This window comes from Danio aesculapii, chromosome 25 (assembly GCF_903798145.1).
Source record: "Danio aesculapii chromosome 25, fDanAes4.1, whole genome shotgun sequence".
Classification (NCBI taxonomy): Eukaryota; Metazoa; Chordata; class Actinopteri; order Cypriniformes; family Danionidae; genus Danio; species Danio aesculapii.
Window position 1 is genome coordinate 32910273 of NC_079459.1, and position 72089 is coordinate 32982361.

General features: G+C 37.2%; 3 protein-coding genes across 3 annotated transcripts in view; 2 read left to right on the forward strand and 1 right to left on the reverse strand.

Moving 5' to 3' along the window:
• The first annotated feature begins 29483 nt into the window (after nt 1-29483).
• Nucleotides 29484-41011, forward strand: saxo4 (stabilizer of axonemal microtubules 4). Its single transcript, XM_056452069.1, has 12 exons — nt 29484-29524; nt 29719-29830; nt 31998-32115; nt 32238-32382; nt 32488-32551; nt 32902-33005; nt 33380-33445; nt 33590-33676; nt 35105-35185; nt 38128-38222; nt 40757-40858; nt 40947-41011. Exons 2-12 carry the CDS (start codon nt 29719-29721, stop codon nt 40984-40986), a joined length of 1014 nt encoding a protein of 337 aa, XP_056308044.1. The 5' UTR covers nt 29484-29524; the 3' UTR covers nt 40987-41011.
• Nucleotides 41012-52751: 11740 nt separating this feature from the next.
• On the reverse strand, nt 52752-56286 carry LOC130219880 (leucine-rich repeat-containing protein 10B). Its single transcript, XM_056452375.1, has one exon. It carries the CDS (start codon nt 55249-55251, stop codon nt 54028-54030), a length of 1224 nt encoding a protein of 407 aa, XP_056308350.1. The 5' UTR covers nt 55252-56286; the 3' UTR covers nt 52752-54027.
• A 7207-nt stretch (nt 56287-63493) lies between these two features.
• Nucleotides 63494-72089, forward strand: part of fads2 (fatty acid desaturase 2) — a 16216-nt gene continuing 7620 nt past the window's right edge. Inside the window, exons 1-5 of the mRNA XM_056451574.1 lie at nt 63494-63605; nt 65006-65245; nt 67611-67721; nt 70518-70715; nt 71769-71870. Of these exons, the coding sequence (XP_056307549.1) occupies nt 65039-65245; nt 67611-67721; nt 70518-70715; nt 71769-71870 (618 nt within the window). The 5' untranslated portion in view covers nt 63494-63605; nt 65006-65038. The remainder of the gene's footprint in view (nt 63606-65005; nt 65246-67610; nt 67722-70517; nt 70716-71768; nt 71871-72089) is intronic.

The window sequence follows — 72089 nt, forward strand, 5'->3', positions numbered from 1 at the left end:
AGCCTAGAAATCTATCCGAATGGCCTAACATCTGCAACCTAACATTCACTAGGCAATTATCTTCAAAACCCTAGTAACACCCATTTAATCCAAAATACCTTAACAACCATCATTAACACCCCAGTAACCATCCAGAACAGCCTAACATCCACCTAGCAACCATCCAGAACCCCTGCTTAACCAGAACACCCAAACAACCACCCTCAACACCCTAGCCACAGACAAGAACAGCCTAACATTCACCTAGCAACCATCCAGAACACCTTTAGCTGCACCTGCTTGACCAGAACACCCAAGCAACTGCCCTCAACACACTAGCATCATTCAAGAACAGCCTAATATCCACCTAGCAACCATCCATAACATTTTAGCAACACCTGCTTAATCAAAACATCCGAGCAATCACCCTCAACACCCTAGCAACTGCAAAGAACGACCTACCATCCACCTAGAAACCATCTATAACACCTTTAGCAACACCTGCTTGACCAGAAAACTCGAACAAACACCATCAACACCCTAGCATCCTTCAAGAACAGCCTAACATTCACCTATCAACCATCCAGAACACTTTTAGCAACACCCTCTCAACCAGAACACCCTATCAAACACCCTAGCAACTGCCAAGAACAGCCTAACTTCCACCTAGCAACCATCCAGAACACCTTTAGGAATACCCTCTCAACCACATCACCCAAGTAACCATCTTCAACACCCTAGAAATCGCCAAGAACAGCCTAATATCCACCTAGCAACCATACAGAACACCTTAGCAACACCTGCTTCAACAGAACACCTGAGCAACCACCCTGAACACCCTAGCAACTGCCAAAAGCAGCCTAACATCCATCTAGCAACCATCCAGAACACCTTTAGCAATACCCTCTCAACCACATCACCCAAGTAACCACCCAAAACACCCTAGAAATCTCCAAAAACAGCCTAATATCCACCTAGCAACCATACAGAACACCTAAGCAACACCTGCTTGACCAGAACACCCGAGCAAACACCCTCAACACCCTAGCAACTGCCAAGAACACCCTAACATTCACCCAGCAACCATACAGAACACCTTTAGCAACACCTGCTTACCTAGGACACTCAAACAAACACCCTCAACACCCAAGCAACTGCCAAGAACAGCCTAACATTCACCCAACATCCATACAGAACACCTTTAGCAACACCTGCTTACCCAGAACACTCAAACAAACACCCTCAACACCCTAGCAACTGCCAAGAACAGCCTAACATTCACCTAATAACCATCCAGAACACCTTTAGCAATACCCTCTCGACCAGATTACCCAGATAACCACCCTCAACACCTTAGAAACCACCAAGAACAACCTAATATCCACCTAGCAACCATCCAGAACACCCCTAGCAACACCCTCTCGACCAGAACACCCAAGAAAACACCCTAGCAACCACCAAGAACAGCCTTCATCCACCTAGCAACCATCAAGAACACCCTAGCAACAGTTTTTTTTTTTGGATGTAAAATAAATCGAGCTATTTTCTGGTTGTTGTCGCCAGCAGTCAAGAAAAGAGAAACTATTGTGAAACTCGTTGCTTGTTTAATAATTCAAGAACAAATCCAGGACATGCTGCGGGACAGGCATGTTTACGCGGCACAGTTGATCTTTATTTAGTAGCAAATCTCATGAGACTCGGTCAGCATTTTGAAGTGTGTGTGTGTGTGTGTGTGTGTGTGTGTTTCTCTGCATCTGATGGTCAGTGACCTCTGTGCAGTTCACTCAGTGTGTGTGTGTGTGTGTGTGTGTGTGTGTGTTATAGAGCAGTTTGATTGTTTTGGCAGTCAGTGTCACAGTGAATAATTTTTTGCCCAGGCTCTTTGGATTTTTTGGGTAGGGAAAACTCTCTCCCACACAAACACACACACACTCATGCAAGGCATCACAAACACACGCAATTGTTTCTCAGCTCATTAACCAGCAACAATAATTTCAGTTCTTCATTTTACCAAATTACTGATTTAGAGAACTCCTTTTTTTCCACATGCATGAACACATCACGCATCTCCCACAGACGCAGCGGCAGTTTCCGTGTTCACTCCCACCCACACACACACACACATTATCAGAAAGACAAATTCACATGCTGATGCCGTACATCAGTCACTCCTCCATCCAATTAGCTGCTCTTCGGAGATGAGAGGGAGGAATGAAAAAAAGAATAAGAAATGAGTGTTTAGTGTGTGTTTGCAGTGGGTTGCATCATGCAGGGCTCAGCCGGAGACGCTTACAGTCGGAGGTGTTCACTTCAGCAGATGTTAAACCACACACTGCAGTTGCTCATCGCTCAGTCCACAGCTACTCGCCAAGTCAGCTTCATCTCAGATGTTTCTCCTTCATTTGAAGGCAAACGAGGTCGTATGGAAGAGTATTAAGCAATAAAATTTGACATAGACCAGCTTTTTCTCTCTTGTGAGAATGCAAAGAGATGTGTTTTAAATTCATATTAAGACGTTTTTTAAGACTTCAGAGAAGTTTCGAGGGTGTTTACACCATGCCAGTTTCAACCAAAAAACTTTAGAAAATATTAATTTTAGTTTTTATAATAATGATTTACACCACAAAGGAGCCCAGAAAACCTATGCTTTTGAATACAGGTTTAGGGATTTTTGGAAAACGTTATCGCCAATTATACATTTAAAGGGACAGTTCACCTAAAAATGAAAATTTTCCATTTACTCACACTAAAGTGGTTCTAAACCTTTATCGATGTCTTTCTTCACTGTACAAAATGCAGGGTTCCACACAATTCATTCACGTTGTCCCAAATTAATTAAGTTAGCAAATTTAAAGGTGCTGTATGTAAGTTTTTGACTTCTAAAGCATAAAAATACCATAATATGTTTGCAGATATTTAAGAAACATGCTAAGTGAACACACTTGTTTATCTGAAAAACAATGCTGAAGTCAGACATTCTGCTTTGAACATGTGTTTTCCGTGCCGGAACGGCTGTCTTTGTTTTGGTAATTTTAACCCACACAATGCCAGTCTAGCCAATTATATTTAAGCACCCTGGGTTGCCTTGGTGGAAAACTGTATTTCATTCATTCAGTCAGAAAGGCTCTCTAAGTGTGGGTCCATGACCGAAGTGCGACCTCCGGTGGACAGTAGCAGACTCTGAAATGAGACGTAGATTCACCTGAAATTGTTATCATTTAGCAAATAATATAAATATTACCAAAATAAACATTAGGTGAGCAGGTTACATTATAACCCCATGTCCTAACAGCATGCTACATGCCAAGACTTGCAATGATTTAAGCAATTTGGCTGTTTGCACCAGACAAAACATGACAGAAATTTAAAAACAGCCATTCAGAAGCACAGAATATTGCACTTACTGCACTCACTTAATCTAATTAACACATATTAAACCTCTTTAACAGTATTAAATGTGGATGCTGAATCACTGAAATGTGTTGGCTTGTTCTGAGTCTCAGTTCTAAAGTTCAATTTTAAACAGTTTATTTTATTTTCAAGATCTGAGGTGAACTATCTGCTGCTGCTTTCAGTATATGCCAATAAATGTCATGTAAAATGGCATTCAGACTCACATTATTAGCATTTACACTGAATAAAGCACATGAGGTGTGCCTGAGGTGATCATGGCTTTCTGTTGTTCACCTGTGAGAAATAGAAATCGTTTCTAAAATATAAATTTCAGGTGTTGATTAGGACAAAAACTCCTTTTAATATGGGAAATATTGCTTCTATCGCGTGCCGTTGCTTTTATTTAAAACATGACTTACATCAGCCTTTAGGCTCGATAGTCAGGCCCATTTCTGTTGATGTCGCCAATCTGGCAACCTGTGCTTGCGTGTGTTTTGAACCTGGCGTGTAATACCTAGTTCAACCACTGGGTGTCAAACTTACATACTGCTCCTTTAAGTGTATTCAACATAAAACAATTAAGTTTCCACAAAAGAATCTCAAGATTTGTGTCGTTTCAGCTCATTTTAAATAAGTAGTTTGAACAAGCATCAAATCTTTTTCCAAAACAAGATATTCTGAAGGATGTTGGAAAAAACTACTATTGACATCCATAGAAGGAACCAAAAATACAAGTCAATGGGTGATTTATACAGCATTCTTTAGTATATCATCCTTTGTGTTCAACTCAACAAGATGAGTAAATAATGGTAGAATAATTTTTTAAACTGTCCATTTATTATTTAATATATATATAGCTTTTATTCATTAGCATAGCAAATTAGCAATTTGACAAGCGTCGGGTTACTCATTCTATTGTTTGATAGCTTATTTGGGACCAATGTTTCTTCATATGGTTTATTGACATGATAATCCAAGATGTTTGGTAGAAAAGCAAGATTTGTTTCTCTCCCTGGTGACTCGAGTGGTTTTTGATTCTGTGTTGTGTGAGATGGTCAATCATAGTGCGATTTTGACACATTCCAGCTCTTCTGACAGATTGCTGTCCGATTTCGTGTCTGTCAGGTTCTGGATATCTCTATCTCTCTTTATCTGTCATTCCAGCTCCAGCTCCCCATGAGCTTCTCTTTATTAGTTTGAAGAGCTTTCCGTCAGGAAGCGAGCGACTCCTCCCTGTCAGGGTTTTTAGTGTGACTTCTTCTGAACGACGCTAAAAATGATGCTACAAGTAATAATTCTTCTTCTCTTTCTGTTTCCGTTCGACTCTCCGTGCGTCCGTATGTGTGTGTGTGCTCAGTGTTTTCTGTTATTCTTGAACTTAAATGTTGCGACAAATGGGAGAAGTCTCCTGATTTAATGTTTTGAAGAACTTTTTTTGTAAATAACCGAGCAAAAATGGAAGAAAACTATTGTACATGGTTCTGTTCGTCACTTGTACTGAAAACAGATGAACCGTGAGTTGATGACGAGCCCGAATGCCCTTCTTTAATGAGGGAATTTTATGACTGTTGTATTTTTGCTGAGGTTGAGGGGGGGAACGAAGGAGCAAGAGAGCAACTGCCAATCCTCACACTGCCAAACCAAGCCCATAATGTACCCACAATTCCTCCAGATGCAATCGGATGTGATGTTTAGGTCGCTACTGAAAGCTAAATGCTCTGCCAATCAGAATGCATTTGACGTTTGATATTTAAATGAGACGCAATATTTTGGACCAATGAGATTCCTCTGTAGGCGGTAGTGAAATTTTAAAAACGTCCATTTCCCGCTAACATTTGAGTGCTGTTGAGCATGATCTTAAACAGTGCTGATTTGCCATTGTGTTCACCTGCTCAACAGAAATGACTGTGATTGGCTGTGAAGGTCATCAGTTCACCAAACTCACTGCCGTTTACTGAGTGTAACCACAGATACAGGAACACTGGAGCATTTTAAAGCCATGAAGATCAGTCAATTCATCAGTGGATTGCTCGTATGTTAGCTTATAAACAGTTCAACGGATCTTCGATCTTCGTACAATCTACCGATTTGTACTGAAACCCAGTAACATGGCAACACTAGTAGGCGGAGCTAGCCAAAACACACAATCATTCAAAGAATACTTCTTCATAAACAAACCAATGGTTCTTAAAGGTCCTTTGGGGAACTAAATAGGTGACCCTGGACTACGAAACCAGTCATGTTGCACAAGTATATTTTTGCCCATAGTCCACAATACATTGGGTCAAAATTATTTTTAAATTACACTGTTAAACCCAGCCCAAAATTTAACCACAGTTCTTCCAATTGTAATCAGATGCAATGTGTAGGTCAAATCGTATTTGACGCTTTTAAGTAATATTTTGGACCAATGAGATTCCTCTGTAGGCGGTAGTGAAGTTTTAAAAATGTCCATTTCCCACTGATTTGCCATTGTGTTCATGTGCTCAACAGAAATGACTGTGATTGGCTGTGAAGGTCATCAGTTCACCGAATTCACCGCTGTTTACTGAGCGTAACCACAGATACAGAGACACGGGAGCATTTTAAAGCCATGAAGATCAGTCAATTCATCAGTGGACCGCTCGTATGTTAGCTTATAAACAGACTAGCTGATCTTCATACAATCTACTGATTGGTACCGAATTCCAGTATTGTGACACACTAGTAGGCGGAGCTAGCCAGAACACAATCATACAGAGAATACTAAGCACCTTTAGTCTTTGGAATTCTTTTGATTCTTAAACTGTTTTTCATAAACAAACATGGTTCTTAAAGGTCCTTTGGGGAAGGATGTGATGTTTAGGTCGCTATAGAAAGCTAAATGCTCTGCCAATCAGAATGTATTTGATGTTTGATATTTAAATGAGAAGCGATATTTATGACCAATGAGATTCCTCTGTAGGCGGAGCTAAACAACAAAGAATACTAAACACCTTTAGTCTTTGGAATTCTTTTGATTCTTAAAATGTTTTTCATAAACAAATGGTTCTTAAAGGTCCTTTGGGGAACTAAGTAGGTGATTGTGGAGCACAAAACCAGTCTTAAGTATATTTTTGGCAATAGCTCACAATACATTATATGGGTTAAAATGATTTTTTTATCACCCAGCCCATAATTTACCCACAATTCTTCCGAATGTAATCAGATGTGGTTTTTCTGTTTTTATTAAAAGCAAAATGTATTTGACATTTGATAGATAAATAAGAAGCAATATTTTGTACCAGTGAGATTCCTCTGTAGGTGGAGTTAGTCAGAACACACAATTATGAAAAATTAAATACCTTTAGTCTTTGGAACTTTTGATTTTTAAAATGTTGTTCATAAATGAACAAATGGTTCAAAAGGTAATTTGGGGGACTAAATTGGTGAACCTGGACCACAAAACCTGTCTTATGTACAAGTATAAATAGTTTTGAGCTTCATATCAGCACCACAATGTTTTAGTTTGATGCTGCTTGCATCTGTTTTCCAATATTAGCACAGCTAGTGCTCAGAGCTGCGTCAAAACTGCATGACGACAGCCAGCTGAGACAGATACACACTAACTTGTGGTCCAGCATGTGTAAAGCAAGCACACACAGCCTGTCTGCATCCCATATGCTGCTGCCTGGTGCGTTTGGCAGGGCTTGTCGATATCATCCACTCCATCACTCTCTACAAACACAACTGCAGCCAAAACCCGAAAATCCCAAACCCTCTGGCCAGATTTCACTCTAATCCAAGTTCTGATGAGCTGGCTCCAATGTTAAGGCAAGCATCATCACTAGGCAGGTTTCCATCATAGATTTGTGCAAAACTTTTCTAAATGTAAATAAAAACAACTTCTGCGGTTTACGTTAACCAATGTTATGCGACTAAATATAATTTCTGTCCTCTGGCAATAAGTCATTACAAAAGTCTTACCATTGTAGATGTTGGTAGTTTCTTTGCATGTTTGGGCTTTGAGTTTTGGTCGTTTTTTGGTTGGTTTTGGTAACACTTTACTTGAAGGGGTGTTCATAAGACTGTCATGAAACCTTTATAATCATGACATGACACGTCATGAATGTGAATGAGATTTTATGGATGATTGTGACAACAGTTATCAGTTGTCATTTTAAATGCAAAGATGACATTATTTTTATGACAATTTGACAACATTACCAAGACTACATAACTTGTTTGGGATCAATGGGATTCCTCTGTAGGCGGAGCTAAACAAACAAAGAATACTAAAACATCGTCTTTGGAATTATTTTGATTCTTAAAATGGTAACTAAATAGGTAACCCTGGACCACAAAACCAGTCTAATGTTGCACAAGTATATTTTTGTCCATAGTCCACATGGGTCAACATTTTTTTTAAATGACACTGTAAACCCCGCCCATAATTTACCCACAATTCCTCCAGATGCAATCGGATTCGATTTTTAAGTTGCTATTGAAAGCTAAATGCTCTGCCAATTGGAATGTATTTAATGTTTAATATTTAAATGAGAAGCAATATTTGGGACCAATGAGATTCCTCTGTAGGCGGAGCCAAACAAACAAAGAATACTAAACACCTTTAGTCTTTGGAATTCTTTTGATTCTTAATGTTTTTTATAAACAAATGTTTTTCAAAATATCTTGTTGTGATAAATTAAGGTTTAAAAACCTAAGATAGAGAGTAAATGGTGATGTAACTTTAATTTTTGAGTGAACTACCCCTTTAAATAGTACTTTTTTAACAGAATAGAACAGAATCGTTGTACGCTTCGAGCCACTGGACAAACTGGTTACAGCGAGAAAGCTGTCGGTGGTATGCGTGAAAAGGAACAGCATCATACCGCCCTGTTATGTTAATTTTAAAGATGAAATGCAGCCATGCGTACCTCTGGCTACATAATTTGCGATCTCCAGAGATGTATATAAGGCTACTTCTTCATAATGAGCCTATGATTCATAAATCTGTCATAAACATGAGTATAATTGTGTCCTGAATATTTTTCTGATCACATTTTCAGAACAAACTGTATTAGTCATTACTAAAGTGTCATTACATTTTTAACAGCGTCATTAATATTTAATGACATTTTAATGACAAATTCTGCTTGAACCACTGAGGTCAAAACAATATTAACAACACTGTTATAAAATTCATGACACATTTATAATGGCTTCATGGCAATCATGTTTATGACAGGTTTATGACAGGTTATGTTGTTTTGGTAATGTCAAGTTCTCGCGGTTGTGATGTATTTGTTTATGTCAAGTTGTCATAACAATGTCATCTTTGCTATTAAAATGACATAACTAAGCGAATAACACTTAATGACAGTCTCATTCACATTCATGACCTGATTATAAAGGTTTATTGACAGTCTTATGAACACCCCTTTAAGTAAAGTGTTACCCCAGTTTCTATTTTATGTCAATATTAAAATTGTTGTCATCATGTGCAGATTTGGGGGAAAATGGAGGGTAGATAGTCTCATGGGTTCTTGACTATCTTAACCACATTTAAAAATCAATTTGTACATGACATTTTAATGATAAACTCTGATTGAGTTTGTGACATTCGCACAGTTAATCAAGCTCAAACAGCGCAAAAGTTCCACTTAAAATTGTCAATGCCCAAACTCTAAACCCCTTATTTCCAACCCAGGCTCATTCTGAAAACATAGCCCTATATACATTTCTGGAGAGAGCCAAATATGTCCCAGGAGGTACAATTTTTTGCAGTTTTTGCAACTTTAGCCGATGTGTACGCTTTTGCAGATCTCAAATTTCTCTCGCGAGTGCCATTTGCGCCTGCTGTTCTCACGTAAATCCACCAGAGGCCGCTGTCGACTGACTGACTGACTGACAAACCAACCGATTCCCCACCCATCCCCTTCCCTAAACCCAACCAACAGTGTTTTTAAAAGCAATCCAGAAAAAGAAAAGCCCTTGCGCCAGCCTGATTTTTACCACGTTTTCAGATTTGACCACATTCTCACCCTGTTATTTATTTGTTCATTTAATTTTTTGGTTTTTGTTTTTTTCTTACTCGCTTTCTGGAACCGTTAGTTGGCAGACTTGAACCGTCGTCGTCACAGTCAACTCCTCTTTGCATCTCAAGTCTGTCGACGTCCGCTGTGACAATTTGGTAGTAGCGTCCATAAGGAAAGGCATCCATATGGAGGTAGCATCCAATCCGTAGTGTTCATTTTAAAGACGAAATGCAGCCATACGTACCTCTAGCTACATAATTCGTGATCTCTAGAAATGTATATAGGGCTACGTTTTCAGAATGAACCTGTGTTAGCATTTAAAAATCAATTTGTACACTGACTGGTTGAGTTTGCGACATTTGCACCGTTAATCAAGCTTAAATAGCGCAAAAGTTCCAATTAAAATTGTCAATGCCCAAACTCTAAACCCCTTATTTCCCCAGCAGAATATCATAAAGGCATCATTAAAATCGGCGTCAAGCCAACTCCACTTGCGTAGGCAAGTTTTTTTTACACAGGCATATGAGAAATTCATTGTCTTCACCTAATAATCTAAAGGCAATAATATCCGTTTCTCTCACACTCGGCACTTTGAGTTTAATGCGCATCGCAGCCTTGAAACCACTTTTGTAACACATTGCAATTATCAAGATTTCCTGCATGTTGATTGCATTAGATGGAGGAACGCTGAAAACAATGAAACTCTCACAGACTCTGCTAATAAAACAAATATTTGTTCTGAAACGGCAATATTAGATCACCCGTCTGGAGGTTTTATATCCTTTTGCTTGCTCTCGTTCCCCCCAATACACCTCTCTGACAAAGAGCGCTCAAAGTCTCAACGTGTACAATCTGACTCAATGTATTTATTCATGTATTTTTTTGCCAACTTTGTACAGTGTAAAAAAACAAAACAACAACCTATAAATGACGAATAAAAGTACTGTATAGATTTAGCTGCCTGTGAGCGACTCACAGAATAGTGTCGATAGAGGTTAACAGCATAGACGCGATCTAAAGCCAGTTAAACATGCTTTCTGTAAATGCCGACGGATGCCACAGTTTTATATCCTCCCTTTTCTTTCCTCGTTGTCATTCGTTTCTTTCAATGTTTTTTGTAAAATGACCTAGTGGCATCATGCGACGTGTGTTGTTTGCTTTCTAACGTTTATTTGTATGTTGTTTGTTGATGAACACAGCGAGGTTCAGGCGCCCGGGAGAGTGCTTGGGAACGCAGAGCGGTTCGAGAATGATCACATGTTGTACGTCAGTATGTTAGCATAGTATGTAACTCACTAGTCTTTGTCTTAAGTGTCATGTAGCTTATGACTCAAGTCTTTCCCTTTCCTTCGTTTCCATTCACGAACAGAGGACTTGAGTGTGTGTGTTTTTTTTTCATGAGACTCTATATTCATGTGAGCGATGAAATGTTGACGCTGGACGAGTGTTTCAGACGCCACGCTCTTCCTAAAGCTCTTCCGTTGATCTCATACTTGTCAAATAAACTTCAAACATTCCATGAACGCTCGGATTGAAAGACACTGTAAGGTTTGTGTACACTCTTAAAAATGAGGATTTATTGACATCTATGGTTCCAGGAAGAACATTTGGAGCTCTTGGAATTTTTTGAAACGTTTTAATCTTTAGAACATTTATGATGCGTTCACACCAGATGCGGATAACACGTCAAGCGCAAGTGAATTACATGTTAAGTCAACGCAAAGACGTGAATAGACATCCTGCGGTGTGAAAGAAGCGGTGCGAATTGAGTGTTTTGCGTGTTTGATGTGCGTAAATCGTTCGAGTTGGAAAATTTTAACTTTAGCGGATATTCGTGCAGCATTAACCAATCAGGAGCTTGCTCTTGAAGGGGCGTGATTATGACGCAATGTCCCAAGGGTAAATCCTCTTGCCGACACTAGATAACAGTTCATCAAACTGGGCTCGGCTCAGTCGGAAGCACCACTTAAAGCTTCCATCATCCAGTTATAGTTTCTGGAGGACTTGATGAACTCTCAGAGCTCTGAAACAAATCTACAATGTTTATCAGCCTTACTAAAGTACATAAAGCACAGCTACTCTCTCAATAAAATCCATGTTGTCGGCGCCAATAGCCTAGTAGGAATGTGCGCCGACATATAGCACCGACGTGTTCACGGCGACCCGAGTTCGATTCCCGGCTCGAGGTCCTTTGCCGATCCTTTCCCTTTCTCTGTTCCCAATGCTTTCCTGTCTGAAATCTTTACTGTCCTATCATAATAGAGGTGAAAAACCCCTAAAAAATAAATAAAATAAAATCCATGTTAGCCATTTAGCAACAAAACTAGAGTCACCGGGCAGACAGAAACGCTGCCCATGATGTGAATTCGCATCTATTGTGAAGTGAATTTCAATGCGAATGAAGCGAGTACACTCAAAATGTTCACACATCTATTTACGTGCGAATAATGTGATTTATTTGTGCATGTGTCCCGTGTGAACACAGCATTAGAAGTTTCTTTTGTTTATTTTGAAATGTTTTTCACACACATAAATTGTTATTTTAAGAATGTTCAATAAAGGTTCTGTGGGGAACTAAATTTGGCTAATCCGCAAAAAAAAAATTCACTTTTTAAAGAGTGTACACTGAAAAAATAAAATATTCAATGAATTTACAAAAATATTTTAAGGTAAGTAGTTGCAATCCATTGTTATGAGCTGAATTTAATTAAACAAATTAAGTTGAACATTACTAAATTATATTTGTTTCAATTTAGCTCAAATAAATTGTTTGCAACCACTTACCTTAACACAATTAAGTAAATCCAATGAATGATTTTCAAACAACAAAATGCAGTTGGGGTTTGTCATCATGCGATGATAGCTACTCCTGAAAACGCTCTTGGTGCTGTGTTTACACCTTTAAACAGGGTATAAAAAGAACTGTGCATTGTTTGCGAAGCTGGCGAATGTTTGTGAATTTGTTCCTGTAGTGGGCAGTAGAGAGTTTATTGTTTTTGGGAGAGCGTGGCTTGAGCGGGAGGTGTCTGAGATGTTCGTCCAGCATCGTGACAGTAAAGCGTTCCCGGTTTTGAGCCTCTCCTGTTTTTTTGGCCGAGCGGACTGTGATCTTATTGGTTAAATTTTTTTGGGTTTGTTTATCTGTCCCACCTAAACCCCTTCCATGTGATTGGATGTGAGGGTGGGCGGAGCTAAGGAGCACAGTTATTACTATGTTCCATAATAAAATAGACTAAATCATTTGTACATCAGTTGGCGTTGTCTTTATTCTCCATACTTTTGTTACTTTCTCTCTGTGAGTGATTCTTACAGTAAATAAAAGGGGTTTTGTAATGTTAATAATAAATAGACACAACAATGACTCATTTATAAGTCATTATAAGGCTGAATTTATCGTCACACAAGGTAATGTGTTTGAAATCATGTTCAATATTGACATTGTGTTATTTATTTTGGTATGGCATATTCATTTGCTACAGTTTGATTGCGCTATGCCAGTGTCGTAAATTTATGCAATTGTAGTTTGACTGTGAATGGGAATCATGAGGAAATGATCAGTTCTGGATTCTACTTAATGATTCTGGTTCTTCAAAAGAAAAAGAAGCCCCTGGACATTCTCTGCAAATGGACACGGAAGAAAGAAAGTCAGGTTTGGAACGACATAACAGGTGAGCAAATGATGACATAATGTTCATTTGGGATGAACTACGTCTTTAAATGTCTCCATTAATGATTCTTTTAGCACTTGAAGTGGAGCGGAGGCCCTTCCAGCCACAACCTAGTACTGGGAAACACCCATACACTCTTGCATTAACACAATTTACCGCCAGTTTAGCTCATTTAATTCACCTAAAGCGCAAGTGTTTGGACTGTGGGGGAAACCTGAGCACCCGGAGGAAACCCACGCCAACACAGGGAGAACATGCAAACTCCACACAGAAATGCCAACTGGCCCAGCCGGGACTCGCACCAGCAACCTTCTTGCTTTGAGGTGACAGTGCTGAGCCACTGTGTCGCCCCCACTAGAAACATCAGTGATGCAAAATACATTGCAAACCATTCTTGGATGGGTAAAACCTCTAACTAGTTCACATAGTGTCTGGCAACTTGCCTTTGTAATGTATTCTAACCCTATACTCATTTTAGAGTAAGCTTACACAATTTTAACATTATAAAGAATTTTTCATGTGAATTGTTCATAACACCTGTTCATAATCTTATGAACACATTGAGAGATATAGCCTCATGTCCACTTTGGCAAGCTTTTTGCCCAATTAATTTGTGTATTTTTCGAAAACCATTGGGTCCATCAAGCAACAACAAACAGTCAAGTCTAGATACCATAATTTGTGACACTGCACAACAATAATTAATATTTTTACATTACTGTAAGCGTTGGGTTTAGGGTTGGGGTTGACATTAATGCCACGCAGGCTCATTCTGAAAACGTACCGCTATTTACATTTCTGGAGAGCGCCAAATATGTCCCAGGAGCTACGTTTTTTGCAGTTTTTGCGAATCCACCAGAGGCCGCTGTGTATGATTTTTCAGATCTCAAATTTCTCTTGCGAGTGCCATTCACTCCTGCTGATCTCATGTAAATTCACCAGAGGCCGCTGCCGACTGACTGACTTACTGAATGACTGACCAATCGACTGACCCACCCTTCACCTAATCCCAACCAATAGTGTTTAAAAAAAAAACAGATGGACCTGCCCACCCACTTCCCTTAACCCAACCGACAGTTGGGTTGGGTTTCAAAAGCAATCCAGAAAAAGAAAAGCCCCCTGATTTTTACCACGTTTTCAGATTTTACCACGTTCTCACCCTGTTATTGTTATTTTTGGGCTTTTGGTTTTGTCTTATCTGCTTTCTGGAAACGTTCTTTGCTGGACTCAAACCCCGTCACTGTGGTCAACTCTTCTTTGCATCTCAAATCCTCTGACGTACACTGTCAGTCACTGGACAAACTGGTAACAGAGGGAAAGCCATCCATACGGAGGTAAGCGGTCAGCTGGTAAGCGTGTCATACCACCTCATAGTGTTCATTTTAAAGACGAAATGCAGCTATGCCTACCTCTGGCTAAATAATTCGCGGCCTCCAGAAATGTATATAGGGCTACGTTTTCAGAATGAGCCTATGTTGCATTAATAATATACAATTAAATGGGTATTTTAATAAATAATTCTTATTATAATTACTGTTTTTATGTTACTGTGGGGATGGGGTGGACTGTAACAAAATACAATTAATTGTAATTTAATCGGTAATTAAATAAATTATATAAATAATTATTGTTAACTTCCAGCTGTAGCTGTATCCCTTCTATCAACAACCAGCTCAGAAAAGCTAATGCCATCATCAATTCAGGATTTTTCCACAAAACACTATCATAATTACACTGTCACATCAGCATCGGAAAACTGCAGACGTTTGGTTCCAGTCTCCTGAATAGGAACCAGTTCTTGATTCGCAAGTGTGTTTGCTTGAGTGAAGTGAAGCGTTGCACAGCCGAACAGTTGGTTGTGTAATTATCAAACTGAGGCCTGTCAAAACAGCTGAACAACAGTCCACGTGAGGAAAGGGAAAAAAAGAAAAGAAAAGAGCAGCCTGCAAGAGATGGAAGCAGGACAGGAGAGTCAGAGAAGGGTTTATAAATAGAACGGGAGGCTAAAGTACATCCTGGAGTGAATAAAGACTCTGCAAACACAGTGTTCCCGGATCCTGCAGACGAGACGCTGAGCTCTCGAACTCTCTTTCAATCGCAGCACACATTATAAGCGCACCCGGCGCGGCTGGAGCTCCATTATGACATCACGGCGGACTAATATTAGACACACTCCATCCACACCTTTATCCCACACCTCTTTCTCTCTACCACTCCGTCTGTTTCTGCAGACTGTTTCTTCGGGCTGCATTTGCAAACATTATGCACTGTTTGGAGTGCTAAGCATTCTTTTGTAGAGTTTTGTTAAGAGAGTTTTATTCTGATATCATTTTAATGAGTGTAAAGTTCATTTGCACCTGAAAATTAAATTGAAGGTGCTTTATGTTGGTTTTTGAATCTTTTAAAGCATAAAAAGACAATTGTATCTTTTTCAGGGTCAAATTTAGGAATTTTTATGACATTTTTAAGACTATTATGAATTAAATTTCTGATTTAAGCAGGGCTGAATTCTACAATTATTTTTTTCTAATGCCCTGGTTGGGCCAGAAGAAGTCTTTAACTTGCCCTATCAAAAAAAAAATAAGGGTAGCCACATTTTCTTAGCCACATTTTGAATAATATGTTAAAACCAACACAATCTCACGGCAATTCGTAACTATTTTTAGTGGCTAATTCGTACGATCTAATTTGTACAATTTAGTACGATTTGCTCATCCTCCAATGACGGTTGGGTTTAGGGGCGGGGTTAGGTGCCACGCCTCCTTTTTAAAATTGTACCATTTCGTACGACTGAACTCGTACGAATTAGCCACTAAACTGTCAAAACGTAAAATACTTACATTTTCTCGTGAGATCAGGCTGGTTAAAACAAGTCTTTTTTTTTCAGTGTAATGTGTGTATTTATGTAGCACATTTATTGTGTGTGGCCATACACCCAAAGCACTCACAATCATGAGGAGGTCTCTCCATTTCTCTGTTTTTCTTCCTCTCTCCATCTGTCTTGTATGCAGGGAAGGACGCTTTCTCCGCTACGACATGATATTTCCTGGAAACAGGGAGTCCAGAAACACTGAAAGCACCAGCAGCCCCGGGACAGATGGAGAGAAAGAGCGATCTGACAGAGAAGGAAACATGGAGACAGGGTGAGAAAATAAAAGAAGGATGGGAAGTGAGTGTGAAAATGTAAAGCATTGGAGAGGAGAGAAGAGGTGCTGAAATACACAAGAGACATCAAGAGAAAAGGGGCTACAGAAATGGGTTGCAAACAAAATAATGAATTTCTTGCATTGGATATGAAATGAGCAGTTGAATAGTGTTATATATGCTGTATGTAGGGTCAGATTTCCTAACAGCTTGCACCAGCACAAACAGCCCCAATCTCAAAGAGGAAATAACTCTTTTAGGTATTGTTGAATAAGTGGCTAATTTTAGAATTCATATGATTTTATTTATATGAAAAATTCTATTTTTTAAAGGTGGCCACCCCCAATACCCCTCAGGAGGATGAGCAAATCAAAGTAAAATGTACAATTGAATACGATTTGGCCAGTAAATCGAAAAGTTGCGGATTGCTGTGAGATTGCATTGGCACAAATTGTCTTTTTTTTTTCCGTAGATCATTTTAAAATTGATTTGACACCTCCATATTACTGAAGCACAAAAAAGAATAGGTATTTTGATGGTCTTAATATTATTAGTAGTAATAATATTCTTATAATAATAATAATAATAATAATAATAATAATAATAATAATAATAATAATAATAATATTTGTGCATTTTTTCATTATTATTTATGATCTCTCTATATTACTCAGGCCCAAAAATGATATGCATTTTAATGGTAATAATAATAATAATAATATTAATAATATTAATAATATAATGATAATATTATAATGATAATATAATGATATTAGTAATAATAATGATAATAATAATAATATTTGTGCATTGTCACAGTGTCTTTTTTACTTCATAGATATTTTTTTTATTATTTACGACATCTCCATATTATTCAGGCCCAAAAATGATATGCATTTTGATGGTCTTAATAATAATTGAAAAATAATCATAATGATAATAATATTAATATAATGATGATAATAATAATAAATGCATTAGCACAAAGTCTTTTTTTCCTACTTCATAGATAAAAATAATTATTTATGACATAATATGACTCTGTATATTACTCAGGCCCAAAATGATAAACATTTTGATGATATTAATAATAATATAAATTTAATTATAATGATAATAATTATAATATGACGATAATAATAATAACATTTTTTATTTTTATAAAAAAGGTTTTTTTTTCTTATTTTATCGATGATTTTATCGATGATCTCCATATTACTCATACCTAAAAATGATATACATTTTGATGGCCTTTATAATAACAATAATAATTATAAAAATAATATTATATGATAGAAATAATATTATAATTGTAATTTAATGATAATAGTAATAATATAATGATAATAATAATGATAATATTTGTGCATTGGCATTTACGACATGTCCATTTTACTCAGGCCAAAAAATGGTATGCATTTTGATGGTCTTAATAATAATAATTATTATTTTAAAATATCATAATGATATTAATAATAATATAATGATGAAAATAATAATAAAATTTGTGCTTTAACACCAAGTGCCTTTTTTTCTTATTTTATAGATAATTTGAACAATTATTTACGGCATCTCCATATTACTCAGGTCTTAAAATGATATACATTTTAATGGTCTTAATAATAATGATGATAATAATATAATGAGGATATTAATAATATTTGTGCATTAGTACAAAGTGTATTATTTTCTTGCTTCATAGATAATTAAAATAATTATTTACGACATCTCCATATTCCTCAGGCCCAAAAATTATATGCATTTTGATGGTCTTAATAATAATAATGATAATAATTTTGCATTTAATTTATGATGTGCTTTTCTTAAGCTCAAACCAATAAAACTTTTTTGCCTGCTAGAGTTTGGTAATTCACAAAATATATTTCTCTACCGCTCGCTAAGACTGTTCAGACTGTTCACTTTTTGTTGTTTTTTGCATAACAACTTAGTAAATTCAATCTATTATATGACTTAAGACTAAAATCACTGTTTATAATCCATATCCATATAATACATATCTGCTGTCATTGTATTAGCAATAACAAAATTTACATTTCACAGTTAATATGTGATTGAAGAATTGAATACAGTGGATTCTAATATTTAGTACATAGAAGTCACACAGCAGGTGCTTGAATATTTGCTGTCGACAAAATTTTAGAAAGAGCAGGTGCAACATGCACGAGAGGAACAGAGCAGTTAAAACCAGGAGGATCAGTTTCTGACAGAGCTCAAACACAATAAGTATGATTGATCCAGCATGACAGAGCTGCTTATAAACTACACATTACTTGAGCACACACACACACGGAGAACAAAAAGGTACCCGAAATTAAGAGATCAGAGGTATTAAGGTGTGAGAAATATTGCTTTCGAGTCCTCGTGATAATCTGTTGCCATCAATTATGTCTTTGTCTTTTAAAAATGCAGTAAAGGTAGTCATCTGATTCATAACGAAATTTAATTTACATAACTTAAAAAAAGCATCAAATTGACCTTGGATTCAAATTTGACCAAAATATGAATACATAAGAGCTGAGGGCTTTAAAGAATGATCCCAATTCTTTGTGTTTCCCTGGAAAAAACATTTGATAACTAACCATTTCTATATTTTGTCATTCTCATTACTTACATTGCATCTTTTCCATTTATTTTCTGTTATGAGTTATGACAGTGGTCCTCAACCCTCAGGCTGCAGAACGGTACCAGTCCGTGGATCAATTGGTACCGGGCCGCACAAGAAATCATTAATTATTTATGTTTTGTTTATTATCTAAGTCTGAACGAATATTTATTTTGAAAAAGCTTTTATTTTGAAAATTGACCATATTCTCTCAGTAGCATGTCTGTCACTTGAGCGGCAAAATCTCACCCACAAGCTAGCTAAATGAAGTAAGAAACAGGCATCTTAGTAAAATATCTTTTGCGAAGGGGAAAAGGTCCAGCGAAGGACCCATGAACCACCAAGAAATAGATCCACAACCCATTCGTCAACAAATCAGCTGAATCCAGCATGTCTGTGCAAGAAGATCAACTGCTGGAGATCGCAAATGATAGCGGCCGTTCACATATTGCGTCTTTTCCACGTGCTATTTTCAATTTTGCACACAAAGCAGCATGACGCGCTCATGCCTGCCAGGTGCACCCAGTTGAATACATCTTCAGAATGCCAAGAGCACTCCGCAAGTCACGTGACAAGAACTGACCGATAAGCTTAATTTTTTGTATGGAATATACACATTTTGGTAGACTAATTATCTCAGACAAACACTGCAGTGCAGCTCCCCCAGCCCGGGCCATGATAAAAGCGTTGACCGGTTCGTGGTGATAAAAAGGTTGGGACCACTGCTGTAGACAATTAAAAAATACTTTTGTTCTGGATGAAATAAAACAAATAAGACTTTGTCCAGAAGAAAAAAATATTATAGGAAATACTGTGAAAAATTCCTTGCTCTGTTAAACATCACAGGAGGGTGAATTATTTTGACTTCCACTGTGTATAGAGATTTGAGTCTATGAAATAACCTAAAAGCACTGCCATCTTAACAATGTATCACTATTAAAATAAAATAAAAAATTACTTTTTACGTAAATTACTTCTTTATTTACTTTTAATAAGTCACTTTTACAAACCCCAGTGAGACCCCAGTGACAAAAAAGTCTCTGCATTGATCCTGTGGGCCAGCCTGAACACCCGCCTGTGACCTACCCACACCTTTAGTTCTCCATAATGGACGTGCAGCATTCTCCAGCCCCCGGCGCCTAGACTGCAGCTCTTCACAAGAAGTTTGGACAGAGGAGAAATGGTCATGCCCAACTGAGCCTGGTTTCTCTTAAGGTTTTTTCCTTCACTTTCGTCAATTGATGAAGTTTGTTCCTCGCCACTGTTGCCACTTGCTTGGTCTGGGACTTGAGGAGCTGCGCATAGATGGATTTGCTCTTCAGTATTTGAACTTTCAGCAGTGAAAATTAAACCACACTGAACTGAACTAAACTGAACTTCAACTCTGAAAACAGGATTGACACAGTTTCAATTTTCTAGAACTTCTGTGTGAAGCTGCTTTGACACAATCTACATTTTAAAAGCGCTATAGAAATAAAGTTTAATTAAATTTAAAACAGATGTTGTAGGAAAGATCAAGGTTTCATAATGGAATTCAAAGAGTCGCAAATTACAGACAAGTAAATTGGCAATTTTTTTTTCATTGTGACATTACTTATTTCCTTGCATTTAAAATGCTCTTTGACCTCATTTGGTGTCGCCGACGGGATGCAGACAGAGAAGTGGTGTTTGAAAGGGCATCGCTCTTCTCGACCGCCAGCCGAGAGATGAGTGGTGTCAGTTTCGGGGCTTTTGTGCAAGACGGAACGCTTCCATTAGAGACATAGCTTCTGGGTAAAAGTCTACTGTCAGCTGTAATCACAAAACCAAACCCCATAGACACCATCTGTGGCTGCAGTTTGGAATTGAGGAGGAAATTCTGGCCGGTGGCTAGTGAACTTCCTTGTAAGGAAGCATCCAACCAGCATGCGTGATTAATTCGAAAAACCCTTCTTATACAGTTGTGAAATCACCATTTACTCACCCTTCACTTGTTCCACACTTGTAGCACAGGGTATCTGCAGGTTCCTTAGAGTTATATTTAAAACCGTTTTTTCTTCATTTGTTAATGTACAGGTTGACAGCTGTTATAAGCTATTATAGAGTGAAATCTCCGCACTCTGTTTGCGTGAGAGAAATCCCAGTAAATGTTAATAACCAAGAAGGTCGCTGGTTTGAGTCCCAGCTGAACCAGTTGGCATTTCTGTGTGGAGTTTGCATGTTCTCCCCATGTTGGTGTGGGTTTCCTCCAGTTGCTCCGGTTTCCCCCCACAGTTCAAACACATGAGCAATAGGTGAATTGGATCAACTAAATTTGCTGTAGTGTATGAGTGTGTGTGTGAATGTGAGAGTCTATGGGTGTTCCCCAGTAATGGGTTGCTGCTGGAAGGGCAGCCGCTGTGTAAAACATATACAGGAAAAGTTAGCGATTCATTCCTCTGTGGCGACCTCTGAAATAGAGACTAAGCCAAAGGAAAATGAATGAATAAATGGACTTTGGCTCCACCTATGTTGTTCTGCGTGATGATCGACGAAGATATTTAGGTAGATTTCAAAACAGAAACAAACTCTTCTTTACTGGGTCAGTTGGATTGCATTTTAAGACCATTTTAAGACTAATTAAGGCTAATAAGACTATTATTTGAAGACTTTTTTAGAATCCGAATACACCCTGGAACAAGAAGAGAAAATATAATGAAAAATATTGCAAACCTGTAACCATTAACTTTCATAGTAGTTGTTTTTTCTACTATTTATGGCAGTGGTTACAAACATTCTTCAAAATATCTTCTTTTGTGTTCAACAGATAAAAGAAACTCATAAAAGTTTGGAACTTCTTAAAGGTGAGTTAATGATAAGTACATTTCTATTTTTGGGGTGAACGATCCCTTTAACAGAAGTGTTTGGGTTGCACATTATAGAGGAAAGTGTGAGCATTTAATCATATTATTTTTGAAGAAAAATCATTTTAATTTTAGCAGAAAAATGGTTCTTCCAGGTTTTAAAAATCTGAATTAACAGCTAAAAAGAAATCATACCTTGGTCATTATTAAAACATACTGACATTGCATATATAAATATAGCTATACTGTACTTAGTGTAAAAGTGTTATTTTTTGCTAACTAGGGGAACATAAAAAAATGTGCATGCGAATGGCTTCTAATCAAATACAATAAAGAAACAATGAAATATTAATAACTGATTATTACCGTAGTCACTGTGTATACTTTATTGTGAGATTTTGTTTTTCTATGCATTTTTAGTATAGTAAAATAAACCCATTTTCCATCATAATACGCCTTTTTTCCAAATTAGTCAGTACTTTAATCAAGTTTAGTGTTCTCCCCCATGTGATGTGCTCAATTTAGATGCATATTTACTGTAGTTTGTTTAGATGATTTTTATTTATTTATTTATTTTTTTTTTTTTTGAAGGTTAAATGCAAATTTTATAGTCATTAAAAGCAAAATATGGTGCCTGACATGTATGTTTGGCCACTATATTGTACATCAAATTTACGTGTGAAATTATTCAATTAATCAATGACACACAGGTATGTAATAATTATTCATGAGACTCCGTGTCCTTATAAGAAGATGCTTGCCTTAATTATTCATGACAGCGAGCATTGATTTCCAATGACAGACACTTCAAACTGAGATTGAATACAGTAAGTGAGACATGTTCAATGATTGCTAATGTTTGTTATTGCTTTGTAAGAGTTTCTGCATGCCATAAACCATATATCATACAGGTTCTTGCTATAATAACTGATCCAAGTGTTTTTAGAAATACTCCAAAATTTATATATTAAAATGCAATGTTCATATATATTTTCAATGAATAGTTGGCAAATCATTCCACTCTGGTGACCCCTGATAAAAAAGGGACTAAGCCAAAGGAAAATTAATGAATGTATAGAGGTCACATTTACCATTGCTCTTTGAAATTTGTGGGAGAAATACAGTAATTTATAAACAAATTCATGCAAATCCAGCCAGGTTACAGTCATAATCTATTTTTTCTGATAGACATTTACTGAACTGACCAGCAGAAAGACATAGTGGATCACATGGGTGTTTTGATCATTTATTGTAGTAAATAAATTTAATTTATTGGTGTTGCTGAGGTAATAGCTGTGTCAGAAAGCACATACTTCCCTATTACAGTATAGACATGTGAAAAACAGTATGCGAACAGAGTAGTATGTCCGAATTTATAGTATTCGAAAAAAAGTAGGTGAGAAGTACACGGATGAGCTACTAATTCTGGCGAGATTTTAAAGTATGCATCTGATGGACATTACGTTATCCCATAATGCCACGTGAGTAAATGGGAGTGAAGCGACGCACCTGATGCAAGTAAGTCACATGATAATGACAAATGGCAGATAGTGCATCTGAATTAAATTCATACACACATTCATACTATATTGACCTTATTCTTCACGTACAATTTGTTGCAGCCATTGGAACCTTATTGGCTTGTAACATCCGATCTCATTCACTTCCATTAATTTTTAGATGTTTATTCTAATTTTGTTTATGTAACAGAGGCCAGCTAGTGAAGTGCTGTGCAGGTCAACCTCACTCCTCTGACTTCTAAGAATACACTCGCTAGAGGCCATGGTCTTTAGCCTCCTTGTTAGAGCAACTGACTCCCATGCGAAGAGTCGCCGGTTTGATCCTAGCTCGGAGTGGGTTGGGGAGCGTAGGACCAGCGGGGTTACATTGGTGCTGGCACCTGGATAGGAGCGAAGTTTAGGGGAGTGAGTATAACAGAGGCAAGCTAGTGAAGTGCTGTGCAGGTCAACATCACTCCTCTGACTTCTAAGAAAACACACGCTAGAGGCCATGGTCTTTAGCCTCCTTGTTGGAGCAACGGACTCCCATGCGAATAGTCACCTTTCAATCCCAGCTCAGAGCTGGTTGGGTAGGACCGGTGAGGTTAAATTGGTGCCGTGACCCAGATGGGAGTGAGGTTTAGGGTGGAGAGCGTAACAGAGGCCAGCTAGTGAAGTGCTGTGCAGATAAACCTCACTCCTCTGACCTCTAAATGTGTTCTAGTAGCAGACGCTAGAGGCCTTGGTCTTTAACTTCGTTGTTAGAGCAATCAATTCCCATGCGAAAAGTCACTGGTTCGATCACAGCTCTGAGCGGGTTGGGTAGTATAGGACTGGTGACTTTTCACATGGGAGTCGCATGTTTGCAGAGCAGGGGTGCTCAACCCTGATCCTGGAGATATACCTTCCAGCAAAGTTTAGCTCCAACCCTCATCAAACACCAGGATCCAATTAATTAGGACATGAACAGCACTTGATAATTACAAGCAGGTGTGTTTGATATGGGTTGCTACTGAAATCTGCAGGAAGGTAGATCTCCAGGAATAGGGTTGGACACCCCTGGTGTAGAGCAAGTAGTTTGATCGTTTTTAAAATTTATTAGTCATTTCCCCCATAGTCAACTCAATCGAAAGTTCTAAAACAATCACAAAAACAAGCACATTTCCACATTGCAGAATAAGGTCAACAGAATGAACTTTTAGGTAACTAACAGTAATATAGTCAATTCAAATTGTAATGTAGTACCTACTCGAGTAGTAGGCAATTTTAGACACAATCAATGCATCAAAGTTTAAAAAGTTTTTTAAAATACTGAAAATATTAGTTAAACGTATTCAGGTTTTATAATACTAAATTGCAATGCATCCTGAAATGTTATTCTCTGCAAAGAATACATGCAGTGCTGCCTTTCTCTAAAATTAGGCACCTTTGGAATTATTTCCACACCTAAAATGCTGACATCATAGGTGGCAGGGTAGGTTTTGGAACACAGCGAGTGTGCTGGGCCTGAGGAGGGAAAATAATCTTACTGCTCCCGAGACAGTACGTTTTTTTTTATATCCCAGGTCATTTTTCTTCTTAGCTGAAAATGTCATAGACAGATTGTTGCCGTGGTCATTGGTGGCAGATGTCAATCACCCGTGCCAGTCTTTACTGAAGAGATCAGCCAAGATAAAGGTAAACGGCTTCTGGGTCAGTGATTGGAACACAGTGTTCTTGTCCAGGACGGAGTGTGACATTTGTCTGCAGTCAACACTTTATGGCTCATAACTGACTGATGGACGAATTAGCATGAGGCTGCCTTGTGAGTAAATACAGCTGGGCTGATAGCAAATAACATGACCAGATCCATTTTTAGGTTAAAGGTAAAGTGGCTATAAAGGGAAAGCATGTGATTTTGCTTGTATTTTAGCGAATTGAATGACTTTTGTTTCTAGCTTTAGCTGTCTCAACCCAAACTGAAAAAATAAGGACAAACCCAACTTCTCTGTTCAATTTTAATTACATTTTAAGCCAAATCATTGAGATCTTTTTTTTTTTTTTTTTTAATCCAGCATTTGTGTATGTGCATGAGTGTGTTTGTGTTTGTTTGTAATACTAGTTTTACTGTGAACTTTATAATAAAGACTTTCAACTGATAGTTAGGCTGCATATGTTATTAGACATTGTTAACCAGTTAACCAATGTTAATCAGATTAACCAATGTTAATCAGTATTCTAGCAAAATTAAAGAAGAAATTCAAAAGGAAAACTTAAATTATTGTACATTGACTACTAATAAAATTGTACCAAATTGTAAATAACACCATTTTATGTTTAGTTTATGTAAGAGCCACTCCTCTGACCCCAATAGGAGCACTAGTAGCATAAAACTGTTTGTTTTTTTTAGCATTCATGTAAGTTTGCCTGTCTCCCACTCTATTGATCTCATTCTGCAATGTGGAAGTAAGCACTTTTCTCCAACTGTTTTAGAATGTCCAATACACTTGTCTATTGGGAAATGACTATGAATAGTAAACGGCAGTAAACTGTCAAACTACTTGCTGTACAAAGAGTTGTATGACAATGCATGTTCATTGCTGCTCTTATAGTTGTGTAAATTGCTTCCTTGTCCTCATTTGTAAGTCGCTTTGGATAAAAGCGTCTGCTAAATGACTAAATGTAAATGTAAAAGTACAAATAATATCATAGGAAAATTCAAGTTTGCAACATCAAGCAGTAATGAGCTGTTTTTTACAGCTAAATCTCAATGGAAGTGAATGAGACAATAAGTCTCAAGCTATTAAGGTTGTAGCTGCTTGTACATGAAAGAATAAGGTCAGTAATTACATGTTTGAATTCCACTCACTCAAATTTAACTGGAGAGCTTATGTACATTTAGAAGTTAACAAGTCATGCCAAGTACAGTCAGTTTTAGGGGAAGTCACATTGTCAAACCCTGAAAAACAGCCGGAAATGTTTAGCATATTAATATTTGAGGTGGTCACCACAAGTTTGGGCAAGCTTTTTGGTAAAATCATGGGAGAATGGTTCCATAAAGGGCTTTGAAATGTGCTTTTTTTCTATTTGAAATATGACAATCTAGACTGAAACATCTTTAAATTCAATTCATCTTTATTTCTATAGCGCTTTTACAATGTAGACTGTGTCAAAGCAACTTATCATAGAAGTTCTAGTAAATTAAAAATTGAAACTGTATCAGTTCAGTTTAGTTCATTTCAGTGTGGTTTAATTTTCACTGCTGAAAGTCCAAAAACTGAAGAGCATATCCATCGATGCGCAGCTCCACAAGTCATAGACCAAGCAAGCCTGTGGCGAGGAACAAACTTCAACAAGTGACAGAAGTGAAGGAAAAAAACCTCAGGAAAAACCAGGCTCAGTTTGGCTCAACCATTTCTCCTCTGGCCAAACTTCTTGTGCAGAGCTGCAGTCTAGACGCCGGGGGCAAATGCTGGAGAAGCTGCAGGTGTGAGTAGGTCATCGGCAATGTGTACAGGTGTACAGGCTGGCCCACGGGATCAGTGCGGAGACTCATCTGTCACTGGGGTCTTTCAGGAATAAGTCTCATGCTTTCCACTCCTCGATGACTGCCACAGCATCTGCTCAGGATACGGCCTGGTCCAGGGTTATGGAGACCTCCATAACATGAAGAAAGAGCAGGACATAAAGTAGCTCCTCCCCTTTATAAAAAAACAGCCAATAACGTTTCGTTTTGTTCACAGCTCTGCCAATGAGAGTTGTTGAGCTCAAGAGCATCAAATGAGAAGCGTCACTTTGATGAGAAACTGTATGAGGTGAGGTGATGTCTAAAAAAGCTCTGATCCATTAGGGCGGAAGTGACAAACTGCAAGCTTTGGATGTTTTTTGACCCCTAAACGGGAATTCTGTCACTGTTTTGGAACACACCCTAGATATCCCAAAAACTTACCTACTGATACTAACATCTAATACACTTTATTTTAATTTGACAGGACCTTCAAAGGCGTAGATTAGGTTTAAAAATCACCTCCAGCTGGTAAACACTTACCTAGGCGCTGTGCAACTTACCTCATCTCACATGCACTGATAAAACCCAGCACCGGCCTCCAGTGTAGACCACCGTACCATATCCTGTTGCATGCCACAAAGATTAATCCATGTGACTGCAGAAAAGGGAGAGAGTTTTTTCGGTCATGGACACATCACCGTGCCGCATGAGCAAACTCAATGGTGCCGTTATTCGCAAGGGCAGTCATGCCTACACACACCACTCAATAAACGCCCAGGAGAGCGACAGGCCAGCCTGCAGGAGCAATATTTCGCCTTCGTTTGCTGGGAGATTGGAGCGACAACGCCCTGTCAGTGAAGGTGAGACAGAATTAATGTGGGAGACAGGTAGACAGCAGGGACCTGCTGATAGCCGCTGTAATGATGGATTTGACTTTATCTTTCCAGAGCGGAGAGTAATGTTAATGCGGTGACGTGTTATGGCTGTACTCACTGCGGAGGCCGTGGTGATTATGCAAATGACTTCAGCTGTGACACGGACAAGGCCACGCAGACTGTGCAAAAGTTAAGCATGTCTGGGATTCGATAGTAATATATAAGTACACCCTTAAGACTGTAAATATGTCACAAAGACATATGTGCATCATGGGACACAGGCCATGATGATGATGATATGAAACAAAGGGCGTGAAGTGACAAGGTTGCACATGCCAGTATTGTGCTGCGTTTGAGCAGTACAACAGCGCCACCCTGTGTTCACATATGTTCACTGGCTCCCAGAGCTGTGTGAGTGATCTATTTAAAAGTATGGACATCTGTTAAAGTGACGTCAAAGTGACGCTGGATATTAAATCTTAAGTGTCAAGAGGCATAAAAAAAAGATTAAAGCATTTGTGAAATGTGTTGAGCACAAAAAGTCTTGTTTAAACTCATGAAGAAGCTTCTGATGGAGATGAGATAGATACTGTAATTATCATTCTTATGAATGTGTTTTTATTTTTTTTAATTAGCTGATTTCCACAAATTCTCTTGAAAATATGTCATGCACTTAAATATACAAAGCTACTTAAAGGGACAGTTCACCAAAAAATAAAAATCATCTACTTGTTCCAAACCTGTTTGACTTACTTTATTATGTTGAACACAAAGGAAGCATGTTTACTGTATACAGGTAAACGTGTTTACAGGTATACTTAAGGATTTTGGAAACAAGTAACTATTGACTTCCGTAGTATATGTTTTTTCTACTATAAAAGTCAGTGGTTACAGGTTTTCAGCTTTCTTTAAAAAATCTTCATGTTGCATGTTGGAAACCTGTAACCGTTGACTTACATTGTATTTGTTTTTTCTATTATGAAAGTTACAGGTTTTCAGCTGTCTTAAAAATATCTTCTTGTCTGTTCAACAAAAAAATAAACTCGAAGATTTGGAACAACTTGAGGTTGAGTAATAAAATGTGAGTATATTTAAGTTGGATGAAATTTTAAATTTTGATTTGATTAAGCATCTATCTATCTATCTATCTATCTATCTATCTATCTATCTATCTATCTATCTATCTATCTATCTCGCTCTATATCGCTTTATCTGTCTATCTATGTATCTATCTATCTATCTATCTATCTATCTATCTATCTATCTATTTATCTATCTATCTATCTCGCTCTAACTATCGCTTTATCTATCTATCTATCTATCTATCTATCTATCTATCTATCTATCTATCTATCTATCTATCTATCTGTCTGTCTGTCTGTCTGTATGTCTGTAATAACTTGATTAATGTCCTTACATTTTTGGGGGGCGCATTAGAAGAACCCCAAAATTTCTACAAGGACCAAGGTGTATCAAAACGTTCAATTGTGTTACTACAATAATAACATTTTAAGTTTAACCCAAAGTGGAAACCTTGATTTATTATCACTAAATTAATATTCGAAGTCTGCGTGTCACGCCAGTTTTCATTCGCCGTATCGTATCGTGAGGTTAATTTTAAACATTGATTCGTTAACAATGAAAAAATATATATATTTACCTCACCCTGAAGTCTCTCTTACCTTACTCTTCACAAGATAAAGTATTAATGTGAATAAACTTCTTGTTACTGAACGACGCAGCAGTGTGAACTGTGAAGCCGTTACCTCACCTTCCCGCGTCGTGTCACACACATGTCACGTGAGGAGCTCGTCTGCGATTGTCTTGGTAACGGTTACCTGGTAACGAGCGTGAGGATAAAAGAGAGACTCGACGCGCACAGGTATTTGTTAAAAAGGACGTCAGGTAACATAACGGACCGTTTTGACTAAAAATAAAGTAATTTATAGCTCATAAAACAGTATCAATTATTAATATGTTGTTATTTTGTCGTTGAAAGACCAGTCACAAGACCTAATAACGAAGCTGAAGTAAAAAGGTAAATAAAAGGTGTTGAAATCATATGAATGTTGTTGTTTCTACAGTACTGTGGCTCAAGGGAGAAGCTGTATTGGAAAATGTTTGTTTAATTCAAACTGTCATACTCCCAATGTTTACAGAACTTGATTAAAATGTCAATCATTTATGTGTGAACAGTTGTTATGGTTGTGTATTGTGTTGGGTTTGTCACAGATGGTTGGGCCATTGGGCATAATCAAGCCCTCATTTGGGACAGGCAGACCAGCGGGACGTCCGGCTAACATAAGCATTGACCATTACTGCACCTCCTACAGACAGTCCTATGGTGAGGACACACAAACACACTGGAGAGTAACCTTTCGTCGTACTTTCCAGCAAACTATACTTCTTTGTATTTATGGTAATGGATTTTGGCAGGTTCAGTCTGATACTGATGCCGGATAATATCAGGTCATGTTTTTCCAGTTTGAAACAATAGACTCTTTCTATGCCACATTTGGAAATATAAACAATCATCCATCTTTTCTACCACACATTATAATGTTCTGAGTCCCTAATTGCTTGAAACATTCAAGTCTAGACCTAAGTGAAAACATTTTTTCAGCATTTTCCTCACTTTTATGTTGTAAAAATGTGGAAATTTGCTTAACAAGAAATCCTTATTGTGAATTTTTATTCCTACAATACTCTCACTTTTCCTTGCAATTGTGTTTTTATGGCTATTATAAGATTTAACAAAAATATATTCGCAATTGATTAAAAATAAAAAAGTTTGAATTCTTTGATTGTGTATTTTACATACCTAACTTGGTTTATATGAATTGCGACTATATTTTCAAATCTATAGATGACAATATAGATTTGACAGTGTAGTACATAACAATGTAGATTTTTTTCATTTTATGCCACAAACAAGCTTCAATATTGACTTATATGTTAAGAATATTTGACAGATTTGTTGTAGATGAGTTGAGGAAGCTGTAAATATCAAACCTGGCTCAGCTGAATAATTATTTTAGTTGAACACAGCATATAGACTCACCGGCCACTTTATTAGGTACATCTGGCCAAATGCTTGTCAACGCAAATTTCTAATCAGCCAATCACATGGAAGCAACTCACTGCATTTAGGCATGTAGACATGGTCAAGACGATCTGCTGCAGTTCAAACCGAGCATCAGAATGGGGAAGAAAGGTGATTTAAGTGACTTTAAACGTGGCATGGTTGTTGGTGCCAGACAGGCTGGTCTGAGAATTTCAGAAACTGCTGATCTACTGGGATTTTCACGCACAACCATCTTTAGAGTTTACAGAGAATAGTCAGAAAAAGAGAAAATATTCAGTAAGTGGCAGATCTGTGGGCGCAAATGGCTTGTTGATGCCAGAGGTCAGTGGAGAATGGCCAGTCTGGTTGGAGCTGGTGGAAAGGCAACAGTAACTCAAATAAGCACTCGTTACAACTGAGGCCTGAAGAAGAGCATCTCTGAATGCACAACACGTCCAACCTTGAGGCGGATGGGCTACAGCAGCAGAAGACCACACCGGGTGCCACTCCTGTCAGCTAAGAACAGGAAACTGAGGCTACAATTCACACAGGCTCACCAAAATTGGACAATAGAAGATTGGAAAAATGTTGCCTGGTCTGATGAGTCTCGATTTCTGCTGCGACATTCGGACGGTAGGGTCAGAATTTGGCGTCAACACCTTGAAAGCATGGATCCATCCTGCCTTGTATCATCGGTTCAGGCTGGTGGTGGTGATGTAATGTCTGGGGGATATTGTCTTGGCACACTTTGGGCCCATTAGTACCAATTGAGCATCTTGTCAATGCCACAGCCTACCTGAGTATTGTTGCTGACCATAATGGCTACTTCCAGCAGGATAACGCACCATGTCATAAAGTGTGAATCATCTCAGACTGGTTTTTTGAACATGACAATGAGTTCACTGTACTCAAATGGCCTCCACAGTCACCAGATACAAGAGCATCTTTGGGATGTGGTGGAACAGGAGATTTGCATCATGGATGTGCAGCCGACAAATCTGCAGCAACTGCGTGATGCTATCATGTCAATATGGACCAAAATCTCTGAGGAATATTTCCAGTACCTTGTTGAATCTATGCCACGAAGGATTAAGGCAGTTCTGAATGCTAAAGGGGGTCCAACCCGGTACTAGTAAGGTGCACCTAATGAAGTTGCTGGTGAGTGTGTCACACATACTTTATAGATTACTGCATGAAACATATATATAGCATAAATGACTTTTACTTTTACATACAGAAGTGTAGCAACATACAGGTATGAAACAGTGTGGGTGAGAAAATAAAACCAGAATTTTCACTGTTTGTGACTGGTTACACACACAACTTTTATTTAAGAAAGGAAACACATCAGTCATCATTACAATCATTACCAAATTGTCCAATTTTCTATGTTGTAGCATATAAGATGTTGAATGTTTTATAAATTGTGTGCTCTTTTTTTTTTCAGGTAAGGAGTTATTCCAGCCATGTCTAGGCTATCATCATGGGACGGGATATTCTGCCAACCACCGTCCCGTTCTGTACTACAGCTCCAGCCTGGATCACTATGATAATCCACAGTTTGGGTATGACCCAGATTGTGTGTGTGTGTGTGTGTGTTTATGTGTGTATTTGACACAAACCTTCATACCCTTTCCGCACCTCACTTAATCATTCTAGGCACACACACTTGTATTTTCTTTCTTAGTTTCTCATTGTTGGACAGTTTCGAGTCTCAGTCGAAGCGCCATTACCAGCGTCTGGTTCAGCCTGACGGGACAGAGCCTTTGGCCTGCTCGGGGTCCAGACACAGAGAGAGCGGATATTTGCAGCTACAATCTCAGCCAAGACCTGTAAGAGCCAAAGACACACACATAGAAACGCAGCAGGTTTTCAAGGGCACCGTGCCATGTCACTTCACCCTGCCTCATTGTTTTCTTACTCTCTCTGTCTCTTAGAGAACAGCGTCCTGTCAGACTGAATATAAAGGCTCTTACATTCCTCACAGCCCCACAGTTTTGGGTAAGTAGTGTGAGCTTAGAATATTGGTTCAAAGGGATAGTTCACCCAAAATTGACAATCCTGTCACAATCCATGTGGCGAACCTGTTTGAATTTCTTTCTGCTGTTAAACACAAAAGAAGATATTTTAAAAAATGTTGGAAACCTGTAACCATTGACTCCCATAGTGTGTATTTTGCCTTCTATGGAAGTCAATTATTGCTGGGTTCTTATATTTTTCTATATATCTTCTTTTGTGTTTAACAGAAAAAAGAAACTCAAGGTTTGGAGCCATTTGAGGGTCAGTAAATTTTCAACTATCCCTTTAACTTGGTACTTAGAAGATTAAAAAGTTTTGATGATGCATTCTAGGTGCTTCAGATCAGCGTGTTTTAATAGGGCCCATGGAAGACAGTGGATACACTGAAGGAAACAATCTACAATTGAACACCTTCCTTCCTAAATACATCAACATGGTATGTTTTACCAGTTTGTTGCTAAAGCCATTGCCAAAACATTTTTGAACTGCACTGATCTGTAATTCTTAAAGGGATAGTTCACCCAAAAATGAAAATTCTGTCTTCATTTACTCATCCTTCTCTTGCTTCAAACCTTTTTGAGTTCACCTCAGAGAATTGATTGGATCAGAACTTTTCATCAAAGTTGTCCTAAAACTATTGAACAACACCCATTATTGTCTTGTCTTTGATCCACATCAAATGTCGACTACTGTATATAAAAGGAACGTCATGACCCCTTTAATGCTGTATTTCTAAAAGTTATATAATCAGGTCCTTTTTTCCGATGTTATGCTGATTCTATGCTCTGATTGGGTAATGGTGGTTGTCAGGACGACGCTCGCAGGACACAGGAAAGTGTGATGAGGACTGACTTCCTGACTGGATCTTTTCTACAGGTGGTCTTTCTGTTTCTCTCATTCTCTGCTATTACTCTGTCCATCAACATCCCCACATTCATGAGATTTTTATAGTGTGCGTCAGCTGGATGAAGTTTGCTGCCTATTTAAAGTGTGTACTGTGTGTGTGTGTGTGTGTATTAGGGTAGGGAAGCATTACCAAAGCTTGCCTCCCATTCAAATCGAGAAACTGGATTTACAAGAGACACAGAGAGGCCTTTGACCAGTTCAGTGAGTACCTAATATTCATTCATTCGGCTTATTAGTCTCTATTTCAGAGATTGCAACAGCGGAATTAACCGCCAACTATTCCGGCATATGTTTTACGCAGTGGATGCCATCCAGTGGCAACCCAGTACTGGGAAACACCCATACATGCTCATTCACACACACTCATACACTACAGCCAATTTAATTTATTCAATTCACTTATACTGCATGCCGTTTGGACTGTGGGGGAAACCGGAGCAGCCGGAGGAAACTCACACCAACACAGAAGGAACATGCAAACTCCCCACGCCAGTAGAGTACCTAATATATACCTTTTTTTTTTGCGAGTCCTCTGATTACTTTTCTGAGTCAGTCATTCAACAGACCATTCATAATGACAGTCACTTACTTCATTCCTCAGTAAATCAACAATTTGAACGAAACAATTAAATTAATGATTCGGTTATAAGGACGCCACCATGTGAATCAATAAAATTATTTACCATTTTAATTCCAAAGCTTTATATCTAAAACATTAATCACATAATAATTGCTTTTATGCATTTTAATAGTATTCGTGTCTTCTATCAATCTTAATAAAAACACAATTTTAAACAAACAATTTAAAACATATACATTATTTTATCCATGTAAATGTAATAATTTAAATATAAAGGTCATCTATTGACTCTGTATATTTTTTAAAAAGGTGGCATGGTGGCTCAGTGGTTAGCATTGTCGCCTCACAGCAAGAAGGTCGCTGGTTTGAGTCCCAGTTGGCATTTCTTTGTGGAGTTTGCGTGTTCTCTCCGTGTTGGCGTGGGTTTGCCCCACAGTCCAAAGACATGTGGTACAGGTAAATTGATGAACTAAATTGTCCGTAGTGTATGTGTGTGAATGAGTGTGAATGTGAAAGTGTATGGGTGTTTCCCAGTACTGGGTTGCTGCTGGAAGGGCATTCACTGCATAAAACCATATGCTGGATAAGTTGGCGGTTCATTCTGCTGTGGCGACCCCTGATAAACAAGGGACTAAGCCGAAGGAAAATGAATGAATGAATGATTCAGTGACAAAGTGGTGGTGGTTTTGTTCAGTTTTTATAATATAATTTAACTATTATTTACCATTTACCATAACTTTATTTACCATTTTCTAACTTTATATATGAAAATTAGGCAATAATACTTATGGTGCATTTAAATCTATTCCTGTCATCTGTGAATCTTATTAAAAACTCTAAAATGTAGAATTGTATAGAAATAATTATATGTATACATTATTTTATCCATGTAATCATTTAAACATAAAAGACACTGTATATTTTAAAAAGTTAATAGGCTAAAGGTTTGTTTACACCATAGATTACAGCTATAATGATGACAATAAAGATATAGTTTTAAAATCTGAGCCTGACACAAATGAAGTTTGTTTTTTTCTGTATATCCACAGGCCTCTTTGCATTATGGCATAAGTCAGGACAACAGACAGAAGTCCAGACCAAATGTAGCTACATGGTCCATTGGGCCCGTGGTAAATATATTTTGCAGTACAGACTAAACAGTGCATTTATTTGACTATTTTGCTATATATCAATGAATTACCTGTAATATATGGACCTTTAAAAGGAATCACCCAAGAAATGTCAGTTGTATCTTCCATTTATGCACCACTGTTTTCATTCTTTCACAGCTTTTACATCTATATTCGAGCATGCTGTAAATATCACACATTAGATCATGCCATGTCTCGAAATTACTTTAAATATAAAACCTTCCAACAACAGTCATGGAAAAGAGAATCTCTGAACTTGGATATTTGGAAAGTTTTATAGTGTATAAACCTTCTCGTTTTGTTCGAATGCCTAGAAATGTCATTGAGAAAACAGGGAAGTGCAGATAATAATGCTGTTTGGGGGCTTGACAGCCACTAGAACATATTTGACAAATGAAATCACAACAAACGAACGTCATATACTGTAGCTTTGGAATGACGTGAGGGTGATGTAAATCTGCAAATGGTGTTGTGCTCTTTTACACTGACTATGTTTACATGGATATCAGCAATCAAATGATTTGCCTTAGTCTGAATAATGAATAATGTTCCTTTCATGATCTCGTTTCTCATGTTATAGCACATAGATCGATTAATGTCATTCCACATTCACATTTCCTCTGGAGTTTCATGTAATTTCGGGTGTTTCATTTTTAATTTTTCAATTTAAACTGCAGTTTTGCACTTTCACTTTCATTCAGGAATATTTCATACATGGCGCTCCATTACAAACTGAGGTAGTGGATGCCAGTGTGGTGTAAGGACTGGTGGAAGAGTGTTGTTTTAATGGTATTTGATTTGACAATTGAAATGAATTGACAATCAGTTCATATTTTATATATTTGAATTGCATTAATATATTTCTTTTGATCATTTGTTTTTTAGCATGAATTTAAGATTTACATTATGCAATCAACATTACATTAGCTTACTACTAACCTGCGGAAAGGCAGTCATCAAAATAAGGGAACACCTTTTTTCTAGGGTTGAGGCTTGTAACCATGTTTACATGGACATCATATTTGCCTTAACCTTAATAAGACAATAATATGATTAAGGTTGGTTTTTAAATGTTCCTTTTATGATCCCGTTTATAGCACATAGATCGATTAACGTCATTGCTTCATCACGCTATCCACGTTTCCGACAGAGTTTCATGAAATTTTGGGTGTTTCATTTGTAATTTTTCGACTTTAACTGCAGTTTGACACTTTCACTTTTATTCAGGAACATTTCTTGCATGCCTTCCGTGACAAACTGAGGTATTGGATGCGCGTATGAAGTAAGGACTGGTGGGAGAGTGTTGTTTTAATGGAATTTGATAGCGCATCCCGAATGGAAAAAAAAACCTCAGCATTTCATGATGCAGGTGTCTGTGGTCCTTTTCTGACTCAGTAGGTGCAGAGAATAGTGTCAAACAGCCGTGTGTGTATGGAATACCCTGTCACAAAATGTGGCGAAAATCCTACATGACAGTAATAGTTTGATTGCGGTGTTTACATGTCTGTACTGCACTTCAATAATGCCACTAAAATAGGCATACTCCACATATCGTAATCCGATTTCCTTTTTAGTTCGATTATGACTTTAGTCAGATTAAGGTAATCAAAAATCTCTGTTTACTAGGGTTGGGTATCGTTTGGGGTTATTTCAATACCGGTGCTAAATTGATACTTTTAAAATGGTAACGATGCCAAAACTGTGCCTGAACCGTTACTTTTGAGCCACAAAATTATTTTAATAATTTTAATTGAACAATATAAATAAAGTTTAAAGTATGCACCAATTCATATTTTATATATTTGAATTGCATTAATATATTTATTTTGATCATTTGTTTGTTAGCATGAATTTAAGATTTGCATTATGCAATCAACATTACATTAGCTTACTACTAACCTGCAGAAAAGCAGTCATCAAAATAAGGGAACACCTTTTTTCTAGTGTTGGGGCTTGTGACTACTTTTACATGGACATCATATTTGCCTTAACCTTAATAAGACAATAATATGATTAAGGTTGCTTTATAAATGTTCCTTTTATGATCTTGTTTCACATGTTATAGCACATAAATTGATTAACGTCATTGTGTCATCACGCTATCCACGTTTCCGCCAGAGTTTCATGTAATTTTGGGTGTTTCATTTTTAATTTTTTGACTTTAACTGCAGTTTGGCACTTTCACTTTCAGTCAGGAACATTTCTTGCATGCCCCCCGCGACAAACTGAGGTATTGGATGCGCGTATGAAGTAAAGACTGGTGGCAGAGTGTTGTTTTAATGGAATCTGATAGCCCACCCCGAATGGGGAAAAAAAAAATCATCATTTCGTGATACAGGTGTCTGTGGTCCTTCACTGACTCGGTAGGTGCAGAGAATAGAATCAAACAGCCACAAAATGCGACGAAACTCCTACATGACGGTAATAGTTTGACTGCTGTGTTTACATATCAGTACTGCACTTTAATAATGCATCTTAATTAGGAATACTCCACATGTCTGAATCCGATTTCTGTTTAGTTCGATTATGACTAATCTGATTAAGGTAATCAAAAATCACTGTTTACATGGTCGACTTTTAATCAGACTATTGTCTTAATCTTATTAAAATCGGATTATTAGTGTCCATGTAAACATTCTCACTGTCTTTTAATTTCTCCTACAACAAGTAAAAGAAAAACCGAGCACAATGTACTCTCCTCTCCAGAAGAAAAGCTGTTTAGAAGACAATCTGTTTTGTGCCAGATTTCATTAGCCCTCAAAAATGCCCTCAAAAATGGCACGTCTCACCTCGACAACACTTTCGAACAGTCATCCACTCGGAAGATGATTGGAAATCTGATATGTTTGGGTTTTATGTCTGCTGATTTAAGAGTGTTTTCTGGATTGGTCTGTGTGTACTGGCTGTTCTAAATTCTACAGGGCTCATCAGGATTCGTCCTGAACGCCCCCAACATCACCAGACTCTCACAAACACCAGCCGACCCGCAACACTTCCTCACACACTACCAAAGCAAGTGAGTCACGTCTGTCTCTCTGTGGGTTCCTGGGCTACTTGTCTGACAAAACTGATTGCTCATTTATTTAAACTGACTGGTTGCGCCCACTGGCAACTTCTGCATGACACAGTGAAAAATTTCTTTCAAACCTGGGGGATCAGTGTGCCCTGATTGGTTGCTGGGTGAATGAGTGAGTTCTGATTGGTTGCTGGGAGTTAAGTGTACTCTGATTAGTTGATAAGAGGTTGACTGAGTTCTAACTAGTTGCTGGATGGATGAGTGTTTTCTGATTGGTTGCTGGGGGTTGATTGAGTTCTGACTGAGTGTGTTTCAATTGGTTGCTGTGGAGGTTTGTGTGTTCTGATTGGTTGCTAGATGGATGAGTGTGTTCTAATTGGTTGCTGGGGTTGATTGAGTTCTGATTGAGTGTGTTCCAATTGGTTGCTGTGGAGATTAGTGTGTTCTGATTGGTTGCTAGATGGATGAGTGTGTTCTAATTGGTTGTTATAATGGATGACTGTGTTCTGATTGGTTGCTGGGGGTTGATTGAGTTCTGACTGGTCGCTGGATGTATGAGTGTGCTCTGATTGGTTGGTAAGGGCATGAGTGTGTCTAGATTGGTCGGTGAATGGAGGAGTGTGTTCTGATTGGTTGCTGGGGGTTGATTGAGTTCTGATTGGTTGCTGGGTGGATGAGTGTGCTCTAATTGGTTGCTTTATGTTGCTTTAGTGTATTCTGATTGGTTCTAACTGGTTGCTGGATGGATGAGTGTTTTCTGATTGGTTGCTGGGGGTTGATTGAGTTCTGACTGAGTGTGTTCCAATTGGTTGCTGTGGAGGTTTGTGTGTTCTGGTTGGTTGCTAGATGGATGGGTGTGTTCTAATTTGTTATTTTAATGGATTACTGTGCTCTGATTGGTTGCTGGGGGTTGATTGAGTTCTGACTGGTCACTGGATAAATTAATGTGTTCTGATTGGTTGGTAATGGCATGAGTGTGTTTTGATTGGTTACTGGATGGATGAGTGTTTTCTGATTGGTTGCTAGGGGTTGATTTGAGTTCTGACTGAGTTTGTTTCAATTGGTTGCTGTGGAGATTAGTGTGTTCTGATTGGTTGCTAAATGGATGAGTGTGTTCTAATTGGTTGTTATAATGGATGACTGTGTTCTGATTGGTTGCTGGGGGTTGATTGAGTTCTGACTGGTCGCTGGATGTATGAGTGTGCTCTGATTGGTTGGTAAGGGCATGAGTGTGTCTAGATTGGTCGGTGAATGGAGGAGTGTGTTCTGATTGGTTGCTGGGGGTTGATTGAGTTCTGATTGGTTGCTGGGTGGATGAGTGTGCTCTAATTGGTTGCTTTATGTTGCTTTAGTGTATTCTGATTGGTTCTAACTGGTTGCTGGATGGATGAGTGTGTTCTGATTGGTTGCTGGGGGTTGATTGAGTTCTGACTGAGTGTGTTCCAATTGGTTGCTGTGGAGGTTTGTGTGTTCTGGTTGGTTGCTAGATGGATGAGTGTGTTCTAATTGGTTATTTTAATGGATTACTGTGTTCTGATTGGTTGCTGGGGGTTGATTGAGTTCTGACTGGTCACTTGATAAATTAATGTGTTCTTATTGGTTGGTAATGGCATAAGTGTGTTTTGATTGGTTACTGGATGGATGAGTGTTTTCTGATTGGTTGCTGGGGGTTGATTTGAGTTCTGACTGAGTTTGTTCCAATTGGTTGCTGTGGAGATTAGTGGGTTCTGATTGGTTGCTTGAGGGATGAGTGTGTTCTAATTGGTTGTTCTAATGGATGACTGTGTTCTGATTGGTTGCTGGGGGTTGATTGAGTTCTGACTGGTCGCTGGATGTATGAGTGTGCTCTGATTGGTTGGTAAGGGCATGAGTGTGTCTTGATTGGTCGGTGGATGGAGGAGTGTGTTCTGATTGGTTGCTGAGGGTTGATTGAGTTCTGATTGGTTGCTGGGTGGATGAGTGTGCTCTAATTGGTTGCTTTAGTGTATTCTGATTGGTTCTAACTGGTTGCTGGATGGATGAGTGTGTTCTGATTGGTTGCTGAGGGTAGATTGAGTTCTGGCTGGTTGCTGGATGGATGTTATTTGATTTAATTGGTTGTTTAATGGATGAGTGTGTTCTGATTTGGTTGTTTGATAGATGAGAGTGTTCTGATTTGGTTGTTTGATAGATGAGTGTGTTCTGATTTGGTTGCTGGATAGATGAGTGTGTTCTGATTGGTTGCTGGATGTTGATTGAGTTTTGACTGAGTGTGTTCTAATTGGTTGCTGTGGAGATGAGTGTGTTCTGATTGGTTGCTGGGGGTTGATTGAGTTCTGACTGATTGCTGGGTGGATAAGTGTGTTCTTAGTGGTTTCTGTGGAGATAAGCGTGCTATAATTGGTTGGTGGAAGATGGGTGTGTTCTTTTGGTTGCTGAGTGGATGAGGGGGTTCTGATTGGTTACTAAAAATATGAGTGTTCTGATTGGTTGCTTAGTGAATGAGTGTGTTCTAATTGGTCGAAATATGATTTTGATAATTATAATTGTTGCAGGTTTTATAACAAATCATTAACGGAGCAGCAAAGATCAGACTGGATGAGAGGAAGCATACAGAAACACAGAAAGAGTGGGTACAGTGGACGCGACACAGATAGGTATACAAATAAATGTATATATCGTGAATCTCTCTCTAATGCCACCTGAACGCATATTAATGTTTCCCTATTTGTCTCTTTCACACAGGTTTAATCTTAGTGGATATGAAGTCCTGGCTTCACAATAAACCTCAATTATTGATATAAATGCAGTACTGTCCAATTTAGCCTGATCCTTTCTCCATGTCATTTTCAAAACTATATTAATTCGAGGTATAAACTAAGCATCACTAAAACTGTTAATTATATTTAGTCAACTGAACAAACCCTTATCACTAAGTATTAGGTTTAAGCGCTAAGGAGATTATTTTAGCAATCTTTTTTTTCTGGAAGTTGACAAAATGAATTAAAAAATGTAGAACACTATAGCACCTCGTAGTAAAAAAAAAACTCATTGAATACACAATGGTTTCCAATTCATTGACAATTAAATTCAGCAATAGTTTTCTCAATAAGTAGCCTAAAAGCATATTAGCAACACAATTATGGATGTATGGCCAGGAATTGTTGCTTAAACATATCATATAACATTAACCTTGCCACCAGATTGTGTAGTAGTCACATATTTCAATGCATAAACAGATCAACACATGTATGCACGACTTATGTACACAAGTCGCTAACCATGCCGAGAAAGGAGCGGCACCAACTGAAAGCTCAGCTGGCTAGCATATGGGCACAGTTATGGTGCCTGCTCAGGTTGGTGTGTGTATGTGTGTGTGTGTGTGTGTGTGTAAGCTTCTCTCTCATCTCTGTGCCAATGTTCACTCTCCCACACAGGCAGATCATTCATTATCCTTAATAATCCTTATGACAAAGACAGAATAAGGATTGATGGAATGAAGGAACACTAGTCTTTTTAGCCTGTGCTTAAAGTTAACTTTGAAAAGTGGTTGCATAGAAGTGGTTTGACGATCGCTAGCTATTTAGCAAAGTGCCACTATTGTTATTGCTCAATTTCAATACTCTGAGCAAATCCTTAAAGTCTGAGTGAACCAGAAGTTGCTAAGACTTTTATTTCAGTATGTTGATGTACTTGTAACTGATACTGAATATTGAGTAGGGGGCGGGGCTTTAGTTTTGTGGATCATTCCCACATAGCAAACTAACGGTAAGAGGGGCCTGGCTAATAATATTGTGGCCATCAAATTTGCATGAACACAGAAGGACCGCCAATCCAAACGCTGAAGCAAATGCTCAGACTTTGATTGAAGATTACCAAAACAAACTATTTTAATTAGTGAATTAACTTGCAGGGATTTAAGGTACAGTAGGTGATCTGCCAAAATGCTAACCATTAACATAATAGCTTTGAAAACACAGTCGCTCACCTGCTGTCCAAAGCCATGCCTCCTGAAATCACGAACGCGTACCACAAAGATGACAGTAGACAACCCACTAGATCATGTCATTCGCTAATTAGAAAACTATATAGTACTTCATAATACTAAAATTCCCAACGAAAAACTATTATATGTAGCACGTTGTGTAGTTGTGTAGCAAGCAAAAATATTTCATGCATGCACTGGCTGGTCTCACTCTCTCACGCGCTTTGTCCTAATGCGACTATGCTTGGCTGGCGGGGTTCAGGAAATACACTTATTACTAAGTCAGACTTTCATGCTATTTCAGACCGAATATTCAAAGTAGCATGGTAAATAATACAGAGAGCGCATCACAGGTTGTCATAGTTCAAAAATAAACCAATGTGAATATAAAACCAACTTCAGCTCAGTAAAGGATGCTAAGCGGAATAGTGCTTTTTACTTGTGTTTTGTTGTTAAGCTAAATAAAAATCTACATTATTGATGCTGTAAAAGGCCCCTCATGAAATCTTATCAATCTTTCGTCAGAAGATTTTAGAGGCTGAACTACCCTTCCGTACATATAACCCATTTGTAACAACAAAATCTACATCAGCTTTGCGTGACTAAAATAGTTTAAAACATAACATTACCTGTCCCAAAGAAGTACTTCAGCCATGTCGTCATCCTTCCTCCAGCGTGCAAAAGTAACTCCAATATTAATTACGGATTTTAAAAAGTTTTGATTCAGCGTTTGTTTTTACTGCTGTCACGCTCTCATGTGCACATGAATGCGTGGCGCAAACAGTGGATCTGTCTGCGTGGACATGGGTTACATTTTTATAACGTTCGGCCTGACAAATATTACTTGGATTAAAATTTTTTCGTCTTATTCCTCACCCAGAATATAAATACATTTAGATAATTTACTTTAATTATTACTATTGGAATGTGAAGAGACTTTCAAGCAGCACAACAAAAATGTTTCTGAAGACAATTACCTACTGCACCTTTATACTATTCACCTAAGGAAAAACAGCGTGTGCTAGAAAAATAAACATCGTAAATTTTGATTTCACACAAACTTTAAAAATAAGTATTAACAAAGTCCCTTTAAGACAAGTCATTTCACTCGGCGGCCATCTTTGAAACGCCTCTCAGGCAGTATACTTCTGTCTGAATAGGGAAACATCAAATTCTCTAAAACTACTTGCCAAGCTTTTGATTGAATTTAATATTAGGGAATCTCCAATAAATCTAAACATCATCTGTCTCATAAGTTTAGTTTCCAAATGTTGGAAATCACTCAAAATCTGCAAAAACTCAGGTCTGATCCAAGCCCCTCCCCCTGAGTATTGTCAGCCTATAGCGATCAATGATTGGCTCCTGTAATTGAAGGCGGGCTTTATTCACCATATGGGGATCGACGATTGGCTCCTGTACTAGAAGGCAGGGCTTCGTTCGCCACATTGACCGTTACATTTTTCTCCATTCAAAGCAATCAGTGTTGCCAACTTAGCGACTTCGTTGCTATATTTAGCGACTTTTCAGACCCCCTTAGTGACAAATTTTTAAAAAAGCGACTAGCAACTAATCTAGCGACATTTTTTGTGTGTTACTGGAGATTTTTATAGACTCTCATGTGTCCGTACTGTACCGTCTCTACACTTATCAACGAGCAAGAAGGGTCTGGCTGCAGACAACGAGCTGTGGGTGATGCCGTCAGCCCCTCCCCCGCCTCAGGGCACTGACAGTCCCGGTACAGCAGTCTCTCCCACATGCAGCCTGAGAGCAGATCAGTCCTCTGCGTACCGATAGCAAATGATTTAGCACCGGGAGTGTGAGGTATTTCCATTGTAAAGTCAAACCAATCTGCTTCTCCTTTATTTTAACAATTTAATTTGACCATTTATTCTTTTCTTGTTCACAATCAGACACATTTTAGACAGAGTTTGGGGAACTTCTCTGAGTTTTTTACACCTGATAGATTACTGCAAATTCACTACACATCCATACTGATATACTGTATTTAAACGGCAATAAATTTAGTTAAACTGACATGCATACATAAAGCGTAGTGCAAATATAAATACTCTTTTATTATCCAACAAACAGAAACGGTAGAATGTGATGACGTCAGTAATATGCAAATTGACGTATGATGTAGTCCAGCGACAATTAGCGACTTTTCGGGCAGAGCCAGTGTTTCCAGACATACGATAATTATCGTATTTGTATGATAAGTTCTACCTCTGTACGATGTACGATCAATAATGAGAAAAATCCCATAAAGTACGATAATTTCAGAATTTTATGGCATTTAAAAGTAATTTCATTGTAATCTTTGGGCTTCTTTACTTATTGATCTAGCTACATCTTTTCTGTACTGTCTGTGAGGAGAAGGTGGAGTTTGGCACGTTTTCTATCTCATCTTATGTTACCTCTTCTCAACCAATCAACGTGGAGAATGGCTCTCTCTCACGAGTTAACGCTCCTGCTGCGCGTGCCCATGGTTGGGTCAGTAGTTTTCTAAGAGGTGGAGTTTACACCTCACTATATGCAGAGTTTTTTTAACGTATTGTGGTAATTTGCACGTTGTGTCAAAACACTATGTGTCGAGATAATAGCTGTATATGCTCCGTTTGACTCGTGTACGATAATTTTTCTCCAAATACGATAATTTTGAGGTTCTGGTAGGATACTTTGACATTTCCAATCTGGCAACACTGGGCAGAGCTTAGTGCCTTTCATTGAAAATAGTTGCTAGGCTGGTTGGCTGATATTAGCTGGTTGACCAGCCTGGTTTTAGAGCGGTTTTGGCGATTTCCAGGCTGGTTTCCAGCCATTTCCAGCCTGGTCTTTGCTGGTCAGGCTGGAAAAACGACCAGCTAAAACCAGCTTGACCAGCCTGGTTTAAGCTGGACATAGCTGGTTTTGGCTGGGCTCCCAGCCTTGCTAGGCTGGTCAAGCTCGTTTTAGCTGGTCATTTTCCAGCCTGACCAGCAAAGACCAGGCTGGAAATGGCTGGAAACCAGCCTGGAAATGGCCAAAACCCCTCTAAAACCAGGCCGGTCAACCAGCTAAAATCAGCCAACCAGCCTAGGCTGGTTTAAGCTGTTTTTTCAGTATGGTGGCAACACTGAAAACAATACGAGTGACATGTCTTCTATAGTCTTAGGTATTAAACACTGTTTGATATTTGCCACATCGTTTATGCCTAATGTGCGCTTCAGATTTGCACTCAACACCCTAGAAACGCAGTAACAACCACATAGCAACACCATAGCAACCATTCAAAGCAATCTTTTAAAAGTAGATCTGATAATCGAATACTCAATCTGCAGTTTTCTAGTCACCAAACCCGACCGTCTGGCATATGCACCATGCAAACATGCCCTACTTATGAGCGAAATCATACGCACTTGGCCATGATGTCCCCTCCCCTCGTGCTGACACAGTGACAATGGCTCGGATTACATTTCAGCCACCAGATGACTTGTGCTGAGATCTGGCAGTGACGGAGATGTTACTGTGAGCGCCTGTAACAAGGCTATGAAGTTTGGAGCACTGTCGAAAGCAGTCCAGTGCTTGTTCACAGCTTGCTATGCGGCTGACCTTGGGAGAATGGCGTTAACGTAAACTAGCCGCGAGCCGCTAAATGATTAAGAACAGAGACAATGTTCCCCTCCTCAGGCCTGGACTGTGTCAGAATGCTCAGCCACTCCGCGGATACTTGATACTTGGCGTCTGAAGATCCAGAGCTAGCTACGCCAAAACCTCAGAGCAGACTTATGCTTTTAAAGATGTCATATGATGAGAAATCAAATCTTATAAGATATCAGATATTTTTAGATGCGTTTTAACTAGGAAAATTACATACGCATTGCATTATGTTACAGTAATTCACTTGTTAAAGGGGCTATAGGTAAGAAATTTGATGCATTAATGGCATTTTTATTGTTGTAAAACCTAAAAAATTTGACTTTGGGTTGTCAATAAGAGCCTGTAGACTTATGTCAAGACTTAAAATGTGTAGTTTACCCAGAAGTTCACATTTACTTATAATCAAGTGGTTCAAAACCTTTATGAATCATTATTTTATTTTCTTTGAACACAAAAGAAGATGTTTTGAAAAATGTTGGAAGCACGCACACACTGATGTCCCTAGTAGGGAAAAATATACTGTCAAAGTCATTGTCTATTGGTTTCCAACATTCTTTTGAGTGAATGACAGACATTTTTTTTTAGGTGAACAGATTTATGACGGACTTATGATTTTAAAATGGAATTTTTTCATTTCCATTGAACACAAAAGAAGATGTTTTGAAGAATGTTGGAAGCCGGTAGGCACTGACATCCATTGTAGGAAAAATGTCTACAGGCTTCCAGTATTCTTTAGGGCAAGCCATGAAAAAATTTTATTTTTTGTGTGAGCTATAGCTTTAATCGAATATTTTACCGTATACTAAAAAAAAATTGTTGTACGTCATTATGCAACAAGAATCTTGTGCTTCAGACTTTCATCAGTATGCCCAAAGCTGTTACCGTGGATTAAAGGTAAACAATGTCATAAATATTTCTGTTTCTTAGACCAGTCATGTCTATGGGATAAAGACTTGTTAATGAAACCACCATTTTGTTTTGATTGTATGCTGTTTTTGTTTTTTAAAGTGCGGGTAACTGTGGACTTGTATTCTGTGGATCACTGAGGATTGTTTTTAGCTGAAAATCTTCTTGAATGTTCTTCTTCTGAAGAAAAAAAATTCTCCTACATCTTGGATGTCCTCAGCGTGAGTTAATTTACAGAAATGTTCATTTTTGCACAAACTACTATTTTAACAAGAGGGCAAGCTGTTTGGGGTCTCTTTACCTTAGAATAGCAATGCTTCAGGCAGCCATCAAACCATTTTTTGGATCAATTGCTTCATAGCTGAGTGTTATGGCAGGTCTACTTGCCAGAGTCAACACAACTCATCACATGTACGTGAATGTGCACAGTGTTACGGTGTCTTTAAAACAGCCAAGTTTCACGTGCAAATATATTCCATTATTCTGTCAACGATTGAGTTCTTTGCCTTGCTCATTCATTCATTCATTCATTTTCTTATTGGCTTAGTCCCTTTAATAATCTGGGGTTGCCACAGCGGAATGAACCGCCAATTTATCCAGCATGCATTTTACGCAGCGGATGCCCTTCCAGCTGCAACCAATCTCTGGGAAACCTCCATACACACTCACTCACACTCATACACTACAGACAATTTAGCTTACCCAATTCACCTGTACCGCATGTCTTTGAACTGTGGGGGAAACCGGAGCACCCGGAGGAAACCCACGCAAACGCGGAGAGAACATGCAAACTCCACACAGAAACGCCAACTTACCCAGCCGAGGCTCGAACCAGCGACCTTCTTGCTGTGAGTGTGACAGCACTACCTATTGCGCCACCGCGTCGACCCTGCCTTGCTCAATATATGCATGTATGAACAATAATGTTTTTTATGTGTTTTTGTATTGTATGTAGGTTGCATAAAGCGAGTTAAAGGGACACTCCACCTTTTTTGAGAATGCACTGGTTAAGTGGTGACGTATGGAATACCCCAGCAATACTGTTTCTGGATCCAAGCCGTCACTCATTTAAATTGTGAAAATATTAGTTCATGACCACTAAAAAAAGTACATTTTATATAAAATCATGGTGTACACAACAGTCTCTGGACTTGCTGCATCACAGACAACAATTTCTAGGGCCAGACGGAATCTGCGGACGTTTTTTGCTATTTCTGCGGATTGCCGCGGAATTTTTTTGGGAGTATCATAACTAAAACCTTAATATATAAAATAAAAAATAATATCTTTTTAACTTTTATTTAATGTTTAAAATGCAAATCCAATTAAATTCACTTTATTTGGTAAACAAAGCAAGTCTCTCATATAATATCTCTACTAAAAAACAGAAAATATTACTGTACAAACTGCATTGTACATAAATCAGATGAACATTTTCATATTAGTCAATAATATTACTGTAATTAAATTAAAAACTGAATAAATATAGATTTACACACATTTACACAAGTAAATAAACAGAATTAATGATAGGCTAAAAGTCTGCGCGCGCAGATTCTGTGTGGTCCTACCAATATCTTAACAATTTATAAAAAAGCATTCTCTTTCTGGCCATTGGATGTTAGATATGGTTATATATATTGTGATCGTGATTTTCGAAAGTATCACAGTGCTTTGTAATTGTTTATTATTACCATTTGTTGAGCCTCCCCATACAGTTTGATAAAGCGCTTGAACCTGGAAGCTGCTTTTTGACGTCACACTTAACAAGCAGATAGGCTCATTAACTCCCCTAGTTAGTTTTTGAATTGTTTCAGCCGATTTCACATTCAGGCCGGAGCACTTTTAAGCTTAGCTAAGCAAAGATATTTGAATCAGATTAGACCATTAGCATCTCACAAAGAAAAATAAATATATTTTCCTATTTAAAGCTTGATTCTTATGTAGTTACATTGTTAAAACTTTATGTTAGTCTTACAAAATGTACAGACTACAGGAGAGTCAAGCATTAAATGAGAAAATTATTCATTCATTCATTTTCTTTTCGGCTTAGTCCCTTTATTAATCAGGGGTCGCCACAGCAGAATGAACCACCAACTTATCCAGTAGATGTTTAAACAGCGGGTGCCCTTCCAGCTGCAACCCATCACTGGGAAACATCCATACACACTCATTCACACACATACACTACGGACAATTTTAGCTTACCCAATTCACCTATAGCCATGTTTTTGGAGCACCCGGAGGAAACCCACGCGAACACAGGGAGAACATGCAAACTCCACACAGAAATGCCAACTGACCCAGCCGTGGCTCGAACCAGCAACCTTCTTGCTGTTAGGCAACAGTGCTACCCACTGCGCCACCGCGCCATCTAAGAAAATTATCAAAACTTTTTTTTGTTTCGAGGGAGATGCTAATGGTCTAATCTGATTCAATAGTCTATGCTAAGCTAAGCTAAAAGTGCTGGAGAGACCTGGAGGTTGGCTGAATGGATTTAAATAAGGTAAAACTCAACAGTTTAAGTCTAGAGGAGATCTAAAATGAACATATTTCTTAAAAAAGAGGAGCGTTTCCTTTAAAGACACCTGAGCTGATTTGAGCATTGGTGATGGTTGTGTTAACTCTGGCTTGGGGATCTAGGCAGAGACACACTTTCCTCCACTTCCTGTCATAGGTTGCGCCAAAACACTTGTTTCAAATTCATCGCAGCAGTAATGATAGACTCATAGTGTTACGTAAATATTTTAACAGATGGGATTTGACACTCTTTCAGGGGGAGATGAGAAGCGACAGGAGATGGAGAGAGAGTTTAAACAGCACAATGATGGATGAAGGAAGAAAAGGGGAAGGAGGAGGAAAGGGCAATGAAAACACACTTCTTGACTAGAATAAAAGAGCTGGCAGATGTGACTGGAATTGGAAAGTAGGTAAATATAAGACCGATATCGGAGGGAAAAAATGAACAAATGAGGAACATGCAAATTGGAGCTCCACGATTTCTCAGATGACCTCTGCAATTCAGAACATTTATTTCTTCATTTTCATTTTGGAACCAAGTGTTTTTTAGAAAATGCTTGACTTGAATGAGAATAGGAATTATATATCATGCTGCAAATGATCAGAAAAGTGTCCTATACACTTGCAAAAGGAGCCCCAGAGAATAATTTTTGTCCAAGAGTGAAAAATAGCTCAATAATCTGAAGAATCTTTTCCAACTAAAAGAACCTTCTGGAAAGGTTTTGGGGATGTTAAAAGTTATAATCAGTGGTGGCATGGTGGCGCAGTGGTTAGCGCTGTCGCCTCACAGCAAGAAGGTCGCTGGTTCCAGTCCCAGCTGGGTCAGGTGGCATTTCTGTGTGGAGATTGCATGTTCTCCCCGTGTTGGTGTGGGTTTCCTCCGTGTGCTCCGGGTCCAAACACATGCGCTATATTGAATAAACTAAATTGGCTGTAGTGTATGAGAGTGTGTGTGAATGTGTGGTTGTTTCCCAGTAATGGGTTGCTGCTGGAAGAGCATCCGCTGCTTAACATATATGCTGCAATAGTTGGCGGTTCATTACGCTGTGGTGACCCATAAGGGTCTAAGCCTAAGGGACTACAAATTTACAGCATAGTGGGTAGAAAAGACAAACTTTCTGTAAATACTTTTTTTTTCAAAAAGCTTAAATGGACAGTTAATCGAAAAAATGAAAACTTATAGTTAATTTATTTACCCTCAGACCATCTAATGCCCCAGTAATAAAGAACATTCCCCTAACATTAGTATTTGAATTCAGTTTAGTTTTTTGTTTTTCAGTTTCGTCTTCTTTTGAGAATCCTGAAATAATTTTGCCTGGAAGTTTATTTTTGAAAGTACCCAAATACTGTTTCCAAATATTTATTTGGTGATAAATGATTTATTTCTGCAACCATACAATAATCCACGCTACAGGGAGGGTTATTTTTCAATAAGTTAAAAATACTAATGATTCCTAGTGGTTACTTCTAGGTCATTGGCTAATGGTTATTGTCTAATAAGTGTAAATCTAGTCAGTAATCATAAATAAATAATTTTGAAGTTGGAGTCAAGTTGTGGCCAACTTAAAATAGCATTTATTTTCTACATAGGAAACATAGGAATTTTCTCCATTTGATTTTTAAACATGCCTGATCATGTTTCTGATCCACTTAAAATTTTGGCTTGTAATTATATTAGATTGTGGTTAGGGGCAACGCAGTGGCGCAGTAGATAATGCTGTCGCCTCACAGCAAGAAGGTCGCTGGTTCGAGCCTCAGCTGGGTCAGTTGGCGTTTCTGTGTGGAGTTTGCATGTTCTTCCTGCATTCGCGTGGGTTTCCTCCGGGTGCTCCGGTTTCCCCCACAGTCCAAAAGACTTGCGGTACAGGTGAATTGGGTAAGCTAAATTGTCCATAGTGAATGAGTGTGTATGAATGTTTCCCAGAGATGGGTTGTAGCTGGAAGGGCATCCGCTGCGTAAAACATGTGCTGGATAAATTGGCGGTTCATTCCACTGTGGCGAACTCTTAAATCTGTTAAATACACAGACTTGTCCCTTTGTCTGGTTTTCATATACTACTTTGCTTTGAACTAAAGTTTGTAATGTCACAATCAGCGTTGGGGAAAGATACTTTTGAAAGTAATGCATTACAATAGTAAGTTACTCACCAAAAAAGTAACTAGTTGCATTGCTTTGGTACTTTTTATGGTAATTAATGCGTTGCGTTACTCTTTAAATTACATTTACGTTACTTTATCTTACCTGGCTGAGGCTTGATCTCTTTCAAAACTTGCAGTTTTAGTTTTTTTTTTGTATGTAGAGAAGTTCCGCAATAAACAACGCACTTTTTAAGCTTCATTTACTTTAAAAAACACATCCAAAAATAATCATTTAGGATAATTTTATCTTCTAAGAACTTTCTGACCCCAGAGCTACACAGGTTAATGAAAGTTTAAAGCAATGTGTTTGCAGCTTTTGTACTCTTATTAGTCAAGTAAAATCACTGTAATTGAGACTATAATCCCCTTTTCCCTTTCTTCGATGTGTTCAAAATGATGAGAAAACTTCCATCGCAGAAACATAAGGCTCTGCCATCTTCATTTCTGTCTGTTCCCACAGGGAGCGCATTCTCTCAGTGAGTGTGCATATACGTTAATCTTAATTAAGCAATTTATTTTTTAAAAGCTAAATAATTCAAATAAAAAGTAAGTAAAATATAATTTCTTTCTTTTTAAAGTAATTACTTTAATCGTTACTTAGAACAGTAATATTATTACGTAACTTGTGTTACTTGTTATGAAGTACCCCAAATACTAATCACGATTGTCCTCATAGCTGGCTACAATTTAACAAAAACTTTTTTTCAAAAACCCTTATGGGGAAAAACGAACAGCAAAAAAGACCAAGCAATAAAAAACATTATTGATGAAGCCGTCTGAACGTTATATACTAGAGACACCTTCTTTGATTCTGGTTTAGGTAATATAATTTGTTTTTCATTATCACACAGCTCACTTGCAGTGTTAATTGAGTGTTACACGCACTATTTCAAATTTTTTCCATCACCCAACCCACAAACCTGCTGGATCGGTTACAGTCTTTGTTCCGGGACTTCATAATTCACACATGAAGCGCTGCTCTCTGTCTCAGTCTTTCTCCCAAAACATCATTGACTAACTGCTCGGGCCTTTTATGGAGCGCACACCCACTACTATTCTCTCCCTGATGTTTGTCTTCTGTCCGCACGCCTTCTTCTCTGACTGTTGCACATCAAGCAGAAGACCGAAGACAACTTTTACTAATATTAGTGCTTACTTGGCGAGCTCTTCCCATCTGTCTCAAATCATGTCAGTGGAAACTCACTAAATTATGAAACTTAATATGCCTCTTTGAAATTTTAGTGTGGAAGCATAGATTTTTCCTAGGGCTGAAACTTGGAAATATAGTTTGAATATTGAGAATATGTCATATAAAAAAACACTGAAGGATTCTAGCCTCGGTCACAAACCAATATCAGAGTCTGGTATGAATCATTGAAACGTGTTTGGCAAACTCATTGGTTATTTAATAAGAGAATATTTGGTTTCACCAACACACATCGCTGCAATTGCAGCATCAAGTTTCTTATAAACAGTACACTCGTGTCAGGGTAAAGTTCCAGACACACTTACACACACACACACTCGCAAACAAAAAAGTCAGAGCCCTGCTCTTAAACAGAAATACACAGCACACAATAATGCGTGAAAAAATTGTGCAGTTTCACAGGTCTTCACAGTTGATTTTGTACAAATGACAACTTTTAAAATCATCAAACCCGGTAATTACCAAAGCGAGTCCTGTGTTTGAGGATTTCAGCAATGGTCCACCCAACAGCTAATAATAGCAACACTGGCTTGTACTTGCGAAAGTTAATTCATTGTGTTTTGAGTGATTGAACTGTATACATATTGCAGATACACTGCCAAACTGAGAGGCAAAGTGTACTGTGCATTAAAGGGATCATTCACCCTCCCACCCAAAAATAAATAAATTCACCTGCATGATTTTATTATTTGGTTTTTCAAAGACTGTTTGTCTGTAGAATGAAAATCTCCGTGGACCAATGTATTTTGGACCCCGTTGACTTTCATAACATGGACAAAATGTTTACTTGTGTGTTTCACAGAGGAGAGAAAGTGATACGTTTGTTTGAACAACATGAGGGAAAGTATATGATTATTGCGGGAACTATTCTGTGCAAATTTAACCTCTCCTACATTCCAATCACTTAATTTCTAATGCAAATGGATTTTATTAAAGCAAATTCCAATCACTTTCGTTACCCCATGAGTCTATAAGTGCTTCTATAAGTGCCCTTTACAGGGATTTGCATACTCTTTTTTTATATATATATATACTCTCCAGTTCATCTATGGCAGGGGTCACCAATCACGGTCCTGGAGGGCCGGTGTCCCTGCAGGGTTTAGCCCCAACTTGCCTCAACACACCTGCTTGTTTGTTTCAAGAATACCTAGTAAGACCTTGATTAGCATGTTCAGGTGTGTTTGATTAGGGTTGGAGCTAAAATCTGCAGGACACCGGCCCTCCAGGAACAAGTTTGGTGACCCCTGATCTATGGGATTGAACCAGCAACCCTTGCAGTAACACTAACAACTTGTAATTGTATTGTCATTGTATTGTATTGTTAAAAACCTATTGGTCGCTGAAACAAACTGCAATTCTGTTTACATTAAGTATAAACTTTTGTTTTAATAAGTAGATTATGATGATGATCTATGGAACAGGTGCAAGTATCAAGGCTGTTCCTGCTCCTCCCCTTCGTATTCATAGTCTATTTCGGCTCTCTCATACTCTAACTCCGCCCCCTCATAGCCTTCATACCCCTCCCCCTCACAAACAAACTCCTCCCTTTCATATTCCAAACCACCACCTCCTTCATCATACTCAAGCCCTGCATCATCAAATGTCACACCTTGTTTTTCAGACTCCGCCCCTTCGTCATTATTTTGTAATCCATCTTCGTCCCCGGTTGACTCCATTTCTTTCTCCTTAGCAGCAGCCAAATTGAGGGCGGAGTTCATTCGGAGTTTCTTGAGTATTCCGTGAATAACCGGATTAGCAGCCGCTACCGCAGCAGCTGCTGCCTCCTCTGCTTCCTTCTCCGCACGTTCTTTCGCCTCTTTCTTTCTTTCTCTAGCCTGTAAAACCTCCTCAGCTCCCTCCCCAACAATTAACACCTCCTCCCCTACACGTGGAGGCTCCTTCACAGGGTTGTGGTCGTAGGAGAAAAGTCGCAATGCTGGAAGATGATGCAAGTTCGGGAACTCTGATATCCGATTGCGATCCATGTCCAGAATCTCCAAATGCTCCATCTTGAGGAGCACTCGCGGAAACTCCTGAAATCGATTTCCGTAAAGCCAAAGTCCTCGAAGGGACTCCATGCGCCATAGATCCGAAGGAAGGGTGCGCAGACGGTTGTCCCCAATTTGTAGAGAGCGCAAATTGGGAAGGTCATACAGTTGCTTGGGGAACCGCTGGAAAAAGTTGCTTTCCACCCAAAGGCAGCGCAAGCTTTGTAGATTCCCCAGTTCTGGAGGAAGACTCATCAGTCGGTTGCTTCCCAGGTAAAGACAGGTGAGGTTGGTCAGCTGGCACACTGAGAGAGGAACGTCATCAAGCTTATTAAAGTCAAGCGCAAGCGTGCGCAAACCCTGCAGCCGCGTGATACCCTTCGGGACGTCGCGGAGACGATTCCCACACATATAGAGCTTCTCCAGATACTGCAGATCGAGCACTTGGCGAGGAATCCGACGGAATTTGTAGTAGGTCAAATCCAATACTGGATCTCCACTCGCCAGGAGGTCATCCACCCCAAGGGGAAGCTCTTCATCTTCAATGACCTCCTCTTCTTCCTCTTTCTCTTCCTCTTCTTCTTCGTTTCCATCCTCTTTAACCTTTTTCTCCTTTTCCTCTCCTCCTCCTTCATCCTCTGCCTCTTTTCGGGACGAGTTGCCCATGCCCTCGGCCGGCTCGCCCCGGCGTTTGTCCGTGTGTGTATCAGGAGAGTGTGTTTCAGGACGGGGTGAGCGGGTGAGGCGGTCTGTGGGGCAGGCCCCCCCTTCCCGTGTCAGTTTCACTCAGTAGGATTGACCCGGCAGTGACAGAGCCAGCACAGCGACACATGGTGCTCTGACTACAGGCGGCTTCCCCTCAGTCCCAGTACAACGAGCACCAATGTCAGCAAACACAGCGGCGAGACCAGCACGGAGACATCCTGAGTGTTAGTGTCTTTATATTATCAAGATTATATTCTAGAAAACAAATTATGATAATAATAATAGTAGTAGTAATAGTAATAATAGTAGTAGTAATAGTAATAATAGTAGTAGTTGTACAAGTAAGTATAACTGTAACAGGAATTAAGCTTAATTTTGTCTTTGTAATCTAGCTAAACTCATTTACTTTGTTCGTAATGTGCAGTAGCAAATAGAGTGTTGTTGGACTGTGATGTGGTGTTTGTTTTCTAGTAATTTAATCTTTGATTTATTTGTATTGGTTGCAAATAAGTTTCCCCTCACAGGGATTAATACAGTTTGCTAGTGTAATCTAATCTAATAGTGGTAAAGTAGCTGTAAACACTTTGCATACTAGTCACGTTATTTATTAATTAATTTGAAAGTATACTGTTTCTTGAAAGCAGTAATGGACTCACATTACAGTCCGAAAACTTTGACGGAGCAGTTTCAGTTCTGACGCCGCTGTGAAGCGTCTCTGTGCCGGCACACGCAGCTCTTTTCCGGCCACCCGGTCTGTGGATCGCGGTCTCGCTGTGACCTGGCCGGCGGCAATGTGAACTGAACCGATGATGCCAAACTAGCTCCGGTTCGCGAGGTCCTAAAGCAGGCTAAAATCCTCTGGGATGTCAGTGTAAAGTTTCCAGGAGCGCTCGACTCGGTTTCCGTGTTTCCATCCAAGGTTGTGAGATAAAATACGTCTCGCGTTTCTCTCTCTCTCTCACTCTGTGTGGAGTTGGAGTAAAGCGTTGCCATGGACCGTCTCTCTCCCCCTAGCAACCGAAACAGGGGCATGAGAGTAACGACTGTCACGTGGTCCAGAGAGAGAGAGAGAGAGAGAGAGAGAGTCGGTCAAATTCCTCTATTCCAAGTTCAAGTTATGCAATAGAGAATCGTGTATGTATGTATGTATGTGTGTATGTATGTATGTATGTATATATATATATATATATATATATATATATATATATATATATATATATATATATATATATATATATATATATACACTGTAAAAAAATGCAGGTTTTCACTCAATTCATTCATGTTGTCCCAACACAAATTAATTAAGGTAACTTAACACTTTTAACAAATTTATGTGGACTGAACATAAAAAAATTAAGTTGTCCCAATGAAATATTAAGAACTGTGTCGTTTCAGCTCATTTTAAATATGTAGTTTGAACGAGCAAAAAAAAAATTGTATACAGTGCACAGCATAATTGAGTACATAGCTTTTTGAAAATTTCTCAGTGAATATAGGCAATGTATTTTGGTGCATTTAAACAAAACAGATTTATTAAACAGATATATTTATTGAAATAACATTTTAGTCACCAAACATATTTAGAAATTGAAGGATAATACAATTATTCATTTATTTTCTTTTCGGCTTAGTCCCTTTATTATCTTTATCTGGGGTCGCCACAGCGTAATGAACTGCCAACTTATTCAGCAATTGAAGTCAGAATTATTAGCCCCCGTTAGATTTTTTTATTTTAGATTTATTTTTATTTTACGTTAGATTCTTTTTTTTAAATATATTTCCTAAATGATGTTTAACAGAGCAAGGAAATTTTCACATTATGTCTGATAATATTTTTTATTCTGGAGAAAGTCTTTCTTGTTTTATTTCGGCTAGAATAAAAGCAGTTCTTAATTTTTTAAAAGCCAATTTAAGGGCAATATTATTAGCCTATAAGCTATATTTTTTTTTTGATAGTCTACAGAACAAACCATCGATATACAATAACTTGCCTAATTACCCTAACCTGCCTAGTTAACCTAATTAACCTAGCTAAGCCTTTAAATGTCACTTTAAGCTGTAAAGATAAAAATATCTAGTCAAATATTATTTACTGTCATCATGACAAAGAGAAAATAAATCAGTTATTAGAGATGAGTTATTAAAGCAATTATGTTTAGAAATGGGTTGAACAAATCTTTTCTCCGTTTAACAGAAATTGTAGGAAAAAATAAACAGGGGGGCGAATAATTCTGACTTCAACTGTATGTTTTACGCAGCGGATGCCCTTCCAGCTGCAACCCATCACTGGGAAAGATAATGCAATTAAATTCAAGCTAAATATTGCAAAACTTTTTAAAAATTTTTCCCTTTTTGCTTTTCTTGATTTTTCCACTTTTTTAAAAATTGTATTTAATATTTTTCTATAACATATACATTTGGCTGTACTAGTTTTTGGACCGTTATTGGAAGTTATTTTGTTAGATAAGCTCCAGATTTGGCTATATATATATATATATATATATATATATATATATATATATATATATATATATATAAAAATAAATTTCAAAACAACATAACTAAATGCAGTGTAACTATTATTACATTACTTATTACTATTATTAAACATCCATGTTTATTTTAAAATATACTATTTGTTTAAAATAAGGTTTTAGGTAAATAAAAAATATTAAGAAATATATTAAAAGACAAACTAAACAAATGTTAGGTGTAATTAATAAAATTTGAATAATTGTATTTATTAAATACATTAATTTAAAATGATTTGTCTCCTATATCTATTATTTTATTATTATTATTTAGAAGCATATGGTCCTATATTAGAAAAAAACATATTAATGTAGGTAACACAAGTAAGAGACTTGTGAAGAAAATGTAGCAGTACAATTAATTGTAATAAATATTTCATGTTATTATGTTTAATGATATTAAATATTCACATATTTATTTAAAAGTTCACAGAATTGTACAATTTTTCAATCGTTTTTGGGGTTAAAATAAAATAATATGAACTATTTTATAAAAATTATTGAAATGCACATTGTTACAGTTACTTTTATTAACATATTTAATTAACAATTTAATAATAAATAACTAATTAATTAATAATTTACATTATCTTTAATATTAAATGAAAAGTAATAAATTATCTTGTCTAACAATCACAAAACAGGTTATGTTCAGGTTATTAATTACTAGTGTGTGTGTGTGTGTGTGTGTGTGTATGTGTGTGTACACGTGCGTGTGATATTTATTAAGAATATATTAATTAAAAATAAAAGCAAATATTTTGATGTTAGCAATTGAACTAGACATGCAAAATTGCGCAAAATCTACACAAAACAAATAAACACATATCCCACGTTAACAAAACAAATATTTTCCATCAACCAGCTACTATACCATGAACTATCGATCTATAAAGTATTATATAATGTATGTTACTGTAATATTGATGAAGTTATTATAAAGTCCCACCCAAAGATATCTTAGTACAGTGTACATTTCTGTCATGTAGAGCCTCGGAGAGTCCTTAAACGATGATTTGTGGTGTCACACGTAATGATAAATGTGTAAAGCACTCTCTGCCCTAGATCAGTGTTTTTCTGCTGAAGTGTTGTTGTAATGCATCAAAGTTCAGCTTCTGTGTTCCACGGTGTCAAAGCGGCACAAAATCCCCCTAGTGGTCAGATCACATCATGTGGACACGTGCTCATGATCAAAAATCACTCCACCTTCAGTCTGCTGGAAATGCTGATGCTGAATTATTTGACATTCATTTCTTAACTAACGCACAGTCCTGCACTTCTAAAATGGCATCTTAAAGTCATATTTAAAACAATCTTTTATATGAAAATTCAATTTCAGTTCTCCTACTTCAAAATTAATTCCAATGTTTGAGTGCAAACACTTTCTACACATTTAAAAAAAAACAAATAAAATAAAAAATTATGAAATTCCATTGTTTTTAATGATTAAACTGAAGTGTTTTAATGAATAATCAGACTTATAGATTAATTTTGACTGAGTACTATACACCAATTTATTTAATTTTATACATTTTCTAATAATATATGATAATATTCATAAAAATAGGTGACACGGTGGCTCAGTGGTTAGCACTCTCGCCTCACAGCAAGGAGGTTGCTGGTTTGAGTTCCGGATGGATCAGTTGGCATTTCTGTGTGGAGTTTGCATGTTCTCCCCGTGTTCGAGTGGGTTTCCTGCTCTGGTTTCCTCCACAATCTATAGACATGCGGTACAGGTGAATTGAATAAACTAAATTGACTGTTGTGTATGGGTGTTTCCCAGTACTGGGTTGCAGCTGGAAGGGCATCCGCTGTGCAAAACATATGCTGGATAAGTTGGCGGTTCATTCCGCTGTGGCGACCCCTGATGAACAAAGGAACTAAGCCTTAGGGACGACAAATTTACAGCATAGTGGGTAAAGACAAATTTTAGTCTTTCTGTAAATACTTTTTTCTCGCACAGCTTAAAATAGACTTATATTCATTCTGAATGAATGAATGTAAAAATTAATGAATTTCTAAATTATATTATAATAATATACAATGATATACAATTAAATATTATATGTCAACATTTGAAGCGGATCAAACAGGTTTTTCAAATTTGTTTTGTTGAAAAGTTTTAGGAAATAGTTTTCATGTTTGATGAAAGGTTTTGAACCACTTCAAATGTTGACTAATAGTATACTATAATAATAATAGAATAATTATATAATAATAATACTATTGTATTATAATATATTATTATATTATTACATTATAATATTTATAAAAGTGACTAAATGTAAATGTATTTTTTATAATATTTTTTTTTCCCATTAGGCTTTGTTTCTATTTCTAAATACAAGTATTTTATTAAGCAGACGTCAAAATGAATGTATTGGGGTTTTTAATAATGTTAATGCACTTTGTTATTATGTTGTTATTAGCAAGTTATTACATTGTTATTTACATACTAAAAGTATCATACCTACAGGTAAGAGGACAAATCAGACAACATCAGAATGTAAGAAAGATCTCCTGAATTCTTCATTGTTATCACCAACTGAATCCCTGAAAGAAATTATTACATACAACACTCGTCAGAACAAAATATACAGTTGAAGTCAGAATTATTAGCCCCCCTGTTTATTTTTTTTCCCAATTTCTGTTTAACAGAAATACTATTTTGTCAATACATCTCTAATCATAATAGTTTAATAACTCATTTCTAATAACTGATTTATTTTATCTTTGCCATGATGACAGTAAATAATATTTGACTAGATATTTTCCAAGACACTTCTATACAGCTTTAAGTGCAATTTAAAGGCCTAACTAGGTTAATTCAGCCTGATCTCACGAGAAAACGTAAGTATTTTACGTTTTGTCAGTTTAGTGGCTAATTCGTTTGAATTCGTGCGAGTTCAGTCGTACGAAATTGTACGATTTTAAAAAGGAGGCGTGGCACCTAACCCCACCCCTAAACCCAACCGTCATTGGGGATGAGCAAATCGTACGAAAATGTGCGAATTAGATCGTACGAATTCATACGAGTTAGCCACTAAGTCAAAAAGTTACGAATTGCTGTGAGATTGTGTTGGTTAATTAGGTTAACAGGTTAGGGTAATTAGGCAAGTTATTGTAAATTGATGGTTTGTTCTGTAGACTATCGAAAAAAATATAGCTTAAAGGGGCTAATAATTTTAACAATAAAATGGTGTTTAAAAAAATTAAAAACTGCTTTTATTCTAGCCGAAATAAAACAAATAAGACTTTCTCCAGAAGAAAAAATATTATCAGACATATTGTGAAAATTCCCTTGCTCTGTTCAACATAATTTGGGGAAAAAAAAAATTTTAAAAATCAAAGGGGGGCTAATAATTCTGACATTAACTGTATATCTGTGTGTGTGTATAGAAATAGGGAACAAAATGTACATTTCACAAAAAAAGTCTTTCGGATGACAGATTTCCTTGCAAAAACACATAAATCAGTCTTTCAAAAGTTGTGTTTCACTTTTTAGGCACTGTGATGTACACAAATAATAATTTCTGATTTTATATTATAACAAAAAAGCCAATTTTAAGTTGATGAAGTCATCCAGCATGATCAGCAAGTAAATGTTTTGTATTAGCATAACTTTATGAAAATATAATAACGTGATGTTGCAACCGTTAGCCTACAAATCTTTTTTAATCAAAGTTGCATCTACAGTAGAAACAATAAAAAGCATATCTATAAATGAACAAAAAGTCCTCGATTGATTAGGATTAGTAGCATTATGTCATCTAATTAATATTCATAAGCTGAGCTGATAAGGTTTATAATGTGTCCCTACCCTGACAACTGTGAAGGCCAAAGGTTTGCAGAGCTTTTAAAAACCTTTCGGGTCAAGGTGACATTTATGCACAAAATTTCTGTATATTAAATTGAATATATGTATATTGATGTGCATATTGGTTATTTAAGTTTAAATATACAGATTTACCTTAAACAAAAATTATACAGAGAGATATTTAATTTCCATCCTAAAGTAGTTCATTAACAAAACTCTTAAGGTCTGATAATATTAAGTACAATTAATTACAATGAAAATTATCTAATGTACCTGCATCAAACTAGCATTTATGAGCATTTAATTATCTTATCTTATTTTACTATGAGCTTTATCAGAGAATTAATGCTCACAAATTAACCATAGATGTTTATTCAGTCTGCGAACATGTGAAAAATACTGTATCGTGAGGGAAAGTGCAAAAAATGAGATCGAAAACAAACGTCTGTGGTGTTTCCTTTGCATGGAAAAGTCCAAAGTTCCTTGTTTTTCATCTGAAATGTTTTAACAGACAGATCAGTCACCAATCTGTGACTTGATCTTGCTTTATTCGAAGAAACTTAAATAAACGAGTCTTGAAATGCTGAATGTGCATTGAAAAAACTGCAGTTTGAGAAGATTCATATTGCAAAGCTGACTGAATTAGGGATATTTGCATTAAAATGCATAATTTTAAAGACTTTAGTTTATTCTTAACTAACTCGCATAACTGAGATTTACCAACATTCATAATAAAATAATATACATACATTATAATACAGGCCTACGCATGCATAATGTAATAGATTCTTGCTGCCTTAATATTTTTAGCTGAATCAAATCACTTTTCTACTTACATCTGACTAAAAATATTAAGTTGAACCTGATTATCTCCTTAAAGCAACACAAAAATCTTTTTCTGTCATATTTTTTGTGTTTATAAAATGAAAATGATGAACACAAGTCTCTTCATACTATTAAAAGTAACCTGTTTTTCACACAAAGACAAACCCCTATCAACGTTTCTTTTTAAATTTAACAGAAAACACACTATATTTGAGAATTCTTATGAATTTAATAGTGTTTTTACAAGCTATGTACGACGTTTAATGCAATTTACATAACCAACCTAACTTTTTATTCATGTAAATACAACGATATATTACTTATAAGCAATTCATAGGTTTCTGTATGTGTAATTGTGCACTATTTTAAAATGTTTTCCACACAAAGACAACCCCCTATCAAAGTATTTTTAATTTAACAGAAAATACACTATATTTACATATTCTAATGGGTGTTTTATAAGCTTATTTTTGGATTTACAGGCTTACTTTTGGATTTTTCCACGCAAAGGAAACGCCACAGACCTGAACCTGCTCGTTTTCTACACTTTCCTTCACGATATGCAGTATTTTAACATGTTCGCAGGCTGAATGGACATTTACAGTTAATTTTCGAGCATTTATTCCCAGATAATGCTCATAATATAATAAGATAAGATAATTAGGCTGCTCATAAATGCTCGTTTGATGCAGGTATAGGATTATTTTCCTTCACAATTAATTTTACACATGAATTAGGTCACCCAACGGTCACTTTTTCCCCTCTAAATGCCACGATATGTTACTTATAAGCATTATTTTTAGGTTTTGTAAGCGTACTATGCATTATTTTACCGCCGTTATAGTTTTCTGTCACTTCACTGATGTAGAACTCGAACCTGAGTAACTCTTCTCTTTATCTCGCGTTTTCCCCGCCCTTCCAAAGTTCTCTCTGCCCTCCCATTGGCTGGCGGTCCGCGAGACTGTCTCAGAGACGCGCGCTGATTGGCTGCAGGCGCTCGAATGATCTGTTCGGAATTCAGCAGAAGTACAAGTGATGTGAGTGAGTGTATAAGAAAGTATGAATCTCTCATCCGCTCCTCTTTCTCATCACACACAACAATACAGTGTGAGTGTGTGATCAAAGTGCCTGCTGAGAGGGTGAGTCAAATATTAAAGGTTTAACTCAATGCACTTTTCCTTTCAGCTCATGTTATATAACAATGGACGCGTTCAGTAGATGAATTAACATCATGAGTTCATCAGGTTCAATTTGGTGAATGAAAAGAAAGGATGTGTTATTTGTGGTGTTTATTTCTGGTGTTTACCCTTTATTGACATGCTCTTAGCCTGTTCCTGCTTTTTTAGCATGGTCATTTGTCATGCAAAGTTAAATAAAAGTCACTGACTGGGGTAATATTGATTAACTAATGTACTAATGTAAAATAAACCAGCAAGATTGTGTTAATTTGTGCATTTCTGCAGGATTCTTCTGCTTTCCTGTGCATGTTGAATGAGATTATGTGAGCATTCTTTGTCTCCTTCTTGAACAACAGCCAGGATTGTGTTTCAGTGCGCTTGGGAAAAAATAGACATGGTTTTTGTACAGTAAAAGCGTAGCGGCTAGGTTTATGGGGCAGATTAATGATAAATTAATACATTTATGGTTGCCAAAGTATGTCAGGTGGCTTGCTTTGGAGTTGTTCATTTGTAAATCATTAATTTTCATCAGAGAAGTGAAAATTGTGCATTAAAGAGGAGTCATTTTAAGCACAAAATGGCTTCCATTGGTGTGAACTAATATTTCGGGGTTGATCTTGCAGTAGATTACATATTTTGATTTATTTATTTTTATTTATTTCCAGTTATTATGCTTGTTTTTTATTTATTTACAGTTCACATATCAAGAACTTGTTGTGCACTAAAAATTCTGAATAATTGGATTTACTGCATCTCATAATACCGAAAGACATTTTGGGTATCTTTTTTGGGGGAATTATGGTGAGAAAAAATATATGCATTATATGCCTATCATCATTCAGTGTTTGTAAAATGAAACACAGTAATTATTCTGACCTTTACTCATAAATTTATAAAGCATAAAATTAGTGATCATACTAAAAACTGCTTTAAATAAGCCATCATGTATAGTATAAAAATGCTTGTGTGCATGAAATGAAATGTACAAAAGTGGTTTTATGTGCATTACATTTGATAAGAATTACATTTTAGTGGATGTCTTCATTGCAAAAATGTATGAAAAATGTTTTTTTAAAAGGACATTTGAAAACAAAAGAAAATATGATATTGTAATATTAAATTATTATTACTAATATTTAGTTCCTTTAATATATGTTGCCTTATAAAATACCCAATATTCAAAGTGAATATAGTTATTGTATAATGAATAAATCATGCAATAAGTAAATAATAAATGAATAAATATTGATATTGTATGTTATTGTAAAAAATAAGGCTATTATTCCATGCTCTATTTGTTTTTGGACAACTTTAATTAACACGCTTAAAGTGTATTTGACTGCTTTGCTTTTGTGATGCAGTGATACGCGAGCAGCACTGTTCAGAGATCAGCGATGGGTGGCGGAGGACAGCAGACGGACCGAATCACCGACACCAATGGTAGATTCAGCAGCTACACCTGGGAGGAGGTGCAGAAACACACCAAACATGGAGATCAATGGGTCGTGGTGGAGAGGAAGGTTTATAACGTCAGCCAGTGGGTGAAGAGACACCCTGGAGGACTGAGGATCCTCGGACACTACGCTGGAGAAGATGCCACGGTAAAACAACCTGCAGGTTTACTTTTAACATGCGTGATAAACTTTGATAGAAACATTGGCTTGGTGCCAGAAATGACCACATTATTTGTCTAGGCATCAAAATCAGACATTAAGCTTAAAATATCATGGTAATAAAAATGATTACAAAACATCAACCAAAAGGGATGTTTATTTATATAAAAAATGTCAAATGTTGGTTGTGTTATTGTTAAAGTTTTAACATGCTTAATAAATTGCCTATGCTTAATTTGTGCTTTGATTAATGGCCAAATGTACTATATATTAAAAATATAATATTGTCAAAGATTATTCATTTATTTATTTATTTTTATGTAAAATACATTCATATTTGAAAAGCCAGACTTAAACCCCTTTCACACAGTGATACTGGTAAATATCCGGAAAATTACCGGAACGACTTTACCGGTAATTTACCGGTAATAAAAAGTGCTGTTCACACAGGCATGGACGTTCTGGAATTTTTCCAGAAAAGACCGTTCACACATCCATTCCAAATTACTGCTAAATTCTGACATGATTAAGCAGAAATGAGCTCTAAACGACTGCGCTTGTATTTGTAAATATTTAGCTACATTACAAACTCTGTGGATGAACAAGTATTGTGAACAACTTCGATGAAAACATATAGAGGGACACTTTCACATGTCGAGATGTACATAATTGTGTGTGCTGGCGCTCACCGGCTGCTTTACGTGCACACGCATCAGAGCTTGAAGGTAAACAAACAGCAGTTTATCATAAGCATTTTATCGATAATTATTTACACAGTTGGCATTAAGAAGGATCATAGAAATGTTAACTGACTAAAATCTAGCAACTAAATGTGTCTGGAAAATATTCAAAGGCTTTTGTTTTCATAAAGAGCGCGGATGTGAATGTTGTGAAGTTCTGATTGGCTAAAGTAGACGTCTTACGTCAGCACCTTCTAGACGTGAACGCGCTCTTTCCGGCAATCTTCCTTCTGCGTTCACACAGTGCAGCATTCCGGCAAATTACCCGTAATGTTACAACTTCTCATTCCGGAAAATTGCCGGAACGAATTTACCGGTATTTTCAAAAAGGGCCTGTTCACACATACAGACCTTTCCGGAAAATTGCCGGTAATTTTCCAGAAAGGTCTGTATGTGTAAAAGGGGCTATAGAGACTTTTTTTTTTTTAGACACTTTTTTTTTCATTTTTGCAACAAGAACAAGAGAAGAGAAAATAATAAAGTAAAAAAATAAAATAAAAAACTGATAAAATAATGATAAAAAAAATAGTACATATAAAAAAATCACCATGAAAAATAAAATAATAACAAATAGAAATAATTATGATAATAGTAATAAAGCCATTAAAGCCTAAATTTCTAGGACAAACCTGAATAAATAAACAGTCTCATATTAATATGTGTATCAAAGACAAGATATCACGTTTTGTTGTCCACGTAAAATTAAAAGTATTATTGTTTTTTTACATTTTTTTGTATTAGTGACAATAGTTTTTATTGTATGTATTACAATGGCTACATTTACATGGACTCCAATAATCCGATTTTAATACGATTAAGACAATACTCTGATTAAGTTCATAATCGAACTAAACAAAAATCAGATTAAGATGTGAAGTATGCCTATTTTAGTGGCATTATTACAGTGCAGCACTGACATGTAAACACCGAAATCTGAGAGACAGGATAGTCTATACACACACGGCTGTCTGACACTATTATCTGTACCTACCGAGTCAGTGAAGACCACAGACACCTGCATCGTGAAATGGGGAGTTTTTTTCCCCATACAGCATGGGGTATCAAATTCCGTTAAAACAACACTCTTCCAGCAGTTCGCATCCAATACCTCAGTTTGACACGGGGGGCATGCATGAAATGTTCCTGAATGAAAGTGAAAGTGTCAAACTGCAGTTAAAGTCAAAAAATCAAAAATGAAACCCGAAATAACATGAAACTCCAGAGGAAACGTGGATATCGTGGTGACGCAATGACATTAATCGAACTATGTGCTATAACATGTGAAACGAGATCATGAAAGGAACGTTCAAAAAGCAACTCACGTAAATGCCTTAATCTTATTATTGTCTTATTCAGATTAAGGCAAATAATTTGATTGCTGTTGTCCGTGTAGACGTAGTCACTTTTATTATCTTGTTAAAAAACATTGTTGACTCATGTATGAGTATTAAAATTTAACATAAACATTAGATTTTTACAGGTTATTAAATTTTAAAACCTCTCTGAAGAGTGTCAGAAAGGCATGTTTATTTGTAGTAATGTTTCAGTGATAGTTTCTGATAAGCTCTAAATCAAGATGATAACTGACTGACAAGTTTAATCTGCTGTGACAGGAGGCGTTTACTGCGTTCCATCCAAACCTTCAGCTGGTGAGGAAATACCTGAAGCCGCTGTTAATCGGAGAGCTGGAGGCATCTGAACCCAGTCAGGACCGGCAGAAAAATGTGAGTAAACACGAGAAAATGTGTCATGAATATGAAAATATGACTGACGCTTCTGTCACTTGAATATTAGATCTCTTTCTCCTTCTCTTTCTCCTTCTCTTTTTCTCTGTGTTTATAGTCTGGGTAATCAGTCCTCACAAGCTTTATCTGTGTTTGCAATCATGGGGGATCTGGGCCAGGTGTGTGAGTGCAGGCCATGATGGGATTGTAGTTCATTTCAGTGGCAGAATTGTAGTTCGGGTGATAGTGCATGTTTTCCAGCGATCTGTAGGGCCTAGATCACCTGGTGATCAAGACAGTCAGTGAATAAATGTTAATCTATTTCTGTTTTAATTTGAATTCTCTCTTTCCTAAAAGCCGTTCAAACTGAGGATTGCTTATTAAAAGGACTCATTTGTGTACTGAACGACCTACACATTATGTTTGATTTCAGAAATCAACTACTGTATCATTTTATGAGCTCTGAATAATGACCTTCACATGGCAGAATGACAATCAAGCAGTATATCCACTTCCCAGACACCCAAATAACAGCCTGTTGACTTTACTGTGCCAACAATGCAGTTCTCGGATTACACTTTGACCAAAGGCCAATTTTATTATCACTCCTGTTCTGAGTGATCAGAGTTTTTTTCTTTTTTTTACATCCCTAAAAATCAGGTCACGAAACATTTCAGTGCATTTGTTGCTGCCTTTATGTCTAGGGATCAATTCTCACTTAATTATGAGCAAACTTGCTTTGCTGTTTTAATAGTACATATTATACAACGAGACTTTGAATGCTTGATTGAGATTGCCTAATGAACATTCCATTATTTTCAGATTGACACACATCTAAAGTAGTTCCGGCAGGTTTTAAGCACATTACAGCTCCATATCACTACGCTGTAGAGTTTGGGTTATTTCACAGCTACAACAGTCAGAAATTACATCAAAACACAACTGAAGGCTTTGAATGAGTTGTGTGAGAAACTAGTGCTACACACAGGAGGAGTTTGAGGAAAGAAACCTGACAAATGTCTGAAATACAACCTCTCAACTGTGGCTTTAGCGGTGGGAACCATAGTATAAGCAGAATAATTCACACTAGTTCATTGACTTATTAGAAAATAATGCACTCCTGAGCTGTAACTTTGCTTTGTGTTTCCTCATCACTATCAAGGGTTAATCTTTTCCTAATATTTCAATGCACTGTCATCAATTATCTTTTACTATTATTATATCATAAGGCAGTTTAATGCTTCCATATGCTTCCAACAATCTTTAAATGTAGGAAATATTATATAAAAAACAAAATCGAAATGTTTATGAAGTAAAAACTAAATAAAGCCAACAAGACAATTACTGAAAAAAAAGTTGATTCAACTTAAAATTGTATGGCGACTTGCTGCACTTGTTGACTCTACTTTTAACCCAAGTACTGCACTTGACTCGATTTAAATGGGAGCTATTATGCAAAAATTACATTTATAAGGGCTTTAAACACAGTTGTGTGGCAGCAGTGTGTGAATATAAGCAGCTTCTAATGGTACAAATGAATCAATCCATTATTTATAATCACACTTGATAAAAACAGTCTTCAGAAACACTTTGATTGACATTCTCCCGTTGTACGTGTCATCAGACGAGGAAAGCCCCGCCCACTAGTCACCATCTCTCCCTCATTAGCATAAATAGACTTTTTTAAACTGAAATGAACAGCAAATTTGAAAATAGTTTCAAAATAAAAACTCACCTAAAAATGCAAAACTAAAGTAACAAAACTAAAGTGTAGGAACCATAATATAAACTGAATAATTGCCTATGGTCCATTGAATTAATAGAAAATAATACATATATTCATGCCGTTAGCATATCACCACCTCAAGTGTGCATTATTTTCAAATAGTTCAATGGACTGGAGTCTATTATCGCTAACTTAATGCGTTTATTCTGCATGATAATATTTAAGATCTCTTAATAAAGTGTACCTAAACTCAACACTTTGACAAATATCAATAATTCAGCAATTTAGATGCTTGTTTAAGGCACAAGTCATAGTTAATAATGACATTGAGAATTTATATAGCAAAAATAAACAAACAAGTTGACCAATGTGCTTAACAATAATTAAAACCCAATGATATCTCACGGCAAGTCGAAACTTTTTGATTTAGGTGGCTAATTCGTATGAATTCGTGCGATCTCATTCATACAATTCAGTACGATTTGCTTATCCCACAATGACGTTTGGGTTTAGCGGCGGGTATCGCACCTCGTTTTTAAAATCATACGTTTTTGTACACCTGAATTCATGTGAGTTTATGCAAATTAGCTACTTAACTGACAAAACGTTAAACAGTTTGTGAGATCAGGCTGTTAAAACCCCAAACAACAAGGATAACACAAAGACTAAACAAATTACATCAGAACAAGTAATGAGAAAAAAGCTTCTACATAATAGAAGTCAGTAAAATACAAAATAAAATGCATTCGTCTTTGTCAAACAGGAACGATTTAATTTAAATTTAAAAACGGATAGAGATGGTAAAATAATAAAAATAGCAAAAATTGTAAATTGTGCCCCTGTTGTTAGTAGTAATACTGGCTTAAAGGCTTAACTATGTAAGTTAGGGTAAATAAGCTAGTCATTGTATAACAGTGGTTGGTTTCGTAGCCAATGGGGGAAAAAATGCTTAAAGGAGCTAATAATATTGACCTTAAAATGTTTATTTATTTATTTTTTTAAATTAAAACTGCTTTTATTTTAGCCAAAATAAAACAAGTAAGACTTTCCTTTGTTCGTACTTCTGTCAGGCTGCTCTTGTGGAGGATTTCCGAGCCCTGCGTGAGCGTCTGGAGGCTGAAGGCTGTTTTAAAACCCAGCCGCTGTTTTTCGCTCTGCATTTGGGCCACATTCTGCTCCTGGAAGCCATAGCTTTCATGATGGTGTGGTACTTCGGCACCGGCTGGATCAACACTCTCATCGTCGCTGTTATACTGGCTACTGCACAGGTACAATGGACATATGTTATTCTCAATGTTTTTAAAGGGCTTAGTTCACCCAAAAGTAAACATTTTGATATTACTTACTCACACTCATTGTTCCAATCCCCGAGAACTTAATTCTTAACATAAATAAAGATATTTTAAATGAAATCCCTCATTCTCCATAGACAACAAGAGTCCTGGGATATTTAAAGTCCAGAGAAGGAACCAAAAACATTGTCAAAACAGTACCGCGCACCCTTATTCAAGCTGTATCACAGATTTTGGTGCACAAAAGTGTTCTTGGAGCTTCATATGATCAAAGTTGAACCACTGAAGTCACATGAACTGTTTTGACAACGTTTTTGGTTCCTTCGCTGGACTTTGAACGTCTCGAGACCCTTGCTGTCAATGGAGGATGAGGGAGCTCTCCGATTTCATAATATCAAAATATTAGTGCTGGGCAGAGCGTAATCATGGTTAATCGCATCCAGAATAAAAGACTGTTTTGACATAATATATGTGAGTGTGTATTATATATTTATTATGTATTTGTGATACACACATACATACATATATACAAATAAATTTTGTTATATATTTAAATTTATATAAAATTTCCATCAAATACACATATATTTTAAATCTAAATCTAAATAAACAATCAAATATATGCATGAATATGTGCGTGTATTTACATATGCATAATAAATATACACAGTACACACACATCTTATGTCAAAATGAACTTTTATTTTGAATGTGATTAATAAAATATGAATATAAATATATTAGTTTGTGTTCAGAAGACAAACAAAAGTCTCGGGATTGGAACAACATGAGCTGAGCACAACATAATTAATGACTGAATTTTGATTTGTGTGTGAACTAACCCTTTAAATCTTGTTTTTAAAGAAAAAGCAGCTGATATGAAAACCAAAATATGTTGTATACTGGATACTGGTGTATTTAACTTGTCTGCTAAAACTCAGCAAAGATGTTTAGGGGTTTTGTATTGTAGCAGGAGGTGTGTTTAATTTTTTTTTTCTTTGTCTTGTGCTTTATTGTGTGTGTGTGTAGTCACAGGCTGGATGGTTGCAGCATGACTTCGGTCATCTGTCCGTGTTTAAAACTTCTGGAATGAATCATTTGGTGCACAAATTTGTCATCGGACACGTGAAGGTATCAGCACGCTCACGATAAATGACCTGTTATTATGATGCATTGCACGACGTTTTAATAATGCAGCGGTCATGATGAGACATTAAAGTCCTCCAGCTTGCACGTATTTATGAAGTAAACGGGGCCTAAAATACATTTAAAGCGTCATTTGAAGATGAAAACAAACTTATCTTGCCTTGACAAAACCTTGTGTTTTACATTGTTAGCATAAATTGTATT

What these genes read in the sequence shown, in the direction of transcription:
- LOC130219880 (XM_056452375.1), bottom strand. Translation starts at nt 55,251, where the DNA reads ATGGGCAACTCGTCCCGAAAAGAGGCAGAGGATGAAGGAGGAGGAGAG.
- saxo4 (XM_056452069.1), top strand. Translation starts at nt 29,719, where the DNA reads ATGGTTGGGCCATTGGGCATAATCAAGCCCTCATTTGGGACAGGCAGA. An exon ending in TGACTGGATCTTTTCTACAG is followed by an intron (nt 33,446 to 33,589) that starts GTGGTCTTTCTG and finishes TGTGTGTATTAG; the next exon opens with GGTAGGGAAGCATTACCAAA. An exon ending in AGTGGACGCGACACAGATAG is followed by an intron (nt 40,859 to 40,946) that starts GTATACAAATAA and finishes TCTTTCACACAG; the next exon opens with GTTTAATCTTAGTGGATATG.